This window comes from Brachionichthys hirsutus, chromosome 6 (genome assembly GCF_040956055.1).
Source record: "Brachionichthys hirsutus isolate HB-005 chromosome 6, CSIRO-AGI_Bhir_v1, whole genome shotgun sequence".
Lineage (NCBI taxonomy): Eukaryota > Metazoa > Chordata > Actinopteri > Lophiiformes > Brachionichthyidae > Brachionichthys > Brachionichthys hirsutus.
In genome coordinates this window covers 5,041,981-5,103,129 of record NC_090902.1, presented here as the reverse complement: position 1 = coordinate 5,103,129, position 61,149 = coordinate 5,041,981, and the positions used below count along the sequence as shown (strand labels likewise).

Below are 61,149 nucleotides of genomic sequence, written 5' to 3'. Positions count from 1 at the left end.
ATAAACACTCGTACTTTACTTTTTCTTTAATCAAATCTAATCTCTGCACAATGCTTCCTGCTCTTATTTAAGCCGTGAAACACTTTTAAACATGCATAAATAGCTCTTCACAAACGAATTATATTCATAGGCATTACTTTTTGCTTTTATTATAACGTGGTAATAACATGGGGGTAACATCATTCACTTTGGACTGAGCATCAAATCCAGAGGAAATGGAAAATGTAATCACCTCCGTCATTACGCGTCGCCGCTGATGTCATTAATTACAGTCTCATGATCGAGTTAATTTACTGTCATTTGTATCCGATGACAACTTTCACTGTTCGGAGGGGCGTGTCTAATAGAAGTGCTTCTTTTGCGCCGTGGGAGGGAACGCGTAAACTTTGTGGAGTCCAGTTGCGCCACCAAGTGGATCAGCTTCGGGGACGGACATAAAAAGTTCCTGTCTTCACTCGAACCGCGCAGCCCTGCTGGGACGGGACAGCGTTTGGTCCGCATCGAGGATGTTCTGCTGAAGTTTTTGGATTTCTAAGTTGTTAAAGCATCCGCAAACTTTTCTGGATTAAAAAAAAAAAAAATCCTCTTGTGCGCAATTTAGGATCCAAAGCTATCTGCGGAACTTCTTTTCCCCGGTGGGGGCGTCGTTTCTTTCCTTTTCTGATATGCCCCTCAACCGATTGGCTGCCGTGTTGATTTTATACTTCACAGGTGAGTCTAAACAACGCAGGTAGAAATAACTCCGATGTATTTATTATTATTATTATTATTATTTTAAATGCATCTAACTGTCTGAGAGCTCCTCAAACACCCGAAGCTCCTTCCTGCAGCTGGGAACTACTTTCATCTCCAACAATAATAACAAGAGAATCAGATGCAGATGTGAGGAGGAGGAGGATGAAGAATTGGGAATGTAAGCCTCCCAGTGCGCAACAGGCCAGAGTCCAGTCTGAGTGATCCGAATCATTAATTACAGCTCAGCTAATTACTGAAGAGACCCCCCCCCCCCCCTCTGGGACCAAGCGCGCTCAGGTGATGACGTCATTATCTCGCCCTTCTCATTAGAGATGCATGAAGTGGTAAATCTAACAGGCCGCCTGGCTTCCTCTGGCGTGACTCATCCCTGCGACATGGAGGAAGTTACTGTCAGTACTGCGAGTACTGCGAGTACTGCCTCACTAGTAGTCAGGAAGTGGGATTACTAGGATTTTCGAATCTAATTCTAACCTCTAACATCCACTACGAATATGATCACATAGCAACGCCCCAAATCTGAGAGCTCTAAGATGGTAAACTGAACATTTTTCTTTTGAACATATTATAGTTTGTTTGTTTTGCATCTACAGCTGTCATTCAGGAGAGTAAAATTACCCTTCAGAAAAGTGGGGGTGGAAACATGAAGGTCATGCGCTCGAGTAAATACTCTCCTTTCAGTGCTGGAGCTGTTTTAGCTGCATAAGAGTTTTAATTGCTCCATGCATGAAGCTGCCTGTCACCAGTCTGGCTTATACTTCAGCCCTGCAGTGCAGCCCACCAGACTGTGACTAGTTCTCAGTGGGGGGGGGGGGGGGGATATTAGCACCAAGGAGCTGAACATCTGGCTCATTACAGGGAAAGTGCTGAGGGTGTAGGTTCCGTCCCGTCCACACGCACGTTGCTGCACCAAACTGGAGCAGCTTCCAGAGTAGGGAAGTCAGAACGCGGCACGCCGCCGTCGCCGCCACCGTGTCAGAGTGAACTTCATACCGTTATAAACATGAGAATCCGGTGGAGGCTGACGCAGTGGAAAGTTTAGCGCTCGCTTCTAAACATGGAGTCGTTTTCAGGGGAAAGGAAAGGAAGTCATGGAAAACAGATTGCATGGCTGGAGGTCTCTCTCTCTCTCTCTCTCTATAATCGTTTGTGTCCTTGTATTGTTTCCAACGTTGGAGCTTTGACTCTTTGTTTGTTTGTTTGTCTCTAGCTGGTTCCGGGACCACGCCACACGACGCCTATAATGACTTTGCAGAAGAGGATTACGCTTCTCATCTAGATTACAAAGGTGCAAACACACTTTCTTCTATCTTGGTATCCAGGAATAAGAAAGTTTGCAACACGTTTTGTGTTTGATTATTTGTGCGTAAATCTGTTATGTGTCGACCCAATCGGGCACGGGCATGTCCAAGGCTTTTTTTTTTTTTGACTCAGGGGTTTAAAGTTGGGCATTGATTTCACAGGGGATGACATGAAATATGCGCACACACACACACACACACACGCACACACACATTGGATAGCCATTTCTCATGCACTTTACCAGCAATACTGTTCAGCACAGCGCTAAACCAAAACTCCAGTGATCATAGTACCTAAAAACAAACCGGTGGCATGTTTGCACAGCTGAAATAATGAAAGATAGAATTTGAGATGTGCTGTCTTTTCACATTTTTCTAGATTGCATTGTTTTAATCATCTCCATATCTAAATACAACAGATCTTATACGACAAAGTTCCTACACAAGTTCCAGCAGTAAAAAGTTTGCCACATACAAAAGATGAGAACACAAAGCCATGTCTTAGAAGCTTTAATTTAAGGTCCGGCCCCGTCACCAGGCAGCCAACGATACCTCAGGATAATGGGGAGACATTTTATTTTGGGATGGCCACTGTCAGTCGATGATATTTCTTCTATTGTTTGACACAGATTTGGTTTGGTTACTCTTCAAATGCAGATCCAAACTGGTGTCACACTCCGGGCCTGACCAATGGCGAGGTGGCCTGCCACTCTCCTAGAGGCGGGGCCCACCGGAGCACGCTGGGAACCCGCTGCGAGATGAACTGCGATCGGGGCTATCGGCTGCTGGGGAAGGGCTCGATCCTGTGCCTCCCCAACCGCCGCTGGTCTGGGACCGCCTACTGCCGCAGTATGTTGCTTTGAGACGACAGAGTGATCGACCTCATCGATAAACCTTGCATTGATTCTGTGACCCCCCCCCCCCCGACACGCCCAACCCACTTCCTGTCTGATGTGATGATGCTCCTTCAGAGATGCGTTGCCGTGTGCTCGACCTGATCCCTCACGGCAGATACACGTGCACTCACGGCTTCATGGTGGACTCCGTGTGTGAATTCGCATGCGACCCCGGCTATCGCTTTGAGGGGGGGCACTCGCGCATCTGCCATCGTGGGGGCTCGTGGAGCGGCGTGCAGCCCGTCTGCATAGGTACGCACCAATGAATCCCACCCCCTTTGCAACATATTTCCTGCACCTACTGAAATCCGGTCTTGTATTTCTCTCACTCATTTATATTTAGACTCTCCCTAAATGATGTCACCATTCAAGTGAATTTCCTTCCTGCGGAGCCGCCGTTCTAATTTTCCATCTGTTAAATTTAGACACCGATCCTCCAAAGATCAGATGCCCTTCGTCCCGACTCAAGGTCGCCGAGCCTGGAAAGCTCACTGCTGCGGTGAGCTGGGACCCCCCTGCTGCGACAGACACCGCCGATAAATCACTTGAGTAGGGCTCTCCTTTCCTTTTTTCTCGTCGACCTTAAAGAAGGACCACGACAACGCATCTTTTCTTTGTGTGTGTGTGTGTGTGCGTGTGTGTGTGTGTGTGCAAATGTCTCTCTGCAGTGTTATATTAGTCGGCCAGGAGCCAGCGACGGACTTTAATGAGGGAATGAACGTCATCCGATATAAAGTGTACGACCAAGCCAGGAACAGAGCCGCCTGCAAGTTCATCGTACGCGTCGAAGGTTAGCTCACAAATGAAACCGGGCCGGAGACCCCCCATTGACTCGCCGTGGCCCTCTTTGCAGTGAGACGATGCCCGCAGCTATTCCCGCCTCTGCACGGCGACGTCACCTGCTCCTCCGATGGGAATAACTACGGCGCGGTGTGTGAGTTCCACTGCGATGGAGGGTATGAGCGGCGAGGCGTATCTGGCCGTGTCTGTCAGTTCGACCGCAGCTGGGACGGAGACCCCGCCGAGTGTGTTCGTGAGTCTCCGATGGTTCCTGTAGGAAATAGGACGCACACTGTGAGAGGGGGCGTCGACGCAGGCTTGTTCCTTTTGTGCTTGTAGCGATGGAGATCAAATCAGACGTGAAGTCCCTCTCCGCTCTTCTGGATCAGTTCTATAAAAAGAGGAGGCTGCTGGTCATCTCGGCGCCCGACACGTCCGACCCAGACTACCAGTTTCAGAACCTCATGATACAAGTGAGGAAACGTTTAAGTGCTACTGACTTCGTGTGGTTGGTGTGATTAACACAAAAAGAGCTTCCTCCTATCATCCAGAAATCAGACTGCGCGTTAGACCTGCGGCGCGTGACCTTGATCGAGCTCCTGGGCTCCCCGCCCCGGGAGACGGGGCGCATTAAAGGAAATCTGCTCAGCGCCGAAGTCATCGAGGGTCTGAGGTAACCGCGGGATACTACATCTGTGCAGTTCAAGGTTTATCGTTCACTTTGGGGGGGGTTTAACTTCAACATCCATTAACAGAGTGGAGTTGTTTCTCCTCACTCCCTAAAGAAAAAGGAGCCCTAGAAATATCTATCTATCTATCGATCTATCTGTCTGTATATCCGTCTATCTAGCTCACATCAGTAATTTTCACAATTATTAATAAACATTTGGGATAGATTTTTTAAATACAGTATATCAAAGTTATTGATTGTTGATTTGCGTCTCTGTGCAGACGCGTCTTCAGAATCTCCCGCTCCTACTTCAGCATGGTGCTGCTGGACGACCTCGGGGTGGACCGTGAGCGCTTCATAACCCCGGTGGCGTCCGATGAGCTGTCCGCCTTCATCGATAGCTTCATGTTGGATGAGGAGGAAAGAGAGAGGCTGGAGGTCAACGGGGACTTCTGTGAATAATGAATAACCCTCGCTGCGGGGGCTTTTATTGTGAGAGTGTGAGAGTTGTGTCTTAAGCGTGTCAGATTCATACGATCCCTAAATATGTGCTGATCTGGAATGTTTGTGTAATGAGACTTCTAAATTCCTACCAAAAAACTCCATATCAGTGTTAAGAATAGCAGCATAATTACAGGAGGAGATGCGTAGCAGACATATCTGTAAATATGTGGCTATTATAAAGAATATCCAAGCGCTGCAATTACAAATCATTAACGACTACGACTCATTTGTCTTTTTTTTAGACTTGCCTGTTCACAGACCTCAGAATGCTTTCGGAGATAATTTCACACATTAAGAAATCGTATTTTCACAATAATTGCACGCCATACCTCGCAATAAACTCACCACTTTCAAAAAAAAGACAAAGGACAAAAAACAAACATCCAGAGTTTAAAAAAAATCCTCAAGGGAGCAGTTCAAATGTTAAATTTGCAGTATTTTGCTGGATGCAACAGGATATATTTTAACCAGTTAATCGTTGTTACCTGTATCAGTGTAATTCTCTACATATTATATAGAATGACACCTGCATGGTTTTAAATTCCAGAAACATAGTCTGAATTTTAATGACATCATAATGTGTAGATCTATGCTCTTTGCAACGCATCCAGAATTTGGTGACGCTTTGGCACCTTTTCAACAGTTACACCTGTCTGTGGTTTGGGGGGGGGGGGGGGGGGGGGGCATGCATGCATCAGATTAGCCCAACACAAGGACACAGGTGTGAGCAGACGTTTAGCCTGAATCCACTCGTCTTGCAGGCTGGAGCACGTTCTCATTAAATCAGAGGGTGCAGCTGAAGGTCGTCCACAAACACATCCCATATTCCTCCTCCCTCAGGCCGACTTCCTGCATTCCAGGGTCCACCCGGGGGCGCAGACTTCTTAACCCTTTATGTACACGCATTTCAATGAGTGCCCTATAAAGGGTTAAATACATTGAGAAACACTTCTTTGCGATACAGAGTAGACTGTTTTTTTTAACAATTACAAAATATGACTTTAATCATGTATGGCAGAAATAAACGACAAATACATCAAAGCATAGAATATATAGGTAATAAACGCACATTTTTATTACTGTAGCATTTAGACCAGCAGCTTATTTACCTCGCGGTCTCACATCTGTGCAAATTGTAATTAAAGACCACGTTAAAGTCAGAAAGTTATTCCACAATCTGCAGATTAACGTCTCGGACCTCACAGCTCCGCCACATTTCGTTTGGAATGCTTTTTGGGGATTTTTGTGGAGGGTTCTGGCATGTGTTGTTTATTGGTCCGCCTTCATGGTGGAACGCAGTGGAAGAGCGCCCTCTGCCCACGAGTCAGGGTACTGCATCATCTTCTGCCACAAGCTGACTTCCTCTCCCACGGACTCCAACTGCACTTCCTCTTTTCCTATTTTGACAGTGCCTGCAGAGGAGAGAATAACACAATGAGAAATGTTAAAAAATATTCTAACATTCCACTAGAACCAACTCTGAGATGAATTCCTAAAAGTCAGGTGAAGAAAGACGCATATGGGGATTTTATTGGAATCATTTTACCCTTTCCAGAACTGAGCCGGACTCCGCCCAGGAACTCGTTGCTCAGCATGGCCTCTTTGTCCCACACCGTCAGCTCCAGACACATGTCTTTCAGCTGCTCCAGAGACAGCTCCTTGTACACAAATATGTGGTCGTAGTGCGGATTCAAGTTTTTCTTGACGACAGGCGTCTTCTTCTTTGTGGTCTTTCCCTTGGCTGGATACAAGTACCTGTAGAACCACATCCACAGTCAGCCTGAACAGGCCGAAGCCCCTGTGGAATAAAGTAAGATCAACACCAACCCCTTGACGAAGCTATCCAGCGTTCCTCCCACCGTCATCGGCATCAAATTACTCGCTTCTTTAACTAGGATCTGCAGTTCCCCCATTTCACCAGTCTCCGTCTTTTTGCCTGAGGAGAAGGTGGCCACTTTTAGAGAGAGGGAAAATACAACAAGCATGTAGAGAGAACATCTCAGCCTCACCTTTGCTTTTCACGGTTGTTTGATTTTTAGGCGTAATATACTTCAATGAGATGACTAAATCTCCTTTGTACTGGGCAAAAGGTGAGGCGGTCAGGGCAGACGGCGACTATATCAAATTTCAAGAAACACAGGAAGTCAAACAAGAATACGGCAAGCAAGTTAGCAGTATTAATAAGCACACTTTGATCTCACTACTTGAAGACGTCATCAAATTACAAGTTAAATCTAAATTGATTTACGACATGGTGACAAATACAGGACAGTAGAAAACTGAACCACTGACAAAGCTGAATGTTCTCTTAACATTTTTTAATTGGCCTGGTCTATATAAGGTAAATCCATTCATCGCATTATTAGATAAAAGGATACACTTAAATCATTTTGGTGATTAATACCAGATTATTATTTCAAAGAAAACTCCACAGGGGAACGTTACGCAGCGGTAATTGTGTCGAATGAATCGAGATCATCTCTACCTTCCCCATGAGAGCCACGCATTCCACGTACGGGGAATTGAGGTCTCTGCAGTCGAGAGCAATTTCCGCCTCTCCCAGGAAGGCGTTCCGACTGAGGCGACCGTGATGCCAGACGGAGATGAGCACCGAGCGGGTGAAGAGCTTAGAGTGGTTGATGGAGTACTGTTGGGTAAAGAAGACGAGGTAACACAAAATATAAGTACTGATGAGCAAGAAGAAAGCCTTAAAGAATGGTAATCAATCATGGATGGAGGACCAAGACTGATTCAGAATTTAATGGAGGCTGTAAATGTTTGTTCCACCCGCACAATGCCTTGGTAATACATGGCTTCCTTTGGATAATTTCAGGTGCAGCAGTCTTGCTGCATTTAAACTTGATTCTACAGTGGTGGAGGCCAGGAGCAAAAACATCTCTGTTTTTAATCTGCAAAGTCAATATCAATTCAAAGCTCCGCGTAGGCGTGGTCATTATTTGCAGCAGGCATGGCCCTATGTCACTAATCAGGGAGCGCCAAGTCAACGAGATAAGGCCACTCGCTGGGGCGCGGCCAGAAATCATCACCTTAAGCGTCTCTCTGTAGACCGGGTTGAGCGTGTTTCTCTTAATGCTGGTCTTCCTTTTGCTCTGACGAGATTTGTCCGGAAGCAGATAGCATTTGACGTAACTGAAAACACAAAAAACAGAAGTGTCAGCCTTTCTGTCGGGGGAGGGCTCTCCAGTCTCCGGCGTGTGCCTGCCCCCCCCCCCCCCCCCCTTTAAATGCGTTTGCCGTTCACCTTCCTGTAAAATTAAAGTCATCACCTCTGAGTTGAGATTACAGAGGCTGTGCAAACACGACTGCTTATCTACGCCGATCAGAGGCCTGCTAACATCAGGGGTGTGTGCGTGCACGTGTGTGTGTGTGTGCGAGCTATGCAAGAGGTTTCATGTTTACGGGTTGGAACTTTGTCGTGCGGTGTCCCCGCAGGCTAGATCGTGACACTCCTCCACGAAGACCTGGAGGCTCTGGCTCTGCTGGTCGTATCTCATGGAGAAGACGACCGCTCCGGTCACGTCCACGGTGTTGAAGTCTCCCGCCTCGCTGTAAACGCTCATCAGGCTGCCCAGCGTGCTCTGGAGGGAGATTATTATTTACGGGTTTTATCTGAGAGCTGCTCTTCTTTAGAGGGATTGGAGGAGGAATGTGAGCTTTAAGAAATGTCGATACTTTACCTTTGAGCTCTGCAGGCTGGAGGAGCTCGAAGCCATTTTCCTTTTATGAAAGGTAACCAATCTGTCAATATCTTCATCCTCCTCTCTTTCTTCCTGCTGCATTAAATGAAACATTTAGAAGACTGATCGTGATTTTCTTTCAGTCGATATAAGGATCATGCGATTAGCAAATAAAGAAATGACGCAGGCTCCATTTGACAAGGACGGATCTTCTTAATAATTCTACTGAGGACCGACGGAACTCGTTCCGTGGATTAGCAGGACAACCAAAAAAAAGGGATTTAACAAGGAAGTGTTCAGTTATCTGAAAGGGTTAAATGCCAGGGTTTAGGGTTTGCTCTAAAACCAGACGATGGGCTTTGCTCTAGGTTTATTTGGAAAAGCAAATACCCGTAATCCAATTTATACAATAGATTCTATTTGTGTCGTGGATGCTGACAAACAGGATCACAGGAAGAAAACAGAAGTGTATCCCTGCACAAACCACAACAGGCAGACTCCCATTTAAATGGCATTTCATCCATTTCCTTTTCAGAAATGTATTTAATTACCTGAATGTCTAGGCCTGGTGCCGATTTGCACCGATTGCCCATGGAGGCCTTCGACATCTCAGCTCCGTCATACGGCTCCCGCGGCAACACGTACTCTGGATAGAAAAATGCAGACCAGTAGGTAAAGCTGCGGGCAACAAAATGTTTGCGTTTTCATTCTGGAGCAAAAGAAACCAGCACTAAAAAGACACCAACCGTTCGACCTCGTGTCTCGCCTGATGCTCTTCTTGAAGAGTTTATCGACGTCTAAATCCGCGCTCTGGCCGGCCGCTCTCACTTCGTAGGCCTGTAGCGACAGAAAAGAGGACTCTCCGTCAAAAGGAAACGCAGCGCAATGACTTGAGACAAAAACCTGAGTGGTACTTGAACGCATCGCACATTGGCAGCTTCTGCGTTGGCGCCGTCCACGGAAGCCGTATCCGCGTTGAATGGGACGGTCATACTGGAAGCACTGGATCCTGCTGAGCTGTACTGAACGGATCGTCTCGCTCTCCTGTGTGGTGAAACAAATCATTACTAATCGCCAGGTAACTTAACCCAACTTAAAAAAAAGACGACGAGTCCAGGGCCGGGTTCACCTCTGCTGCTCGGGGGTCCCGCGGCCGGAGTCCGTACCGGCTCTGCTGCTGACTACGCTGACGCTTCCCACAGACTCTGCGTCACTGTGTAACGTTTCCCTTGAAGCAGACGATGCAGAATTCATAAGCGGAGGGCTGTCAAAGAAACGCACGACAAGCAGGATGAGAGAATTCAACGTGTCTGAAAACGGAGGAAAACACTGTAAAGAATGACGACGCACTTTTTGTTGCCAGCCGTCTGCTTGGACTTCCTGGCCTGAGGTACGGGAGGAACTTTGTTGAGCTCAGTACTTCTGAGCAGCACTTCACCGGCCGTCTCGCGCCGACTCGCTGCGAGACGGCAGGAAAGGAAAGACACGTTTCGACGCCACTTTGCTGCGGTTCCTACTCACCGATCTGGGATGACGTTAGCGAGGCCCACACTAAAGGCTGTTTAAATGCCTGCTTTAACAGTTGGAACTCACTTGCTCTTCCTCTACTTACACTGAATCCTCTTTCTCAAGGAGATTCTAATGAGGTCATGCGCAGGCACTGCAGAGAACCGGTTGATTCTCTGGTCGTAGAACCAGTCGCCAGTCATTTTCTTCACATTCCTAGAATGCAAAATGAACACTCGTTAAAAAGGCCTGCAGAATTTAAAAGTGTTCAAAAACCTTGCTGCTTAATGCATTGCTGATAGAATCCTCGCATGTAGCGTTAAAGCAGCTTACTGGGAAACATCCATCGTCGCGTGCAGCATGCATTCATCGTACTGACAGATGCTAATGCATATATTATTCATACTATCGAGTAACAAAGCCTAAAGACAAAAGGAGCTTATGATCCAGACACAATACTCGCTAAAACTCAAGAGGGAGTATTTAAAAAAAATAAAAAAATAAAGGAAACGTCCTCTTACGATTCTTTGGCACAGACGCTGCACAGCCAGGATCCTTCGGGGAGGACTGTTCGGCATTTACGGCACACGTGGTGTTTGCACATCTTGCACTGGTTGGAGAAAAAAGTCAGTCGACTGAGGGGTTCCAGGCACCGGCCACAGACGCTCTGACGGTATCGGCCGCTGCCACGTTTAGCTCCTTTCCTCTTCACGTCCAGGAAATCTGTCCTCAACTTCCTGAGACAGTCAAAAGTCAAAACTAAGAGGCTCGTCCTTTGAAGAGACTCTTCAATCATCTATTGGTCATAAATACCATCCCAATGAACAGACTAATCGCCTGCAGATGCGAGTGATTGATTACCAACCAGCCTTCCTTTCCACGGAGATGCGTTCAAGCAAAGAACGTTTCTAATTGCACGTTTCCAAAACAAATATCACGAATCCAAATGTCTGAGCAGCAACTTAAGTCGTGGATTTTCATTTTGTCGACAGTAATTCTTATGGTGGCATTTTGGGCTCTCTCATCATCTGCCTCCGTGATTGAGGCAAACGATGAGGATCAGTTTTCCAAAATCACACGGAATAGTGAGACCGACATTACTGTGCAAATTACATTTAGTTTCGTTTACTGCATCACACAAACATCCCGGTAACGGAAGTAAATCTTATAAAGAGATGTGTCAGACTTCTGCAGAATGACTGCATTCCATACTATCCTTTAATCACCGTGCCTAATGTGCAACGCAAGAACCTCTATGTTAAGATACAGAGATATTGTTTATCTATGGTCATCTGCATGGCCCGCAATGTAAATTTACCTAGCAACAAAAGGGCTGGGTATTGTTTGAGTTTCTTATATTGGTGCCATACAGATACTTGGGTGATACTAGTACTCTATTATTATTTCTTTTCCATCACCTTAGTTTATTTTCCCTCATTTAGCAGTTATTTTAAAACCTTAAATTTATCCAGGTGTGAAGTCTCACTAAAATGTTCTAAGAGAAACCTGGTGAAGAGAGTCAGCCGTTGTAAGATAACGGCCATAAAGCAAATATAACAATTAAACACAGGAAATAACACACAGGTCAGAAAATAGAAACATCCAAACAACCCGGCTTTGATGTGTCCAGTGAGACAGGCAGGTTGATAGCTGCCTCCAATCAGAGAGGAGTTTATTGAAATGCACAGACGTTAGGAAAAGTTTGTATCAATATGTTCCAGGCCTGAAAATGACCGACATTTCATGAAGGTAATTCTAGAGGTAAGAATAAACTACTATGAGGGGAACATATAAACCATTGGAGCATGGAAAGAGCAGCGAGGCGTCATGAATGTTGAAACATACGTGAAAGTAAATGTTGAAGTAAATGCACCACAGGGTAGACCGCGTGCGGCGCTTTGCACGCCTGCCTATAACATTGATTTACATATTTATGAGAGGCAGCACAAACACAGAACCGGTGCTCGGAAATGAGCCGATTCCAGCGGGGGATCGTTCAAATGTAAACTCTGTTAGTTTGTCTGAAATAGCAAGCAACTTGTTCCGACATTCCTACACCGCCAAGTCTGTAACATTTAAGAAGACGGCGAGGACGTTTCCGTGGGCAACGAGAGTCAAACAGGAACAAGTGATGGAAGGCGAAGCATCCTGCCTTATCAGATAGTAAACTCATTTCCACCAACCGATTTCACACATCCTACCAAAATGTTCGACGCTTCGGAGAGGAAACGATAAGCTTCGGGGCTTTCTGACTACAACCGCGTTTGTGTTTGTGTTTGTGTTGCAGAGTGGACTCGCTCTTTAAGGATGTCACTCTGCACTTTCTGACGTGAGCAAGTTCTCAGAGCGGCGAGTAACGTCTTAAAGTTAGCATCCATCTACGTCCCAATTTAAAGAAAGAATTATAATTCACATATTTTAGTACCATTACAATGAAGACCACTAATGTTTCTCTGCTTAGTATACAGAGCCTGACTAACAGCAGAAACTGACCCATAGTTTTATTTAAAACTTAATTCTCAGGAAGCGATTTCACTAATATGAACAGGGTTGATATTGAACGCTGCTGCATTATGACTTCATTGTGCAGAATTCCTTCCTGCAGGGATGCAGGGAGTGCTTGTGCTTAAGAAAGAAACCATTATAATTCTAGTTGAACATTTAATTTATCCGTTTTTACCTCCGTCGAGGAGGTTATATTTGCCGGCATTTGTCTGTCTGTTTGCAGGATTACGGAAAAACTGCTGAATGGATCTTGATGAAAAAAAAATCTGAAGATGGGGTTTGTTCTAATTTAGAGCTCATACAATTTTAAGAGCGATCCGGATACCAGTCAGGATATATATATATAAAAAAGAAAAGAAAATCCCATTAACTTATAATGGAGGCTTTAAAAAAAACCCATCATATCTTGTAAAATACGCGTTCAATTCACTCTCCAAAAATCACAGTCATGAAGGGGTCCGATATGAGCCATCATGCAAAATGTCTTCTGGATCTGATCCAGAATGAGGTCATTTAACATTTTAACATTAAAACTCCATTTATGGATTCAAAGAAATCGGTTAAAATTACACAAACTCTGATTCACTTTTAATTTTCATGGTTGGTGTATAAAGACACCAGGAACAATCCAGAACCTTTTGGTGATGATCCAGATCACCATGTGGACGGTGTAAACCAGAGGGGAATGAGCTGCTTGGCGGAGGTCTGCGCTCTCCCTCACACCCTCTGAGGTGTGAGGGAGCGGGATGAACGCGTTGGATTTGGGCCTACCGTTAGGGTAGGCCCAAATCCAACGCGTTCATCCCGTTCCCACGTTGGATGTTAATGTCATCGCGTTCATCCCGTTCCCACGCTGGATGTTAATGTCATGAAAACCTCCCCTCTCTGGGGGAGGTCACAGTGAACTAAAGGATCATTTAGCCAATACCTAAATGATTAATGATTATCAGTATCATATGTCTAATGACGAATGAAAGATGCTCGCTCTCCTCACCGAACTCGCTGCTCCTCCGCCAGCCTCAGCTCCTCGTCTCGCCGAAGCACCTCCAGGATCAGCTCCTGCTCGCCGTCCGACAGGAAGCCGAGGTTGATCGTCTCCACGGCGTGGGGCATGGCGGCGTTCACCGAAGACCCTTTATTAAGGGTATAACTGCCTCGGCTCAGCTCGGCCGCTCACCCATGGAGGTCGTCTGAAGGGGAACACGAGATTAGGACAGAGATGGAGCGTAAAAAAAAAACAACCCCAACCAGAGACGTCTGCGTCTCTCCTGCTGGCCTCCAAGCAGTGGAAAGAAGATCAGTCAAAATGACTGGCCCTCGGCAATCTAAAAAAAGAAAAGCAACTAAAAAGCAAACATGTCCTTACATTCCGTGACAGGAATTAATCTGCAGCTCCAGAAAACAAGCTTTCGGGCCGGACGCGCGACTTTCCCATGATGTGACGAACGACTAACCAGGATGCGGGAGGCTTTTTAAAGTCCCACGGGGATCCTTGTGCCCTGCTGAAAGTTTGTTTTGAACCGGTGGAGGTAAAAGCAACAAGAAGGCGGCTGTTATCGAGGGTCCCCACCCTCTAAAGATACAGAGAGCTGGGTGGAGATCATTTGTTTTAGCGCAGCATCACGTTTATCACCGCCCATGTTCCCATGTGAAACTCTAGACGGTCATTTCACCGCCACAAAGGGAATTCAGTGGAGAGGAAAATCAGGGGGGGGGGGGGGACAGGCAGTCCAAAACAAGATAATAATCCTCTTTTTCCTCGTTGTTTGAATGCCTGAAGGTAAATAACCAAACAGGCGTTTAGTAAGAGAGAGAGCGCTAACCTGATAACATGAGAGAGAGAGAGAGAGAGAGAGAGAGAGAGAGAGAGAGAGAGAGAGCGCACTAACCGGAATAACGCACATTTTCAATGAAGCGGAATTAGTCTAACAATAATAAATACTTTTATCGATTTAATAATAGATAATAAATAAAAGCCGCTGAATGACTTTACAGAATTTATTTTATTTAATTTACGCAGAATATAAACCTAACCTTGTGACACACCTGCAGATCCAGAAGGACAGGAAACATAAGAAGCTCCGGCAGCCTCACCTCCACCTTCCTCCTGAAAGCTTCGCTGCGAAGTGCGGGAGCGTCTCCAGAAAACGACGCCGCGACGCGCCGGAGGGTTTACCGGAGGGTTTACCGGAAGGCTTACCGGGACGCGCTTGTCCGTCGCAGCCTCTGGATTAAAGCCCTTTAAACAGAATCACACGCACCTGTTGTGAAAAGGCGAACTCCTCCGCTCCGAACGCTGCTGACGTCACGCACGCGCGACAAACGCAGCAAAAAAAAAAAAGAAACAGGTTAAAGTAGCAGAGACGCCGGCGACGCCTTGAGTCACGCAAAGTGACACACACGCGGAGACACGCTCACGCGCTTTCCCGCGACCTGTTCTCAGGTGGAGCTGCTCGGCTTCCGTCTGCCGTCGTGTTGACCGAGCCGCGGCGGAGTCCCGACTACCGGAAGACGAGAAAGTTTTGCATTTTCCATGACAGGTGCGTTGATGTGGAAACGCACCTGCCCCCCCCCCCGAATGGACCCAATCCAAAACGCACCGGGTGCTTCCTTCACGTTCTCACCATGCAGAACAATAGACGGAAACGCTGAGAGACATTTCGGTGCTGTTTGAGGAAGTAAAGCCAAATACCTGTTCCCCTTAGAGGATCCACTCCAGAATGGAATGGGCTCTTCCCTTCCAATCTACAAAGATTCCTAAAGGTAGAGGTTTCTGTGCGGCCCCTGTCACGGGACGGGACCCACGTTTTTAGACTTCTGGGAGGAAGCCCGGAGTGAACTCGCACAAAAACAGCAAGAATGCACCGGGCGGATCAGAACCCAAGATGTTAAACACATCGTTCTGAGTTCCTGGAGTCGGTTTCGAGGCAAACAGTTTGTTTGTTTCTTCGTCTGTCTGATCTAACCAAACACGCCCGTACCCGAAGGCTAGAAACGGGGGTCCCTCCGTGTCTTTGCAGACTAAGCTGGCAATGATGAAGACACAGCTCAGGATAATCCCGTTGAACAAACATTTACGGGTCCGTCACTCACTGAAAACAATCAATAAAATCCAACCGTGTCCGTTGAAAATGGGTCTTTTGGTAAAGATGCATTTTGTGCTTTCATCGCCTGCACCGAGGACACGGATGGGCGTCAAAAAGGGGAAAACACTAAAGCAAACAGCCGCTCGGCATCGACCTCCACTGATTTAACACGATTTATCCAGAAGGTATTCCCTGATTTGTGTCCGTCGAAGCTGCTGAAGGACAGAATTAACATCAACTCCACTCAGTCAAGCATCGGCTTTCCGTTTATGGGGGAGGCAGTTTATTCACTTCTTCCTCTCAGTTATCCACCGTTGCTCAGAAGCAGTTTTTCTTTTCTCTCTCCTCATTTCTTGGAGAAGTTAAACTTTACAATCATTTCTATGAATCCTGTATTTTAATATGACTATTTGTTTTTAATAGCAAATAGCAAATGTGCCCAGAGAACCTGCCCTGGACAAATAATTGATTAACAATAGATAACAATAAACCACAATTGCTGACTAATGACGGGAACCAGGTTCGGCTTCATCGGCCCGGACAGCCGATTGATTTCTCTTCCGCCCGGCGTCTGCGTTCGTCTCAGGCCGGCCTGCACTCCAAGTCCAGCACGATGTGGTGAACATGCGGCGCGTACGACTTCACACGCTCGATGTGCTGGATGTTCGCGACCCACGCCGCTCCAGTGGCGTCCTTCAGAAGGGAGGCCACGCCGCGCGCCGTCTCATCAGCCCAAACCCGCCACGCCTCCCCGTCCGCCGTCCTACCGGAAGCTCTCCCGGTGGAATCGTCGATTCCTGGACCGGCTGCCGGGCCGGGCGGCGGGGAAGCGACGTTCTGGTGAATGTGCAGAACGCCCCCGGTTGCCCTCTTGAGAAGTCGACAGGCAACGGGCCAACCGTCCTCGGAGGTCGGTAGGAGACCCAAGTTCACGCGGTCGGCGATGTCACGAAGCTGGAGCTGGAAAACGCAATTTCACAGTTAATAAATGATCTAATTATCTAAACCAGTCCTAAATAATTGAATTTCAGTTTTACATTGATGTACTAATCCATACAATAAAATGTACTTCTACAGGAATTCCAACATCTAAATATTGAAATAAACTGATATTTAGCATTTATCTCTCCGTTCTCTATTGATCCGTAGCAGGCAGCGCTGAGGAACTGTGGCCCGAGCGCAATTTCTGGCACAAATGCTCTAATTTTCAGTGGAAAGTTCAGCCCTGGTTAAGAAAGAACCCAATATCACGTCAGCATTATGGGATGTACGGAAGAAGAAATCACTTTTCGGTTGTCTCCCCGGTGAACGGTGCAGCGGTCCGACATCCCGTTTGCCACGAGGTTTTTCTGCAAAGCTTCCGCCGCGTCAGGGTTCCACTCACAGGCGTGAACGTGACCGGCTCGTGCATGAACCAGATACGGAAGCGTGAAGTAGCCGATACCTAAACCAAAATGTACAGCAGCTATATTTACACTCAATCAAAGCCGTTACATAAATTACATTCAATAACCCACGAGGAGAGCATAAATATTTGACATGATGGGGAGCGTTTCTGGATAATATGATATATAGGACACGCTTTTTACTGGATCCCCGTCAGCGATGTTAAAGTCAAAAAAAAATTAGACCGTCACATGTTGGGGAAAAAATTAACTCACCTGCATACAAATCCACAACAGTCTCTCCTCTGCAGTCAAATCCTGCCACCCGTAGCTTCTCTGTGACATTTCCAGCTGAAAACATGCATTTTGTGACATCGAACTCATACCTGAAATGAAAAAGGTTATTAAATCAGGTGGGACTGGAGCAAATACCCAGCGGAGATGGGATGCATAGCGGGATAGCCACGGGTCTGACGCAAGCTTTCACTCTCTGCTAATTCAGAGCAGCCGATTAGCCTAACCTCAAGTACAGCTTTACTCAAACGCCAAAGTATTTGTTCATTCTCGAGATCTACCCGATGAGAACATGAAGAGGAACACAAGCTACTTGAGCCGAGACTTGCCTGATCCCATTGTCCACATGTTGGACCCAGCTGTTCTCTCCCAACAGCATCGTCACAGCAGGAGACCGAAATCCGTTTCTCGATATTCGACTCATCTTCGCCAGGCGCTTCGCACCAAATATTTTGGCCACTGCACTCCACAGCTGTTGAGAATCTACAAAAAAAAAAAAAAACGTCATCACTAAGTGCCATCTTTAATTATTGTGTACAGTATACCTACAAACTGTAAGTAAAAGTTTCAGAATGGTACCCATGTCCTCCCAGAGCGGCAGGGAGAAACTGCCGTCGCCCAGCAGGAGTAAATCTCCATGCCTCTGGAAGCTGCGAGGGAGATCTCCCTTCAGCTCCTCCGTCCATTCCTCCCCACGAGAGTCCAGCAGCTCCTGGAGGAGTTGTTGAAGTTTATCACCGAGCGTCCATCGTCGTGACCTTTTAGCCTGCAGAGGAGACTGAATGAACAGAACGGCCCTGGGTTACTGAAACACTTTCAGGCAGCAGCGTGGGCGTTATTCAAATGAAACTCATCTTTAATTGATTACCTGATTCCAAACTATTTCACAAGTGCTCTCCGAACCTACGATTGCTCCGAGAGACTGCAGATCAAGCTGCGACAGGCGAGACGGTAACAGCGGGAGGAGGATCGTCTCGTCCGAGTCTTTGAGTAAACGAAAACTTGGGTCAAGTAGGCCTTTTGATTGTAGAGTTTTCCTGTTAAAGCAGACATCAAATTCACTGCATCACATAAAGGGCGATCATCAAACGTTGTTTAGCAATGCTAGCTACTTGCTAATTTAAAGCTGCATAAACGGCCTTTTACCTGAACAGCTGTGTGTGACACTGAGACACACGAAGACAAGGCACATTATCCATTTAGAACAAACGCATTCACTGTCACATGTTTTCTGTCTCCGACGAAAGACAAACGGTCGTTATATACGAGAACAACAAACGACGCGTGTTTCGAGTCGGATGATTATGCAGGACGGACATTTTGAAATAGCCAACTTTATTGGAAATGAAACTCAGAGTTCCGGCTACAGTTAAATCGCCATAAAATAAGCGTTTCTTAGAAAAGCTATATCCTTAATATGTTTAGTATATATATATATATATATATATATATATATATTTTTTTTTAATTGTAAGGAAGGACGACTCTAGATACATTTCATTCAGTAGAAGGCTCTCTGGATGATTTTCTCACTCATGCCGATAGATGGAGACAAAACGGCGCATATCTCATGAGGATGAGCGACTGTAGATTTACTTCGCCGTCAGAAAAAGTCAATTAATGTTATGCATAGTAAATAAAACATAGTATTTTTTGCATCAGATATAATCTGCTAAAATAAAGCAATTTAAATTTGTCTCTAACTGGGGAAATAATATTTTAGCAAGGCCGCCAATGAAATATTGCTGCCTTTTGCAGGCCTTCCCATTGAAATGGGATCTATCCTCAGACCTTGGTAGCTTAGTTAATCAAATAGTTGTTTCAAAACAAACAAACAAAATTCCTGCCAACCTTCTAATAAAAAACAAAATTCTAATGTGGTTAAGCTGCACATCAAAATGAGGTTCTAATTAATTCAAATAAATATTTATTATAAGATAAGCAGCTTTATTAAACAATTGTACATACAATGAAAACACAAGATTGTGTGGCGAGTTGGTCCTGAGTCGCTGCGACCTGAACGCGCCGTCTCTATGGGCCCAAATAACCTGTTCCTAAATTACATATTTTTCAATGGTGGGAGGGAAACAGGAGTACCCGGAGTAAACCCTTTCAGACACAGAGAGAACATGCAAACTCGAGCCACGTTGGGAATGCCGAGGTTTGAACCCATGACCTTCTTGCTGTGAGTGAGGGAACAGTGCTAACAGAGAATCCATATAATTAAATCATACACAGGATTATTCAACAGGTTGAAAGTTGCCTTTCTTATTTTCATATAAACAATGAACCTATTTGTATGAATGTTCCTGGAGGGTAAAAACGAGCATCCTTCTCCATCCATAAATAGATCTCTGAGGACCTCTGCTCTTCTGGAACACTTTGGGGACTAACCCTATCGGGGACAGACAGATACCCAATTATCTTAATTAATAGACTTCTTCTCGGTCTCCAGAGCGACCAGATTTTCGCATATTAATGAGATCCAAAATAAGAACCTTTATTGTATCCTTTGTTCCATTTTTCCTTCGCCTGTTCGGCCCCTTTAAGATGAGACGCTTCAATCGAGGCGTGTTTCCTGCTGCCATTGACTCAAACCGAGCGCTGCGGGAGAAAGCGCGTCAAGGTTTGCGCCGCCAGAGCCAATCGTTCCTGATCCGTGATCATTTTTCCTATCGTTTATTTACTCTCTTCTTTTCTTTTCTTTTTAAACTGCACGGTCATAACCTCATCTGTGGAGACGGAGCAGCACATTTCTGATTTACAGAGATGACGTGAACGCCAGCGGTCAGGGTCCACTCTCTCCGGACGCGCCAGCCGCGGGTTGCGTTGCGCGTCGTTCGGGCGCATTTCTGCTCCATCTCGAGGAGGCAGCGCGGAGCAGCGTGGGGCCGTGGGAGCGACGCGTTATGGATTAGAACACATTGATTATGTGACTGCGACGCGTCTCACCCAAAGCCAACATGCTCCACCGTCGTCGTGCGCAGAAGCCTCAGGACGCGCCGCTCGTCTAATGACCGGTGACGGGATGTCACACTGACTGAGCAATATTCCTGGTTATTGTTTGGCTCCTTTTACGGTATAACATCTGACGTTACCCCCCCCCTCGCCACCACCACACCCCCCCCCCCCCGAGAGGGAAGAGGAGACGCCAACATGTCAGCGGTGATGATAACGCGAAAGGTGCGCAAATGGGAGAAGCTCCCGGGTAAGAACAGCTTCTGCTGCGACGGGCGGGTGATGATGGCCCGGCAGAAAGGAGTCTTCTACCTGACGCTGTTCCTCATCGTCGGGACCTGCGCCCTCTTCTTCGCTTTCGAGTAAGTCATTTCCTGTCTGGGCCCCCCAACTGCGCCACGGGCGCATGCTTTGCTCCAGAAACAGCTGGAGGAAGTTGTGTACGGCCCCCAGGGCCACAACCGGCCCTTTGGTTGACTCTGACCGGCCCCTGTAATGTTAATTGAAAATTACAAAATAAACACATTTTCTAATTTGACCTCATGCGTGGACTAAAACTGCATTCAGTGACAGTTCGATATGATGCGTCTGTGATGTCTCTAGGATGCTAAGATTCAAGATTCAAGATTCCTTATTGTCATTATGCGAACATACCGGTAATGAAATTGTGTGAAGGCCCACGGCTTAAGGCATTCATAGGAACATAAATGAAAACCAAAATAACATATACTCTTACAAGCTATTTACTGCTTTTTTTATATAAAGAAATACAATTGATATTATGCAGAATTGAGTTCAGCCTTTTGGCCCGGCCCTCCAGAGTATTTTCTGTTTCTCATGTGGCCTCATGGAAAAACCAATTGCCCACCCCGAATCTCAAGAGGTCGCCAGCTGATCTGATTGGTTGCATTTTTTAGGCGTTTTCATGTGATTGCAAGCAAATATTTTTGACCTTGGCCTCTCTGAATTTATGGTTCAGTGGCGAAGATGTTGTTGTAGCTTGTTGTGCAGCGTTTAAGCTGTACCTGAAGGAGACGCATATATATATATATATATATGGATCAGTTTACTGTGCAAGCTGATCTGTAACTGCCTTGTTTACCTTTGATTTGTGACAAACCAATTTGTTATCTGGTAGCTTCCGGGCATGCTGTGGGATTCTGTTCCAGCTGAAGGAAAAGTTCCCAGCTGGCCGCTGCACTGTTAAATATTTAACATCCTTTTGCAGTTCAGCTTATCTTCTGGTCAAAGAAAGGAAAGTTGTCGATTTCTTGTCGTCTCAGCAGGTCTGTCCAAACCCAACGGACTCATTAGCTGTGCAACCGCTGTCAGCCGGCGCAGACACGGCACGCAAACCCAAACCGGTTCAGGCTGCACAGCGGCTCGTTTTAAATGAAGACAACACGAGTTTGATGCTCACAAAGCTGCTTCTCATGCGGCATCAACTCATTGTCTCACTCGCTTCTTCTTCCTTTCAGATGCAATGAGGATGCGCAAAAATCCTTCTCTGTAACACAATAGCCTCTCTTGTGTGTGTGTGTGTGTGTGTGTGTGTGCGCGTGTGCGTGCACTGTGCACGCCGCCGATGGGGCGATTGGATTTATATCATAGAAGAGGAACAGAGCTACGTAGCTGCTGCCACATTGTGCCTGGCCATTCCCACCTCTTTTCACTTTACCAGCATCCTGCTCCCCCGGGTCGGAGGAGAGAGAGAGAGAAGGGGGGGGGGGGGGGGGTGCTGATCTGAGCCCTGAGGAGGCATTGCAGTGACTAATGGCCGAAGGGTTGTTAGCACGCTACGATCATATTACAGCAGCGCATAAAGACATCTCACGGGGAGGATGGATATTAACGTGCGGATTTGACACGCACAAACACGGGGACGATTTCCGGTCTCCGGAAATTTTGAAACAAATGCGATTTTTGACCTGCCCATTTGAAATTGTAATGACGGGAAGCATCTAAACAAGGAGTCCAACTGAACGGCCACAGCAAGGTTCAAGAAAGCAGTTAGCAGTCTCATACAAATACTATGTTAATCTTCTCATTACTTAAATTATATCGGTAAGTTAAAAAGAAAAGGTTTTATGGTTGTAAGTTGGTCCGGCCTCCGCTCACAAAGCGTTCTCCATGTTGGATTGTTTCCCCGGTCTGGAGCTCGGATGAAGGAAGTGAAGGATGATGACTGTGATTCTGTCTTTCATAATGAACATACCGGGGGGGGGGGGGCATTCATTGCCCCCTCGTCATGCTTTTTAGGCCTTCCTCAGCATCTAGCCCCGCCCTGTCTCTCCGTTAGCCAATCAGAAATTGGATGTCGTTCCTTGCTTAATGAGCAATAACATGATTTATCTCCAATTCGGAGTACCGTACGTGCTCCATTTGCAGTAACAGTGATTTTCAGGCTTTGTTCTCTCCTCTCCGACAGGAGCAGGGGGGAGGAGGAGGAGGGGGATGCTTTTTAGGGTGGATGATTCTTCCTCACATCTGTGTAGTTTAAAATTGATTGATCCAGGAAAAAATGTCTCCCTGTTTTTTTTCTTTTTTTTACTCTTTCCAAAATAAGACGGTAGTGTTTATCCTGTTTATCATTCTCGAGGCTCATGTAAAATGTCCTGTCATTGTGTTGCTTTCCAGACTGGTTATTTTTATAATGACTGATTATCAGTCAGACATTACAGGAACGCATTAACATTTTAAAGTAGATGTTCATTTGCTGTCTTGCCGGGAGTTAGAGGAGAGGATTCATTGATTGCGCTCTCAGACATGAGATGGAGAGGCAGAGATTTGGTGGTCTGATTGATCGCCTCGCTGATGAAAACATTCCCCCCCCCACACATGGATGTGCGGGACCTGATTGGGTCCCGTTCTAATTCTGTCGCTGCTCTGACTGATGAATTGGCGGTGACCCTACTCCTCGACGACAAAGGAAACGGCCACATCCAGGAAGCGGCGACAGAGTGGGCTAAGAATACCTGCGCGGGGGGGGTCATCATTATGGGAATTACTCTTCATCGACAGGCTGCCTCCGGCTGCTCTCTGCACCAACAAATGGGCCAGACGTACCTCAAAGGCTTGGTCCAGTGGAAACGCGTATTGATTTGTTCTATGCGCCGAGTTTTTCCATTAGCGCACAAAAGGCAGTTCTGATAAACTGCTCAGACCGGCCGAGCAGGTGTTGTGTGTGTGTGTGTGTGTGCGCAGGTATGCTGACGCACCTTGTTCACAGTGAGACCCACACAGGCAGACTTTGTTCTGGCGTACTGAGCGATCCACTTCCTTTTAAACTTTTTAAGCTGCGTGTGGTGAGAAGGGAGGAAGCGTCACGCAGCGTGGATTTTGTTTGTGCGGATGTTTAGGGTGGTATGGATCCTGGAGTCTTCGTCACAGCTTTACGGTCTATTGTAATGATCACTTATTTGATTAACTAAACAGCATTTTCAGCTGCGGTTATCAGCGGTCCGAATAGATTTGGGCTGTTGTTGTTGTTTTGCCTCTTTTAAACATCAATCAGTGCAAAATGGCAAGACTGATCAAGCTTCTCAAATGACAGAAAGACTTGCATCATAATAAAATAATCATTTTGGATTCAAAATAATTAATCCTTCCCACTAGATTCAGGTAAAGTTATCCATATAGGTTATTGCATTTTTCACAAATGCCTTGCAAGTCAGCCAAAAAACATTTCTGACTTGTTGGAATCGTAGATGATGCGGGATGTTCAAATAAAGTGCGGATCTATCCGCCACAGACATTTCTGCTGTCTAAGTGTGTGTCTTATCATCTTGCAGTCTTTACACACAGCGTCGGTGTTTCATGATGAATATATGATCCTGGGCATTTGGGGAGGGAGAAGAGTTTAACGGCACAGCTTAACTATTAATAACATCATGCAGAAGCCAGCTGCTCCGCTCTGTCGAAGCTGTCCTGGTGTCCCGGACCGTTTCCTCCATTTCCTGTTCACAAGCTCAAAGTGGACGTTAAAAAAGGAAGCTTCTTAATGTCACTGTTTCGCACAATAGATTGCGGATCCAACTGTTGACGCTGTGAACAGAGTAAATCAAACCGTGGATGGAAAAATAAACTGTATTTCTCTCTTTTCTTTTTTTTCTTCCAGGAATGTTTGAATTTATTGTGTAAACAACAAACTCCCCCAAAAGCACATTAATGGATTAATGTTTATTAAAATAATTTTACAGCAATTTGCAGTGCTAATAAGTAATTTTTTTTAATTTTTATGTGGCTTCTGGATCATTAAATGGAGAACACCGCGCTTCATCCCCTCGCCTGCGTTGAGGACGACTGCTTATCGTCTTTCTGTTTTCTTACAGATGCCCGTACCTGGCTGTCCATCTATCTCCTGCCATCCCAGTTTTTGCCATCCTGCTGTTCCTTTTTGTCCTGGCCTTGTTATTGAGGACCAGCTTCAGCGACCCGGGGGTGCTGCCTCGCGCCCTCCCAGAAGAGGCCACGTTCATTGAGATGGAAATCGGTGAGCTCCAGGACGGCTTTAACTACTTCTTTATTATATTCTTTCTCCTTTTTTATGCTTCATGCAGCAAGCGCCTCACCTGAAGCCTTCATTGCTCTTGTTTGCGACTGATAATGCATTCGGGCACAAAGCCCTTATCTGCATCCATTCAGCTCTAATGTCAACAAGGGGACAAATGGTTATTAAAGTTCATGTGCTGTTCATTATCATCCCAATTACACATGTGGAGCTGTCGCCTCTTATGCAACACAAGGAAGGTGGCAAAGAATAGAATCTGCCATGTTGAATTACACATGTACTGCGTAATAACATGCCTCCGGCCCCCCAAGGCGAGGAAGGTTTAGATGCATAGCACCATTTAGACACAAGGGAACTAAAAGTAGTTTGATAGAGGCACGGGATTAATTAAAAATAAGTAAATCACTAGCAGCATGATCGATAAATGAAGTGGACACGAAAGAATGCGGTTAAATTTCACTATTTTTCAAGGTGTCAGGGTTTTCTTTGGAATCTTATCTCAACTGCATGTGTTTTTTTGTTTTTTAAGTTTTCCCACACACAAGCATAAACAATTGATTGAAGAAAAAAAAGTAAAAGTATCACATCTGTTTTCTCATGTCATTTACCCCCTCAAACTCCTCTGATGGATTGCTCTGTTTTCTCTCTTCCTATTTTTGTTTGGATCATTTTTTTTTACATTCCGCATCTCAACAAACCTCCCAAAAATAACAAGACATTCTTTGCGTAAACAGGGACCATGTAAAGAATATTCCCTGAAACATCGTACATGAAGCACTTAGTTCACCAACTGCATCCAGCCATGAGAGAAGGTTTTGTGTTGGGGTCAGTGTTTGCTGAATATGGGCCCCCCCATTATTTTTTAACAGATAACTGCCAGTAGAAGAGGCAGGTATGGATATTTTATCTCATTCTCAGACGGACATGTTGATGAAGCTACCGCTGCCTTTTAGCAACTAGTCCCGAGGGCGAATGCTAATATGGAGGGAGGCTTCCTCTTGGAATATATAATAGCGGTCGGAGCTTTTCCACCCGAGGGAGTAGCATCATTCCCTGAGAGCGATGATTCATCCATCTAGTTTTCTGCTGGTTTATCGTAAAAGCCGTTACACCATGTAGATTCATAATGTAGAGAAATGTCTGTCAGATAAAATTTATCTCTTTCTCTCTCTATTGCTCTCTAGCTATCTTTATCTCTCTCTATCAATCTCTAGATCTATCAATCTCTAGCTATCTCTCTCTCCATTGCTCTATAGCTATCTTTATCTCTCTCTATCAATCTCTATCTGTCGCTCTCTCTCTCTCTCTCTCTCGTATATGTAGCACGGATACATTTCTGCTGAACCATTGTCCATTGAGCATTTTTTTTTTTTTTTTTTAACAAGCTTAAAATCGTTCCTCTACTCCTCCGGCCGTTTTCTCCAGCACAGATAATTGAATTCAAATCCAAAAGAGTCCAGAAAGTGCTCTTTCTTCCCCATTAACATGCATGTCCTCCCAAGGCAGGAAGGCTACGGTCGGCTTCTCCCAAATCGTTTCTCTCCTGAGAGATTCCAGCAGCAGCCCTCTGGTCATTAGCTTGCCTCTTGAATTTCTGGGCTCCTGCAGAGTACAGATTACCAATAGACTGATATAGAATTTTATCAGATGTGATTACACATGCAAGAAAATTAACATTTGTGAAGCAAATATTTTTATAACATCATCAAATGTGTGAATGTTTTTATTTTCCTCAGTGTTTGTGATGCCGCTGTGTCAGATTACAGTCGTCAGCGTTGTTTCTCTCTGTCTTCCACAGAGGCTGCCAACGGGAACGTTCCTGCAGGACAGCGACCCCCGCCGAGAATCCGCAACGTTCAGATTAACAACCAGATCGTCAAGCTGAAGTACTGCTACACCTGCAAGATCTTCCGACCGCCTCGAGCGTCTCACTGCAGCATCTGTGACAACTGCGTCGGTGAGAATCCTCGTTCCATTCGCTGTCCGTTCCGATGGTGTCGTCGTTCTGTTGTGTGCATTTTTTACGGACATCGAAAGATGTTGTTTTGTTTGCAGAATATTAATTACCGGAGCCTCAATCCTAATTACTTTTTTTTTTGCATTCATTTACCACAATGATGATGCATTTTAAAAATAAATGTCGGTTAAAGAAGACGGCGTGGAAAAGTTTTTGAAAACTGAAACAAGACAGCCAGAAACCTCACAGGGAATGTTTTTATAGACTGTGCTTTGAGTTTTGAAAGGCGTTTCAAGTGTGTGTGTGTGTGTGTGTCATGCCTCAGCCCTGCAGAACAGCAGTGATTTGGCTTCTGATGATTGAGGAATGCGTCTGGGGGGGGGGGGGGGGAGGAGCTCAGGTTGGAGACTGGGGGCTCATTGAGGGAATAAATGCTGAGTCATTGTGAACATTTCTTCAACTGTGCCCATCTGCTGTAGAAAGACACACAAAGAGTCCAAGCAAGACACAGCAGCATGCCTTGTTTTCATCTTTTCCTGATTAAAATCAAATATATATATATATATCTAAACCATTTTACAAATTCTATTTCTTTATTCCAGGCTTCCTCTGGTGCAATTTTATTATGAGATGTCTGGTGTAGAGCACACGGAGTATTGGAGTATTGGAGCAGTGTTTTAGCTCAGTGTGCAGCACGTGGGAGAACGAAATTAAAACTATAGGAGGGTTAAGTGCCGGTCCGCTTTCAGGCCTTTAGTTTAATGTGTAGATCTTTTTCAGTGAATAGAATTGACCCAATGGTAATTCAGTTTGCTTTTGAAGCTGGGAAAAAAAGCTTTCAGCTTTAATTTGAGGCTTCTGGCATTAATATTCAGTGAGGATAATTGTTGTGCTGCAGTTGATCCGCAGTTTAAAAATGTGCTTTTTATTGTAATCCAATAAGCTCACAATGCCCATCATGCACTGCTCATATTTAACCGGCGTGTTATTAACTGGCGTCTCTTCCTTTGTATGTTCATTAATGCCGTCCGCTGATGCGAGAGCACAATGTGCTGAAGGTAGATGCTTGTCAGAGCTGCTGAAACCAATGCTGTAAAAACCTGTGATGCAGATTGACAGAGAGAAAGAGAGTAGGAATATGAAAATGTTGGGGAGTGTATTTAATACACTGCAGACTGGAGTCTATAAGCTGTGATAGTAGGATCTGTGGCGCACGACACGTCCCGTCAGCTGTGCATGAAATGCTCTTAAATTAGGAAGAACAGGATTATATTTATGCAAGGATAGCTTGAAGTGTTTTTGGCATGCAGAGATACTGCTGTGCATCGTTCTCAGGTAGGGATGAGCTTTGATAAGATTCTCATTTAGGGGAAAAAAGGTGTTAAGATGTTATATCCACTTTGCAACTATTGCAGCATTTTGCGCCGTCGAGGCGTCGTGTCTCCAGCTTTCGGTTCCCATCCCTATTCTCAACTGTCGGCCGTGTTGAAAGAAAAACGCTATCTGGAGTTAAATGTTTCATGATGTGTTTTCTCTCTGTTCGTAATCCCTTGGATTTAATAGGGTTTATTGTCGAGGCTCGGTGCAGTAAACGCTTTCTGATGTTTATTTGATGATGTTGTGAATTTGTTGCATCTGACAAAAGCTCTGGATGCGTAAAGCTACAAACGGCTCGTTTGTTTTGCGAATGGCTTTATGGAGCGCAGATCGAAATGTCTCCGCTGGAAGGACACGTGGGGGACGGCATTATCTCCTTTCCTTTCACAACAGATCCAACTTTATTCCAGCAAATATTTGCAGCATGTCTGGGCAAAAGTCTGAGGAAGATTTAAAATTGACAGTTGTGTTTTGTATTCGCGCAAGAACAACATTTGGCTCACCTTCAACTTATAGAAGAAAGTCAAAGAGGAGGTTTTGAATTTTAAAAAGACGGTGCAGCAAAAAGCTGTCTCTGACCAATATTCTGCGACATGTCCTGGTGCATTTTAAATGTGGCTATTTCCTAAGAATCTAGGTGTGGAACTTCTGGTTCTATGCTTCTATTTTTTTGACGCCGTCCTCTAATCTCTGTCCATAGACCGCTTTGATCACCACTGCCCATGGGTAGGAAACTGCGTGGGCAAGAGGAACTACAGATACTTCTACCTGTTCACTACGACCCTCTCCCTGCTCACCATTTACATCTTCACCTTTAACATCGTCCATGTGGTTATGCGTGAGTATCCTGTCGTCAATGCGTCCGATCGGGAGGAACGGATAAGAATCCATGGCTGTGTGATGAGAGCCGGAATGCGGGCTCGGCTTCGCTTCTCGCTTTCTCCAGTGCCTCCTTGTGGCAATAAAGATCCCACTTGGCCCAAAAGGCATTTTCTCTCACCGGCTACATTTATAAAACAGACATCTGTACAGCTGTTTGCTTGACATCTCCAGCATTTAATGGCCTTTTATATACTCACACACACACACACTGGCCACCCCTGGTCTGGCGAGCGTACCCGTGTCCTGGTCTAGTGCCAGCTAATGACATCCCCACAGCAAAATACTATAGTGAGCAGCAATAAATGATTGCCCTCCACGTTAGTTAATTGATTTGAAATATATTTGTGTGATAAATTATGGGACACAAACGGGCATCACTGGGCAAAACATGAACGACAGCAAAGCTCACCGGCAGCTTCTGGTTTATATGGAAATGTGAATCTGAAACTGAGAATCAAGAATGTCCCAGTCAGGATAATAAATAATTGTATTTTATTTTAATACTGGAGAAATATGTAAGATAAAAAAACCTAATCTCTGTGTTGCTCTGTTCACAGGTTCAGTGGATGATGGCTTTTTGAACACCTTGAAGGAAACACCTGGAACATATCCTTTAAAGCTCTGCTCACCAAACCGGCGTGAGATAAATGCCTGATATCTTGGAATAGACTCAAACACATTTCAACCCTGGCCAATGTTGCCTTGCATGACTCGACACAAACATGAAACACATGTGTGTCTTCTTCCGTAAAGCACATCCTCTTTTTTTTTTTTTTACAGGCTACAGTGGGAACAGTTACCGTTTTTTTTGCGAGGAAACGAACCTCCTTCCGTTGACGCATGCTACATCTGTCGCTCTGGCATTACCTGCTGTTCGCTGTTTAATCAGGGACTTTGTGCCGAGCAGCACATCTGTCGCTATTTACTTAACTCCCGTCCACTGTGCTGGAGGTGCTGGTGTGCTTCTTCACCCTGTGGTCAGTGGTGGGACTGACCGGCTTCCACACCTACCTGATCTCTCTCAACCAGACCACCAATGAGGATGTAAGTCCGCCACTGCATGCTGGAATGGCTTTATCGAGCTTTATCTTTATTGAAGATCCGTATTCCTTTCAGATATGAAGATGTCGTCTTTCGATCCAGACCTAAAGTCTTGTTAAATGTGGCCAACACAGCTGGAGCATCTTTATTCTCTAACGTGACAAATTGTCTCCTCTCGGCTCACGAAGGCGCCGGCGTGATGTAAAATTGTGCAGAACTAGCTGCTGCTCAGAATCAAAGTGTTGATGGAAGGGGGCTGAAATTAGAACAGCATTTCCATTCAACTTGTCAGCTGCATTCAGGAGAAGCCTGTGAAGTTGAATGAGGGGGGGGGGGGTGATTGCATGATCTCATTACCAGATTTAAACAGACACGGAGATTCAGGCTTTAAAGCAGATTGGTGATTGGTATAGTGACGCAGGTGGATTTATGTCTCTGTGTGTACAACGGTGTTTGCACTTTTATTGAAGGCTTTGCTAGTCAGGATCTGACTGCAGCGGCTAGAACGAATAGCAGTGCAGTGATGGCGGTGGGATGCTCCAGATTGGCCAAAAAGCAAGTGTGCACTCCCACTTTGTTGTAACGATTCATTTATGATTCCCCGCTTTCCTTCCTGTGTGTTTACGGCTGGCCTCATTGCTGCTGTTTAATCAGTAACGAAGTTTGCCATTTTGCACCGCCGTTGAATTGTTGCTCCGGGGAGTTGAAATCAGCTGCTGTCAGCGCCGCCATTTCTCTATGATTGGTCTAATAATAGGCGGATCGATACCTGCAGGGCAAACTGGACAAACTAAACAAGGAGTCGGGGAAGGATGGATGAGGGTGGGTGAGAGAGGAGGGATGAGAAGAGGAGGATGTAAATGGTGAGATAAAGAAAAAAGCACCTTGATGGTTGTAGCTGCTCGGGGACGTTTGCATACAATCCAGCCTGCAGTCCTGGAGTACATTTAGGGCAGACTGGTGACCAGTATCTAGTGATTTTAGGCTGCCCAGCAGGAGTTCGCAGTGAAAGACGGCCTTTTTTTGGGGTTTAATTGAATGTTGTATACAAGCCAGTCTACTTTCTCTTCTCAGTGAAACCATTAAGTTGTATTTTTACAGTTACACTTCAATATAGCACTAAAGTGACTGCAGTTAAATTATTACTATTGCGTGGTTTTTTATACTTATAGTTGTATTTGTTGAATAAAGAAATTATATACTAATACGCATAAATTATATCAGCATGTTCAAAGGGAAAGGAAATCACATCTATAATATTTCCATTCCTGCTGTGAAAAATAGTTTGGTTCCGGAATGCGTATCTGATGCACTCGGCCTAGAAATAAATTAAAAGAATAAACCTGGATGTTCAGGGGTTAAAATATGCTTCTTGTAAACTGCTAAATAATGCATTAAGCGATGTGTGGAAGAGCATTTTATCTGTGCATATGCAGATATTTATCAATTAATTATTAAAGTGCCCGTAATCTGCGTCTGCTGCGCTCATTCCAACCCGCTGGCACACAGTTCCTAACAAACCGGGAACGATGAAATCCCCGACCGGATCTTTTTTAGTAGGTCAAAGCCAGGCCTGTGGGAATAACATCTAAAAATGGAGCTAAGCTTGTGAATAAGGTATGCAGCACAGGCAAACTCTTTCTGAATGAGAAATGAGAGCGACTGTCAGAGATGTGCCGGGAGGTTGATTGATGCTTTTGGGAAGATTTGTCGCTCCTGTGCCGAGTCTTGTGTGCATTTTGTTTTTACGCTCAGATTAAAGGATCCTGGTCGGGAAAGAACAGAATCCAGAATCCGTACAGTCACAAGAACATCATCAAAAACTGCTGCGAGGTGCTCTGTGGGCCGGCGTACCCGAGGTAACTTCCTCCTGCTGCCGTCAATAATTCAGCATTGGTGCCGGTGATGAATGAGACTTTTGCATTTGTGTCTTTTCTACAAATCTGATTGGGCTGTCTTGCTCTCCAGCGTCTTGGACAGAAGAGGACTGATGCGGGAGGAATCGTCTGTTTCTGCAGCTTCTTCTGAGCCGCCCTCTTCCAGCAGCGTTGTCCCAGCACCACAAGCCACAGTGAGGACTCGCCTACACAGAAACACACTGCAATGATTTGCACTGAGTTCCTGGTTTTACATAAAACTCGGCCTATTTGCAACTGTTTTTTGTTCCATTTCATTTTGCTGCAGCTGACTTGATCGGTGTCTTTTCGGCATGCTCTCCTCTGCCTGCAGAAAACCACGGCTCCGCTCATCCCCAACGAACACACGCCCGACGACGCTAAGCCGGGCATCGCTGCCTCAGCGGAGAAGTTGACCTCCCTGAAAGACGAGTGCCCTCCTGCTTCTGAAGTCCCGCCTCTGGCTTCACCTGAGACTGATGCAGCGACGTCCCTCCCCAAAGACAAGGCAAAGTAGCAGCATGAGTTGGGGGGGGGGGGGGGGTACTCATGGTAGCCACTCCCCCAGCATCGCAGCAGATCAGGAAATGACACATCACTAATCAACAACTTTTTACTGTGCAGAGGACGTTTTCTCCTGCATTACATTCCACCAGAAGCTGCAGACCTGTTTGATTGACATTCTTGCTGGAGGATGAGGTGGGGGGGGGGGGGGGGGGGTCTGATCAGTTAGCAGCTTCCGCTTCCTCCGGGAAAAGACAAACAAGGGAAGAAGCTGCAGTGCCCCCCCCCCCCCCCATCACACACAGATCAGATCGTCCTCTTATCAATACTACATGTTCTTTATTTAAAATGCCACAACGTTTATTGTGAGAGGCCAGTTCAAATATACTCTTTGCAAGTGTCTGGGAAGGACAATATTACCTCTGGATGTGTATAAAACTTCCTGCAGCCAGTTTCCTGTTCTGTGTGTGCATCACATGCCCTATGCAAACCGTGCAAAGGCTGGACATTCAGCAAGCAGCTTCTCGATGAATGCAAAAGACGGCCGGGGGGGGGGGGGGGGGGGTGGAGGACATGCGCCTCCTAAGCAGAGATATCCTAAATACTCCTTCCATGCAAGTCAAATCTACCTTGTATTCTGATATTGCTGCATTCTCTACTGTTGCTCCTCGTGCGCGTCTATGCCTGTCCTTCCATTTTTTATATAATCAAGGATGTAATGTGACGCCGGTGCTCGAAGATGGAATTTCTTTTAGCGCAGGTCTTGTGTACGGGAGATGCTTTGAAGGAGTCCGTGTGTGTGTGCGCGCGTGCGTGTGTGTGAGAGAGAGAGAGAAAAGGCCCGACTTCTGATGATAGTAGACACTAGCATTAACAGGTGCCTTATTATACTATCAAACGCAACTGAGGTCAAATCAACAGAGAAGCCCTTTTAATCTGATGTGACCAGTGTTAAATGAGAAATGCCAATTTTCTTTTACCCCCCCCCCCCCCCCCCCCCACACACACACATACACACATACCACACAAACATTTTGGAAGATTAATCGGTAAAGAAATATTGTTCCACTTTGGGGAATAATATATTTGCTTTGTCTTGCAGAAATTTGGAGGGTTGATGCCACTCTTGCCTTGTGAATATGAAGCCTGGGAATGGTTAGCTTAGCTTAGCATGGAGACAGGTAAACACTAAAATCAGCAAAGAATATGATTAAATAATAATGAGTTAAGTGTACAAAAATTAAATGTTGCATCTAGTTGTGTTGAACTTTCAAATCTCAATGTCTACAAGAAAGGAAATACTTTCCCAAAATGTAAAAAAAAATATATATACATATATCTTTTTAAAGGGAAGTCAGAAAATCAGGTTTCAATAAATGCGATTTCATCCAGCTGGTGGATGTACGCGGGCCACTGAGTCGGACCTTGTGAAGCAAAAATTAAGCAAAGCCATGTTTTGATTGTACATAATTCTAGAAGGTTCTAGAATGTGCTGATAAATGAAAAAGAAGTGTTGTTTTTCAAGCATGTGTTAATTCTGCTGAGCTGGATCACTTCCTGTATTTTGACAACAGAGCAGAGCTTCCTCTGAGTAGTCCTTCCTGCGGTCTCCTGCCTCCCCGCTCACGTTATAGTCATCTTCTCTTTCCATCTGCGCTGTGACGCAGATCGCTCAATGGGACGGCCTCCACACTAAGGAAAGTGAGAGAAAATGATGCTTATTCATGGTATTTAAACGACGTTAGCTGATAGCCTGAGTTTGTAATAGTGATTGTGAAATATAACCGTGTAGGAACTCTAGTGTTGCAACAATATTGTAAAAGATGCTGAACTCTGCCTGCGGAGTTTATTATGAGGATCAATATGTTCAAATTATTCTGCCAAACACAGAGTTAAAATCAATCCAATGATGCTGGGGTATTTGATAAATTATAGTAATAATAATGTCCAACTGACTGTCAACCAGTGAATATTGAGATATGAAAAGTACAACTTTAAAATATTTTCCCAACAAATAATCTGATAAATGAATGGATTAATTGACCAGTAGTTTCAGCTCTAGATAAACTATTCATCCTTGAATACTGTCCATGTACTAAGGGAAAGGGATTACCTCTCTGTGGGAAGGAACTGCAGTGTGTGTGTGTGACGATTCTCAAATAAAGTGTAGCTGCTGAGTATTTAGACAACTTTCCAATGAGGAGTGTGAAATGCAGAGATGTTTTTAAAGCAGAAGCTTCTTCATGGAAAGTATTTGAAGGCTTTCTGGTGTATTTAATAGCTTTGCGTTGCCGTCATTGAAAGTAAGAATGTAAGTGATTGAAATTCAAAGAAAGAATGAAATCCTGTTAGTTTCACAGCATATTTTAAAGGGATGGCTCAACTTGGGTTTTTAACAGCGATTTGCAGATGAGCTGAGCTCTTGTGTGTGTATATATGATTCCCGTTTTATAATGCCACGACCAGGTCAGATCTGAATGCTCTGATCAAATTATTACGTTGCATTATGTATACAGATAAAATAATAATTTATGTTCACTTTATTTCGTATCAACACTGTGATTAAATGTACTTCCTTTAATTTACATCACTACTTTTTACATGAACAATGTGTCTGGTAAATAATTTGTGTTTTAAAGCTGGTAACTTTTTGATGTAAACATTAAACGTAACTCTGATTTTGTTTGGATGATTATTCGTACCCTTGGACAATTACAAAATCTAGTATGAATTCCATTTTGTTCATTTTTATTCTCATTGATTTTCCTAAGCAAGTTTTTAAACCAATAATCACTACTTTACATTCATTTCCCAGCAAAATCTCAGTGAATTAGACCATGTTTTAATTGACATGATATTTACAGTGCAGTTTAACATATTTCTGACAGCAATGACATAAATCAGTAACCTGGACTCCAGAAAGCCACTTCTCAATGCATCTTCGCAAGAAATTTCAATGCTTCAACATCAGTGCTCCAGAATATCATGGAAAAAAAATCAGCATGTATAAAAGCCACTGAAAGCTGCATGAAATACATTTGAAAATAGTCTACATTCACCAACAAACAAAGAGAAGGAAAGCCTTGAAGTCCTTCGTTGGTATTTCGTTTCGCATCCTGGGGAGGGTGAAACAACTGTCATGATTCAAACCATAAACCTGCAGCTTGTTTGTTAAAGCCGGCTGTGGCAGTGCAAGCAATATCACGTTGGCATAGTATCTCAACCCTGTGTCGTGTCACCTGTCATCAGCAAGCATGAACATTTTTAACATTGCTTCTCAAGGTCCTTCGTCCACCGTTAGCTGCTGCAGCTGCTCCTGCAAGGCTTCCAGCTGCTCCTCATGGCTCTCCTCTTGCTGCCGATGTTTCACTGCCTCCTGCTGAATGTGCACTTCCGATGCTTCCGCCTGGAGATTTTCCTCGGTCTTTGGTTCTTCACGTCCATTCTCCGGGTTATCTGGGCTCTCGAAACAGCCGGAATCCCTGGGACCCTTGGAATTCTCCCCAGGTCCGTCTCCCTCCGGCTCAGAGTCTCCTTCAGCTACGGAGGACAAAGAGAGTCACATTTCCTCCATCAAACGATTAATAAGAAATATACAAATTCAATATTAATACTTATTTTTATTCATCCTTTTATTCATCCATCCTCCAAATACATTTTTATATTTTTTCACAACAACAAAAAAAAGAAAATATGTATAATTTTCACTTTCCATTGAGCGAGGCTAACTACCTGTCAGCTTTCCCCCTGAATATATGCAGGCATGCCTTCTTTTTTTTTTTACAAAATGAGCCATATTTAAAATCAGGATAATTTTAAGGGTGGACACAAGTAGATTCAAGCAAATATTTAGTCATAATAAAATTAGAGATGATCTATATTTAGTGCTAAAACTGCAGGGTCAAACCTGAGGCCGAAATATCAAAGCCCCTGGACCTAATTTTCAACTCATCACAGTGCAAGCATAGAAAACCAAAACCAAGTCCTTCGTTGAGACGTTTGACCTAAATTGTGAATGAAGAACTTCCTGTTTCTATAATAAAGCAGCATCATTCTGATTTTTTTTTTTTTTTTAATGTAAACCTACAGTCTGTCAGGAGATCAGAGGCATTCAGGATCTTGGAGCGCTGCTCTGGATCTGTGATGTTCAGCTCATTGAGATGTGACTCCTTCAATCCTGCAAAATCCTCCAGGCTCTGGAAACCATGCATGGACAGCAAAGAACTCAGCTCCTGAGAAGACCATGGACACAAAGCGTTCAGATGGATATTCAGCATCATCCAGTCCTGCGGGGTAACGCGGCTCATCTTACATGGAGACCAATGCCGTCCAGCACCTCTTCCAGGGTTTTGGGTTTGCCTCGATGCGTCTTGCTGTTGTGTTGTCTCCTCCTAACTGGGGCGCTCTCTTCAGGGAGCAGGTTGACGTAGATGAACTTAAAGGAGCCCACTTTGTGGTTGAGCTTGCCTGTCCACGTCCCAACAGGGGGCTTCTCAATGATGCTGATGATGTCTCCTTTCTGCAGGAGAGAGAGAGGCGATGCATGAATAATGGGATTTTCTTTAGAGTCGCTGTATTCCTCTGAGATGATGAATCCGTAGTTCTCCAATCCTCACGTACACGGAAGGATGGAAACTCGAAGGTAAAGTTCATCAAATCCAGACATTAAATTCCCATCAGCAGGTACTTGCATAATTTGCAAAGTGATCATTACTGAAGTTGTGCACCGCCATAATTGTCTCCCAAATTATGGCTCATGCAGTTCCAACTCTGCCTTGAAGGTAATTTAAAACAGTCTGTCTCGCTTTACTCGTTTAACAAACCCGTGGACCAAATCCAGAGACACGGAGGAAGACATTCCCGCTGAGACTCACTTGCAGTTTGAGTGACTCTATATCATAAGGACTCGGGGTGAAGTCGGTGTGAACCAGAGCGCGGCCGCAGAACGGCCCGTTGTAAGAGACGGCGTTCTCCTCAAGTCTCATGCTGTCCCTCTGGCTGTAGCCGCTGTCCAGGCTGCGTCTGTCGCTACCTGAGGCGCCCAGAGGAGGAGAAATGTCACATTCATCATGTTTTTGTGTCACCTCACGTTTGCAGGATGTACACTCACTCCCTGATGGTTGGAGAGTGATGGGACTCGTCGAGGCGTCCTCTGACCCTGTGGAGCACATGGACGTCCTCTGTCCTGCACGCATATCTGGATACCAATCAGGAGAAATGGGAGACGGCTCCTCATTGCTCTCGCTCTGGAGACAGAGGACGACAGTTACAGGTCAGAGGTCGTGTCAGTTTGCTTTCGGCCCATTCGATTAAAGATGACGACGTGAAACCGAAGATCACACGATGGCCGGGGAATCGGTGTCAAGAAATACAACTGAAAACCTGCGTTTAATGTAAAGACAGGGAAGAAATGGTAAAAAGGGATCTATTAATCTGAAAATAGTGCAAAAAAGGAAGAAAGTATATGAATCTGTTAGAATATAATAAAAGCTTGTGTTAAGTGAAGCAGTTTAATATAAGTTATAAGTGTACAATATAAGTGTAAATCCATTTGTGTCCGCTAGATGGAGCCAATTTCAAACGTCGCTCAACTCTACATCTCGATGTCCTGCGGTTTAAAAGATCTTTACGTTTTGACCTTTTGACCTTTGCATATGGCTCGTTTAAATACCGTGATATTAGCCAGGCGACTGCGTAACTCTAATAAGGATTTACCCCCTCCTCCTCTGCCAGGACCTTCTGCACCATCTTGGATGTTTTGCGCGTCATGGTGCGTGAAATGACGCTGCGCCACGTCTTTCCCAGTTTGCTGCCATTTTTCAGAAGCTCCTCTGCTGTTTCTCCCTCTGCCAACTACGATGAGAATAAAAAAAAAACATCCTCAGCTTTTTCAACAAGTTGTAGACAGATGTGAGACGGGAGTGAACTAAGTTGTCCGAGTGACTTGAGCCAAGTCTCTGACAAGTGTCATGGAGGTCGGCAGTGGCGTCGCATTATCACATGTTTTCAACAACTTCATTTTTTCCCATTTACCTCCAATGCTCTCCTTAATAGCTAATTTTCTTATACTGTACGATTAATACAATCAAGACCAGTCACAATAGTTCTGCAGACATATTAAGGCCTGAGATTCTAATTATTAGATTGTTAATTGGACTATTTAAGAATCCACTAACAGCCCTTTTGACCCCCCCTCTGTGAGAGATGAAATGCTTGCTGCTTCACTGCCAGTCTGACAAAGCGGCTCTCCGCTCGGCTGACTGGAGGACATCCTGTCTGCCATATGGCCTCTGCCCTTCTGTGCGGCGCTTCTCGTTGCTACTTCCTCTTTCCTTTTGATGCTTCTTTGCTTCCTTGTGGCTTCATCTTCCACTCATTGTGTGAAAAACAGTACCGGGAGATTACCCGCATGTGTGTGGCCGCGTGAAATCAGGAAGCAAACTGGAGCAACGGTTTACTGATAACAGCTTCTTCTGTCTGGATGCTGTGCCATTCATCAACTGGATGATGAAAGAGGAACATTGTGATCAATCATCCAAAGGGTCTGTCATTTAGGAACTTAAATACAAAGAGTCGACATGTAATCTGCTTTCTATTTTTTTGAAAACAGTGATACATTTCATAATGTATTTGTGTGTGTTTTTTTTTTCTTCAGAGGAACAGTCTTACTTACATTCGGCTCCAAGGTGAACTCCCTTTCTGATGCAACAGGAGAAGCAGGTTTGTGCTTCATGAAATCCTTGAAGCTGTTGGACCTCTGCAGGGTGAGCTGAAAACACACCAAGAATTTTAACCTATTTTTATTTCTGTAAAAAGCCAAGAGAAGGAGAAAGGAGCAATAACTTTGTTATTATGTTGGTTTTGCAGCGGTTCAGTAATGTCTCTTCTCCCTTCTTCGATGGTCTGCAATGCAATAATGATGACAAATATTTGTATCTCTTCACAAGAACGAATCTACAATTGGAACAATATGCAACATCCAATATAAAGCTACGTCTACGTACAGGAAATGATTTATGACAGGCCGTGTTACTGACTTTCAAGTATACCAATGAACAAGAACAATAAGAACACAAATAGTAAACAAACATTTAAAGACACAGTGGACTATTTGTGTCTTTAGAGGAGATGTGTGTGACCTAAAAGTCTAAAATGCTTCTTTTACTGCAGATTTCATCTAGACAGAGTCAGAAAGCAGCTCAATTTGTTTTCTCTTACAGAGCTTACGGGAGCTCATACCAATCACCAGTGACAATTTAGTGCAAGCATGTGATTACCGAGAACAAGACCAACGCCTCTCATGCGACATCAAGACGTGAATCAGGAGAGACGGCGTGGATGGAAAATAACAACGCGGTTGCTCTTATGCTGGGACGCAAGTAAGAAAACCACAAAGCCCGCAGTGACTCAAGCTGCATCTGCAGCAATGATTCACCCTGTCAGAAGAAAGGAACTTGACTTTTCTTAAGAAAAGGTGCAAAGAACACAGTAAAGCCAGAGAGAAGTTAGCCCAGATGCATAATTCTGTTTAAAACTTAAAGATCATGCTGAGCTTTAAGGTTTGTGTGTTTGTGTGTGGGGTTTTCTTTAGCTTCACCACAAAGTCTGCAGCAGACATCCTGTGTTGAAAAGATGTGCACCACGAGCGGCGTGAAGTTAAAAACACTCTCCATTCCAAGTGTGTGACAAAGACTCCTTTCACAGCCACAGTCGAAATAATATTTAGCAGCTCAAATGTATGCCTTCCTCTCTTCCAAAGCAAGCCGGCAACCAATAAACTTTATCTCACCTTCCTCTTCTGCACCTGCTCCTTGTCCAACGCGTCGGAAGGCCTCCGCCTCAGCATCTTCTTCACCTCTCTGGCTGCTGGAGCGTTACAGCACTTTTAATCAGCGATGCTCCTTTCACTCCCGAAGTTGTCAGATAAAAACACAGAGGAAGATGAAGCTGCACTTGACTGCGGCACAATGAAGAGCGGAGGCAGAGCGGAAGTCACATGCTCGCACAGAAACTGAGGAGGCAACACAGGTTTACACTCCGGAGGCCACTGGGTGCAAATCTCACGACAGGCGCTCTGCGGTTTTAAAAAGAACTGAATCTCACTTTACAAAAATATTATGCAGCTATTTTTTTCCGGTTTTAGTTTCATTTATTTATGTATTTTTTTCAAATAATGAACCTCTGTTTACACACACTGTGTATAATTCAGAAGCGACGAGATGCTATTTGCATTTGTGTTCCCATATAGTTGCCAGTTTTCAGCAGATTTTTAATTTTGTTTTTCAGGCTGTTGTTCTGCTCGCTTTGTCCAAACATGCACACATTTATCGTCGTGCTAATGAATATTCAGGCTGCAGCAAGCTCTGGAAAGGGAAGTGCAATGCAAGTCAAATTTAGCTTGTTATTTTGGTGCAGCAGCAAACCACATGATACGAGGATGCCCTGCTTTATTTTCCTGTTACTCCCGTGAAGGTTGACAAAATACTGACTTGAGAGCAAGAATAAAAAAACAACTGAGATAACTTTGCATCAACAATATGACAACTAACAATATCACTGCTCTGTAATGCATTAAAAAATGTCCCTTTAAGAATTGTACCAAAGAATTAGTAGACAGATGTTAATTAAAAAAGTAAAAATTAGTTAAAAGTATTAATCATGCACAAAGGTTTCTAAATTATAATTTTATTTAGTAAATTGTTTTACGAGAATGGCACCCGATATACAAACATATGCTACTACTTAGCTTGATGAGCCATTTCCTCATCTCTATTAAAAATCTCTTTCATAACAAGGGAAATACCCAAACCTGAAATGTTAAGATATTCTTTAAAAAATAACAATCCTCCACAATGACATAAAAGAGCTGTTTCATAATCAAAGCCCTGAAGTTGTGTGAACTTTGTTACAATACACTGCTGTTGCTCTTCCTATTTTTCTTTGTCACACATTCAGAGTGAATATGGATGAACAGCTGTTCTGCTTTTCTGTCTGAAATGTTTCTTCATGTTCTTCAAATTACACTCGCACCTGACAGCAGCATGCAGGTGCAGCGAGAGGTGCAATGTCAGAACTTTCAGACCCCCAAAATGCACCGTTTTAATGGAAAGGATCGTGGCGAGTTCAAACTTTATTCTTAAGAATTAAACTTTCATAATAATAAAACAAAGAAATGGCATCAGATGTCCATACATCCAGATTAATTAACTCAAGCAGCTAACACATCACACATCACATACAAGACCATTTAAAAAAATAGTAGCTATTAAATAATTCGTAAATTAACATTTAAATTAAATAATTGTAACTGGAGTGCATCCCACAAGTTGCTACAGCTGCTCGTTAGAGACTGCGTAGCGTTAACATCCCAGGCTTCCTTGAATGAAGTGAGCGCCGGAGAAAGGAAGATGTCAGATGATGTTGTGAAAGAGAAAAATGACCAGAGCGACAAGGGTCAGCGATGAGGAACAGACAGATGCAGACGATTGAGACTCCATGAGGGGCTCTGTGTTTTTTAACATCCATTCCTTCTCGTCATGCAGTCCCTGTCTGTCCAGCTCAGGACTCATCAGCCTCCGGATTGTCTCGTAGTATTTATTCAGCCACAGAAGCTGGCGGGAGAAAAGAATAGTCTCAGTGGCGGGTCGTAAATAAATATTCCAGATGAAGAAAGTATGAATCTTAAACATAAAGGGATTTACTAATTCAAATGTGATCATATCTTTGTGAAAGTAAACATGAATGAATAAAGCGTGTTATGTAATGTAATTCAAACACTTTTAGGTACCTCCTTTTTAATTATACACGCCAGCATAACTTCTTACCTGTTCTGAGCTGAGGAGAGAGATGTCAATCAGTTTTCTATCGTACGGAACCAGCGAGACGGTGTCAAAGGTCAGGTAGTTACTTCCATACTGATGGAAAAGCACATTTACAGAAAGAAATAACCTCCATAATTCTCATTTCACGCTCATATGTACGGTATGATTGTCAATGCTCATTCAACGGCAGGTTTTCTACCTTTGTATATGCAGGTACAATCACAACAACATCTTCGATCCGGATTCCAAAGTCATTTTCCTTGTAGTATCCAGGTTCTTGAACATAATCATTAGGAGTTTGGTATTTTTCCACATCATGACAGCTGTGTCATTTCCTTAAAATGATAGTAATGCCTTGCTTCCAGTCACAAATTCGGATTCATTTTTAAAAGCTCACCTATAGACGTGAACATGCCTGATCTGAAGGGAATGTTGTTACTCTGGAATCCAACCGGCCCTGCAAAATATTACACTATTCAACACAATGCAACTGTTAAAACAATATTTAATCTATGCACAGTAATACCAACACATCTGCTTTTAGAAATTAAATTGAATTGGTCTGTTTTGCTTTAATCTGATAGGAATTAATTATCTGTGTATTCCATCCAAAATTTGAGTTTCTACATTACATTTTTTGGTCACGAATATACTTAGAAAAACGCAATATAAAAATAATCAAGTGATTATATTTGATCCTTTTAGGATCTACAATTTCCATTCCAATAATAAGTTATGTTATAGCTAGACAGCTGTAACATTTACTTATTGATTAATCCATTTGTAACCAGATGATTGGGTTTAATTGGGCAGGCAGGTGTGGGAGGGAGCACCTGTGGCCCATTTACCACTGATTGGGGGGGGGGCGTATATAGGTGCTTCCCCTCCCTCCCAGCGTCCTCATTTGTGTTTTCCCCGTCTCGAAGGCAGGTTGGCCGTAGACTGTCACTGTCTTGTCGCTCCTTTTCTTTTGTTTTTAGAGTGTTGAATAAATATTTTGAATTATTAACTGCCGTGCTGGTTTTCGCTGTGAGCGGACCTGTGGGGGGGGAAACCTGCTAAAACGGGCTGGGAACCAAAGGAATGAAAAAATAGCTCTTTAGGTTGAAAGTCCTGAAGTGGCGTTGTCGGCTTTGGCAATAATCGTCTAGCCCCATATGCCCAACGCCGCACATTACTGCTTTGAATGTATGCATCAAAATGGGAAACAAAGAGAGAACATACACTCATGAACTCCAAAATAGTTCCCAACACCATGACCTGTGCCATGGCCGTAGTTCAGCCCGACTTCCCACAATGCTCGGCGAGCCAGCATCTCAATGTTCGCGCCTGTAGTTGAAAAACACAGCAGCAAGGAGAGGAAGAGTGGCCTCTAGTGGTGATCATATGGAATATCATCCAAAACACGTTCCACACCAGCACTAATGTTTCCATTCTCACCTCTCGTTCCTGCGGGAAAGATGCTTCGAGATATCTCAATGTTTCCCTTGAGCACTCGAGTGAATGCCTCCTGTAAAAACGAGGCGCACTTTAAGACAGGAACGTGGGAAGATACAGTTTAGAGGGGCATTACCTATCTATCTATCTATCTATCTATCTATCTATCTATCATCTATCTCTTGAGCTTCATCAGAGTAAAATGAAGATAAATGTTACCCTTTGCATCGCTGTGGGGGTTCCCCAATGAACCGTCCGAGTGATGTCAGTGGTTCCGCCTCTGACAGTAGTGAGAAACAGGAGGGCTCATTTCGTGATGCAGGCGGTTTGATGCGAAACGGGAGACCTGATGCGTTTACTCACAGATACTGGCCGCCAGAGTCCACCAGGTACATCTCGTCAGCAGTCAGCCTCCGATCGGTTTCTGCCGTCGGGCTGAAACACACAGGAAATTAGAGCAGCCCCTGATGTGATGCAATTAATGGATTCCATCAGAAGCTTTGGTCTATAATGTTCCTCGCTGCTGACCATGCAGGCCATCAAAAGAGCCTCAATGATTTATAAGAAGAGGAATAAATAAATAAACTGTACCTGTAATGAGCAAGAGCAGCGTTGGGTCCGCTTGCAGAGATGGTCTCAAAGCTCGGGCCTCTGCTGTCTTTCTGTTTGCTGCAATTTTTTTTAGATCATTGTAAAAAACAACAAAAACAACTTTGAGGTAGGTGATTTTCTTTGTCTTTTCAGTTTAATGGTTATTTCCGAGGCTCGTGCGTCTCGGATCAATCACCTGCGACACTGATTGACGTATTGTGCAGCGGTGAGCTCGGTCTCCTTCCCCTGCGGCACCGCCTTCTCCAACCACATCAGCAGCTGAATGACTGCGGCCGCGTCCCTCACCTACAAGAGACACGGTAATCACAACTTACACGGCGACACGCACGCTGTTTGGGCGCGAGCGGATGTGCGTGATTGTGTGTTTTTATGTGTCCGTGTCTCATACGTGAGCATCCCTCAAGAGCTGCTGCTCGGTCTCATCCTTCACCGCTTTAGTCATCAACACGGGAGAATAAGTGCTCGTCACCAGTTTGTCCTGTGCATTAAAAGCAGCAATAAAAATACAATCCTACACCGAGGACTGTTGGTTGGCTTGTCTGACACAAGGTCTATGTCCAAATACATGAAAGTTAAAGGAAGTTCTGGATTCTCATCCTATATCTTAATTCACTGAAACCAACTTCCTTTTGATTTTCTGACCCTTTTGGGTAATTAAAAAAAAGCTTTAAGCACATGATTGACACCTTATGAGCTCATAAAATGGAATTTTGGGCCACGACATATAATAAAAGCATTTAGAACCAGGATCTGCCGACAAATAGCAACTCAAATAGTTTTACTGCATGAACGTGTGGTGATTTACTGCGTCGTCTTTTTGTTTTGTCGCACACAATGTAGTGAAATAAAATAACTGCACACCTGGTTTTTGATGATCTCATAAAGAGCGTAGTTTGTGTACTCTGTACCAATCCACACTTTAGCATCAGGCTGCGACGCATATTTCTTCAGATCATCTACGACAGTTTCGTATTGTTTTAGCTGGGCACAGAGGAAACCAACGCAGGAGGTGTTCAGGTACTCCCTCACTTCCTCCGTCACTCTGTCCGTGTGGAGGTAGACCCTGTTCAATTTAAAAAAACAGTGATTCGTACTCAGACAATAGTCATGGTGGTTGCCTGAACGGCGACACGTATGCGGTCTCCGCGGGCTTTACCAGATCTCATCCATTGTGATCAGGGTGTAGGAGTAGAAGAAGGGGTTGTAGGGGATGTCGTTGCCACGCAGGTTGAACAACCCTACAGAAAGAAGACACTGTCAGCACATTCATGCTCTTTACTATCATTTACAAGCTGTTTGCGTCGGACGTACGCGACCGTAAGTCAAGATCCATCTTGTATGGAAAAAAGACGGTTTACTGTCACTTACAGGCCGTTTCATCCAGAGCGGATAGCAGAAGAGCTGTTGGTTGGTGTGGATGGTCCCTCATCTGATTCCGTATCAGCTCGACTTTCATCTGCCAGGTCCTTTCTGTCGGCACACATTTTATTTATCTTTTTGTTTTTTTCTTTTTTGTACTACAGTTATGCTCTTCCTAGTAAACCTGCTTTAATGGATTTAGTATTTTCTTTTGAATGAATTGACGGTTCAAAACACAAACAATCACACATCACCTCATTATAATATTTTCATTCCAGCAGAAACATTATCATCAATTTTGCGTCATGTTTGGCGCCACATAATACGGTAGCCTTTGTCTTCTGTGTCTGCCCGCTGTGCAAAGCTGAGGAAGTTGTATTTAGTGGATTTAAGAGAGGATTTATTCAGAAAACAATATTGAATGGCGCAGAAGAGACAATCATTTGCGTTGGGTAATAATTGTGTGAAAATGAAACGGAGAATCACGACTTTCATAATAATCATGGCTAATTTGAAAGATCACTCACATAAAAATATTGCTTAGTGCAGCCTCAGATTGAGACTCATACTAATGTGAGGATGCACTTTGCTGGTAGTCTTAGGCACAAACGGTCGCTTCCTGTGCGTATTTGAACATCCACGTATAGAAAAAAAGCAAAGCTCTGAATGCTTTTTTTCTCTTCATATCTTGGTCAAATGCATATGCACACAAAATCATGGAGAGCGGCCATTAGATTTATGATGCTCATCCATTCCCTGACCATAAAAACTAATAAGCCCCATTGGTGTCCAGACAACTTCCTGTTTCAGAGGTTTTTCCATTCTTTCAGAGTCAGTTTAACCTGTTAGCCGGCCATAAATACATGGCCGGTCTGCATGTGTGTTTGTCGAGCCGTTTATTGCTGTCTGTTTGCAGGTATTTATCAGAACATAGATAAAAAGCACACCACCAGAGCAGTGTGTGTGTGTGTGTGTGTGTGTGTGTGTGTGTGTGTGTGTGGGCACAGCACAGAAACAAATATGGCCACCCACGTATGACTCTGTCAGGCAGGCGGGTGAGGTTGTCAGGCGGGATATGCGGTCTTTCCTTCCACACTTGATCGACCAGGTTAGCAGGGATGGACTTGAGACTGCGACCGCTCGACTCCAGGCTGATGCTGTAGCTCTCATGCATTTCTAATAGAGGAAATTGCAGACGATAACATAAAGCGCAGTGACTCAGTCATACGTAAACAGATTGCGCGGCGTCTGGAGGATCCATCAATAATTTTCCGCACACTTGGCCGAGCATTTTATCGTTAAATGGAGCAAGCAGGAGGGACAAAGGAAAGGGGACTCACTAATGGAGAAGAGGAAAGGATCAAAGCCGATCCCGCCGCCTGGTGGAACCTCAGAGATGAGCCATTCTGCCACGCTGCTGACGGAGACTGGAGAGCATCAAAACTGTCGATTTAATTACTTCACATTGAAGTTGCACGAAACTACAATAAACTATCTATCAGTCTTATTGTCATGAGACAGATAACACGAACATGTACTTTTCATCCAAACAAACGCAATAAGAAGCCTGTTATGTTGATTTAGGGCAATAATCTCATTTACAGTCTCTAAAAAGCCGCTTTCTTTATCTGTTGTTGATACAGTGCTATAAATCTAAAACCGATGAAGAGTCGGTCTGTCTCTCAAAGGGTCAAAGCACGACCAGATCAGACCAGGGCCCACAGCTGCATTCATCCCGTCCTTCTTTTTCTGTCATCTTTCGACTGAAGAACAGTTGTCTCCTTTGTTTTTGACCACATGAACCACTAAAGTGCATAAACTGTTAATTGCCTGATACAACAAACCATACCATGCATTATTACAAACACGTGAACGCCAGCGCCATGCGGCCAGCTTTTAATCCATGTGTCTCAACCCTACCATCTTGTTCCAGCGACCAGTTGCAGTCCATTTGCCTCTCAGCCTGAAGCCAGTAGCGGCTGTCTGTCCACAGCGCGGCCTTGGTCGGTGTAACCACGGCGGTGGCTGAGGAGCGGCAGAACAGCAGCTGCGTTACGGACTGGTCAGCGGTGCCAGAGAATTATAAGCAGCTACAAATGTCAGGGCACACTCAGCACACAAAGTGATCCTTAATTCTGCTCATCATTGCTGCACAAAAGTTGATATCCTGACTTAATGGTCAGGTCCGCTCTGGAATAAACGGGGCCGATGAATTAAAGGCTGATACAAGTGAGTGATTCAACAAGGGAGGCGTGGGACCGCTCGGTGAGTATGCGGGTGAGAAAGCAGAGGAGCTACTTGACCTCGACATTCAAACGTGGGCAGTAGAATCATGGGGATGTGTGTGTGAGGGAAAGGAGGAGGCAGAACCGGTACCTGCGGAACCTGTGAAGCCTGTCATGAAGGCCACCCTGGCATCGCGTGGTGCTATGTACTCACTCTGACAGAGAAACACGGGTCAGCATCTGACACAAGCATGGCTGGAATACAGATACATGAATTAGGATGAGCAGCAGCGGTACCAGATGAGCGTCGGTGCCGGGGATGATGTAGGCATAGATATTCAGGGGAAGCATTCGCTCTCGCAACTCCTGCAGCTGGAGAGCGGTGTTTACCACCGTGCTGGGGAGGTACTGTAACACACACGCGCACACACACACACACACAGACACACACACACACACACACACACAATGCTAAAAGTCTTTACGATTAATTAACACTGGTAGAACTGCTGACTAATCGCTCCCGCTGTAATCATTAACCTACATGCATGTGCAGTAATCATCAACTGTCATGCAAGATGTTTGTTGGTTGAAAATATTGGGTGAGCGCTTTGAGTGAAATTCTTTCCTTGAATTTAGTTGGATGAGGCAAAGACAGGTTGATCCTACCGGAGGGGACAGCGAGCAGTTCCTCTCGGTTCCCTCGGACGCCACGGCCCCACTGGGGTTCCCTGAAATGAGACGGTGACAGGAGACCTTGGTAAAGTGACGCGTGGCCGTGATCAGATGAGCTGCAGGACGTAAGCACATTTTCAAATCGAAGTCGGGTTCCGCTCGGGTTTTTTTTTTGGGCATCCTGTTGTTGTTGGATGTTGTCAGATGCAGTGACGGTTTGAACGATCTGCAGAATCACAATCAATGCAGCTCAAGTAAAGGACACGGCAGAAACACTAACGCATTGACCCCAACTGTTCCAACAAGAGTAATGGGATCAGTCAAGATGCACCATTTCCATGACGATGGACTAATTTAATGCAAAAGACAAAAACACGCTCTGATGAGAGACCAGATGGCAAATTCCCACTTCCACGTTTTCAACCCATGAATTCCTTTACAGTTTGCTTGCTTACGTAATGACAACCTGTTACGCGCGATCAGACCACTTCACAGCTTCTGGCATCATTAAGTTGGCCCGCCCTAGTGACAGCTGCTTATTAGAGCTGCTCACACATGGAGCGGAGAACTTCTTACCGGTTAACGCCGCTAGAATCAGAGCCGACAGCCAGCTGCAGGAAGGCATCATGGTGCTCAGAGCCCGCCGCCAACAGATCCACGCAGGTGCTTCGGTGTGAATCCAGCCTGGGTGAGAAAGTGCATGTGGGTGTCTGCTAGTAAGAGCATGACTGTCCTTTCTTTCTCTACCTATCTCTCTCTCTCTCTTTCTCCTCCTCCTCCTCTGCCAACACTCACTATCTCCTCTCCCTGCAGAATATCTGCTATTTGCAGTGTGTGTGTGTGTGTATTTGAGGGTGGTTCTTTGTTCCCCACAAATATTTCTTTGAGTCTTGACCCAAAAGTGTGCCAAGTCACGGGGGGGGGGGGGGGGGGGGGCTAGAACCATCTGAATGCTATAGGGCGGTTTAGAATTCTTCCATTATCCATTTCATAAACGAAACAGAGATGCCAGCGCTGCACATTGCAAACCCTATTTACAAATTAAAAAATCAGTTTAAAGTACACATCAGTGTATAAAAATACCAAGAAGCAATTTAGAACCTTTTGGCGATGATCCAGATCACCATGTGGAAGTGGGGAATGAGCTGCTTGGTGGAGGTCTGGGCTCTCTGAGTGCTTTTCTAGTTAATATTCGTGTTCATTAGATAGTGTGTCTCTGTCTCTTATGAGAGTTTGGTGTAACTTCATTATCTCACTGTGTGCATGTAATTTGTTTTACAAGCAGCAGTGATTGCGATCTGAATGATATGACCCAAATAAACAAAGTAAACAAATTGACAAAAAGCAAAACAGCTGCAGCCTCAATTTTAATGATGCTGACCTGAGAGAGAGAAAATGAAGGGCATCGGGAACCCCAGGCTTTCCTCAGGAGGCAGAGGAGACACACAAAATGCAAGCGCCTGCCGTCAGATTAGCGGTTTACATGATCGGATTTCCATAGACTTTAGCACAGACGTTCATATCCCCACAGGAGGTATTGGGGCGCATGCCCCACCTCATGTAGCCGGCTGCAAAAATATAATTGGGTTTTCCAACACAGCTATACATAAATGCTTGTAAACAAAAAAACTAATTCCCCTCTGCAGCTGAGATAAATTAAGAGTTTTCGAGAATGTATGGCGTTTTATTGGCCTTCTCATCACACACTTTGTGCAGGTTTGCATTCAGCAAAGCTCTAAAAAAGAGCATCACCTACTGCGTGTCAGTACTCGTTCTTTAGGAAACACTCTCAGCTTTGTGTTCATTCAAGCTTCTCTTTTGCATTGGCCTTGAATCAGAAACTGCGTCACAGAAAACCACATTATACTGCTGCTAATGTTCGGCCAGCATCTGCTGTTGTGCACTGAAATTGGGGAATTGCACGTGGCTCAATAAAAGTCAGGACTGGTCATAAAGCGTGTTTAGTTTGCATAATTTATTGATAACACAGAGAGAACAAAGTGAAGCAGTAAAAGTGATTATGCAACTTCAACTCAAAGGTTATGGGCTGTCGATGGAACGGCTGTCCGAGGATCCTCGCTGTAGTTCTCCCAGAAGAGGGATCTCAGTTTTTGGCATTATTTAAAAGTGAAATAAATGAAATCTGAGTCTTCAGGAGAGGATTCACACATGAATTCTCACACGACATTTATCCAATGCATACTTTGTGATGGGTTTAAGGGAAGGCAATTTTTTTTAATGATGTAAGAAGCAACAGCATCCTGTTTGAGAAAGGTAGGTCCAGGAACCAAGATTTGAACCTCTTGTTCAAACAGATGTAACCCCGCAACTTCCTGGTCGAAACTGGATTGTATTCTAAATTTATAACATTCAAAATTGTATTCTAAATTTATGAGCAGCCAGTGCAGTGATGCTTGGAATGATGTGGCAGTTAAAAGTCTCTGAAACAGTAAAAAGAGAGTCACCAGAGTTCATCCACGATGATATAACGGCATGAATTCAACTTCAACATCAACAATTTAATATGATCCTCGCAAATAAAACGGGCACAGTAGATTTATAACGGCAAGTGTCCAGTAGGGGGCGAAAGTGCCCAATTAATGTTTTCAACGCGTCTTAAAATCCATGATAAGAAAGAACTCATTTATATAATGCAAATGTCATTATGGTTCTTATCACTGTATTATCACTGTACAATTAAACTTCATACATTTAAATGTTCTCTTAGAAATACACAAGAAGTAGAATATGATGAATTATACTAGCACTGCATTCTTTGTTTCGCTCCATATTCTTAAAAACAAACACAATAGTATACTTACAAATACAATATACACTATGTAGTATTTTGAGCAATCTTTTGTCGATTACACAAGAAAACAATATATTCATTCATTTTCACAACGGCTTTATCCGTAACCGGGTCGTGGATTCTGCTGGAGCCTATCCCAGCAGTCTCCGGGTGAGAGGCGGGGAACACCCTGAACAAGACGCCAGTTCATCCCAGGGCCACACATAGACAGACAATCAGTCACACCTATACGGACAATGTAGTGTAACCAATTCAACTAATTTGCATGTTTTTGTTGGTGTGAGGAACCCAGAGAACCCAGAGAGAACCCACACAGACACGGGGAGAACACGCAAACTTCCTCACAGATAGGCCTCCAAGTTAAATTTGAACCTGTGAACTTCTTGCTGTGAGGCAACAATGCTACCCACTGCGCCACCGTGCTGCCCTGGAAAATTTCACTGACGAATGTCATTTTTAACTCCATTATTTTTAGACAACAGATAATCAGTGTCTCCTCAGCACTGACTCCAGCAGTAATCCTTTCTACACAGACTGGCACAACCTCCTGATCCCGTCCTATAGGAGGAAGGGTCAGCGTTCTGTTAGAGCTGCCTGGAGTCTGAGGATGCAGCATGGAATGGTGAGCAGTGACCCTCTGTGGTGGACTGACCTGCCTGCAACCCGCCAAAGGCACAGTTCCTGTCATGTTTTTCTCAGTCGCAAAACTCTTGCAGATGCCTTTTTTATGTGTTTTTTTATTTTTTTATCCCAATGCCAGTGCTTTTCTGATAGCAGTTGGCTAGTTTAACAAGAGAGTCGTCATTTTGGATTTGTCAGATGAAAGCGTTGTTAGCCATTCTCCTGGAAAATGTGTTTTCAGTCTGAAGACCTCTCACAAAACTCGGTCAATTGTAACCACAACTTGCATGGGGGGGTATTATAAAACCGGCCACATAGACATGCAACCAGTTTTAAAACAGAGCAAAACCGTTCCCATATAGGGGCCAAAAGATTTATGGCATAGCTTTGAATGTGAAATGAAACGATAATATTGTTATTGACAGGATGAATTTTCTCTTACTCGTTCATTTCCAGCTACACCATAGTTTCATGCTAATTCATATGAATATTTTGTCTCCTTTTTTAAAATATTTTTTTACAGAGTGTAAATAAGATTGAAAACTTGTAGAATTTTGAAAACGGGAGATGCTGAACCTGAGAGAGGCGAGAAATGGCCACAAGGGGTCGCTAGCGCCCAACATATTCCACTTCCCATTCAGTCTCAGTGAACACCCTGTTCTTTAAAAACCTTGCTCCTTTGTTGGTACTCTCATCCACAATACACATCAGTAGGACCGGAAGCTATGTTTACATGTATTCGTGTCTGGTTTTGTTTTTATTTTTTTAATGTGTGTGCATGTCTGGGGATTCGGCGCCTCTTCCTCGCTGTAGCCTGGTGATAAGGCTCAAAGTTAAGGACCAATATTAATAAATGGTAGCCCTGGCAACAGTGTTCAGTGTGTGAGTCAGAGGAGCTCAGGCAGAGGGGCGTGCAGGGCACTGTGGCCAAACATGGATGCTCTCTGAAAATCTAGAAAATAATCCCACAACAAAGATCGTAGAGAGTTGAGTCAACCTTAATCACTTCATGTGCATTTTTCTTTCATTTATGTTATATCGGCCACGCCCTGATAATCTTATAACCTTTTGACATAATCAAAAGGCCTTATGCAATTCAAAACCTTGGGACATGCAATGACAGAATGTAATCAAATCACATTTACCTGAGGAATTATATTTCAATATTTAATTCTATTCTATTTGTGTAGCTTCCAGGTTGTTAAAAAAAAAGAATTTTAAGTTGGTGTCCAATACATATAAAGTAAACGTTAAACCACAGCTTTAAATGCACATCATAGACACCTTCACCAGGATTTCAAACCATAAATCACATTCAATTTGTGAGGTTTGAAGATTCCTAAAAGATGGATTCAATAGCATTCCCTCCTGGAAAACAGGGCTTCCAGATTAACAGCCAATAGACAGAGGAATCCCTTTTCCGTAGCCTGTTTGAAACAGGACTGTTTTACATTTATCATCTCGCCAGTCTCTATTAATTGTGCTGATTTGGTGGTTTATTTCTATCTTATGTCACAAGCATTATGAGCATGACTATCTTATCCTCTGTAAGTATGTTTGAAACCAAAGCAGCCTGAGCAGGCAAATATGAGTGTACTCAAGTTTTTATGGCTTTTAAATGTCATTGCACTCAAATAAAAGAAAGTGTTTTATTAACATTCTTATCTCTGCACGGTCAGAATTCTCTGCTTTAATTGTTTTTTTTGGCTATTATTTATTTTCACTGTCACCTTATTTTTTTTAAGAGACCAGACCATGAGTGTGTGCGACTCTTCTGATCCTATTTTCCCTCCTCTCTGAAATCTACCTAAGAGGCTGAGTAAGCAAATGGGCTGTAATCAAATCATCATGAAACAATTGCGGCTGAGCTCTTTACTGGAAAGGACTCATTCTTGGGTTTTGGCACTGATGGACCCGAAGATTTGTTTGCATTGTCGTTTATGTCGACATTTATCAAACACACAGCACGGTAAACCAAGGCAATTACATTTAATGGCTTGTGTAGTAGTATTTGGACAGTTTGAGCAACGTGAAAGATTACAGTTCGGTAAACAGTTGGGGACGTACCGCCTGGGTGTTCCCCTGCTGCTGCAGGATTATGGATGTGGATGATATTTTTTAAAGTGGCCATAATGTAGGGTCGCTAACTGGGTATAAAGCGCATAAATTGCTGTAGACGGTGGATGCTACTTTCCAGGGCGCTACTTGTCCCTCTGATGGGGTCCACAGAGGGACAAATATGAAATAGAATGAGAGATTTAAAAAAAAAGAGATTTGGATAAAAATGTAGAGAAAAAAGGCTGCATAAACGTAGAAAAAAGGAGAGTTATCTAATTCTCCTGTACTGAAGGTTGATGACTTCAGTCACGTATACACAGTGTGGTACTGTACGCAGTAGTCGTCTCTATTTAAAGTAAACAGCAACTGGCTGAGTTGTGGTCACGCACTTCCAATGCTCAAGCTGCCTTTTGTTTGCTGTTCGCCGCAGAGGCCGGAGGAAGCCGAATACAAATCTCGCCCTTCCCCAGATCACGGCCGCAGAACACAGAAATAACTTGACTTAAAATTACAATTATGATAAATTTTAAATAAAAAAATGTAAATATATTTTCAAAATAAGAAGAACTTAGCAGATCGTGCTAATAGCACAATGTTGATATATGTGATCAGAAATACAAAGAGGATTTGGGCAATGGAAACTACCTTTTATCTTTTGTATAAAGGATCCAAACATCTTCAAGAAATGAAGAGATTTCAGGCCAATCCGTGATAAAAAAAACAAATATATGATCTGAGGCACTTTGGCAAGGAAGAATATCTGCTCTTCCCACTGCGATGACAAAGTACTCTCAAATAGAGCTGGGAGCAAAAGTGAAACCAGATTTTTAAAAGAGACGGAGGTTTGCAGCCAGACGTTCACGTGAAACTTCTGCAGTAGCAACAACCAGAATTATAGACTGTAAAAATCTACGCTGTAGAAAGATGAGCTGAACATGTCATTGCAGCATCATTCCAGTACCAGTTAAAGAACCCTAACGCTTTGCCAATTTACTGAGGCTGTGCTAGCTCCATGCTACACAAACTGACAGCCTCCTAACTTTGAGGCAAGAATGCGGATAAAATGACGGCAGATTTCGGCCAGTAGCTGGTGGCGTCTGCCCGTGATTGCCTGTCGATCGGACAGCAGATGTAGGCGCTCGCTGGCTTTGAAGCCGGGGCAGGTCACATGTCTGCTGTCCCGGTGTGTGTGTGTGTTTGCATGTGTGAGGTAAAGCAGAGTGAGATAGTGAGAAATACTGGGATTACTGGAAGGTCGGGCCTGTCACATGAGATGGATGCAACGCCTCTCCTCAGGCGCTCACACACACACACGTAAGAGGTGGAGGGGCGCCGATGCTTTACTTACGATGCACAGACGCACATGCATACATGCAAATGCGCACTCACACAGCAGATGTGTGCGTACAAGTGTGCATGCCCACACACACACACACACAAACTGCAGCCATGCAGCCTATAGAGGGCTGCGCTCCAATCACCAGGCACCAGGATTAATGAAGAGGTATCGCGTTTTACAGTAAAGCAGTGTGTGGGGCTCCAGGGAACAAACGGCCGGGCTCTGCAGTTCCTCAAGTCTGTCTTCAATAATGTAATCGACTTTAAGGTTATGAGATAGCATGGTCACGGCAATTTACAGACCTTTGGGGGCACGGTTGAGTTATGTTCCCTAACAAGACCATCACATGCAACCCGCTGCATTCCAGAGGCAATAGACTCTCACGAATGCCCAATATGTAAATACTATGCTATCAGCATGGCAGTACAACACAGAGTTTGATCATCCAAAATAATCCTCAGGAGTTTTGTAAGGCGAATTCTCAACATTTGATGAGTCTGCCTCAAACGACTAAAACCCGACAGGCTTAGGGTTGGCAACAAGATTAGGATAACCCCAGAACCGCAGGTCTACCAAGAGCTCAGCTTCTGTGAAGAAACAAAAAAGAAATCCTGACCGCAGACAGCTCAAGGCTTGTTTTGTAGCCAATCCCAGGGTCTGATGAGGTCAAAAACACAATGTTTTAAGTTGGCTTGACAGTAATCAAGCCCACATCCAAAGCAGTATTTTGGGAATCGAGGTTGAGTTGGGCTTGTCTGAAGTTTTTTTTTGTCGAGCTAGTGGCTCGTTCAGAGGTTCTGTCAAGGGCGCAGGCTGCTTTGATTCTGGGAGGCCAGAAATCACTGGCCGATCCAAGCGCAGCTGGTGAGGTGGTGGCATGTTTGGCAGGGTGCAGGATGATAACAGCGTGCACTCGGTGTGAGGCGAAAGAGTTCCAATGCGCTGGAGCTCTGGATCCTCACCAGGGAGATTTGTTATGCTTCCATTTGTCTCTAAGAGTGTCAAATTCCAAACCTCTGAGGGAATAGCCCGAGGCAGGCAAGAGCAGGAGCATATCAGCAGAGAGTACAGCAGACGAGTGCTAGAGTAGCAGGTTCCAATTGATAAAGGCCGGATTGAGTGTGTGATATGTTAAGAGTCACCCGAGTAAATCTCAACTGCTCCGACTAATCCTGAGCTTGCCTCGGGTTGGGATGAAAGCAGGAAAGATTTGGAGTGTGTGAGCAAACAGCGGCCGAGTGGTGTGTTTGCGTGCGATTAGTGAAGTCTGCGGTCCGATAACGAAAACAAAGGTCACATTTGGAAGGCTCCATCGGCGACCCAGAGAGCATGAAAGGACGACATCTGAGCAATATCACAGCCCGAGGTCGGGAAAGTCATCAGAATGGGAATATTTGGAGGATCTGGAGTGATCTTACAATCGTATGATGGGAAGCAGACGTTCATAAGAAACACCTAAAACGTTGCCATGGTACCAACATCAGAGGTGAGAATGTTTGAGTAAAAGATCCATCAATCTTAGGCTCTGGAAAATGTTAATAATAACTCGTAATGTTGGAAGTGACAATGTTTGTATATTAAGGGCATTTTGGAAAATTGTTTCTATTAGTAATTTAAAAGAGAAAAAAAATCCTTCATCACAGCAAAATGTAAAGTTTTTGTTTTTTTCTGACCAATCCTTCAATCAAGCTTTGATGGCATTTGTCTTGGAACCGACCAACCAACCGACCGAACAAACAACCAACCAACCGACCGACCGACCAGCACACAAATGGACAATGGTAAAATATATAAAAAAGAAGAAATTCACATGATAACTAAGTTATTATTAATTGTACAGAAGTGACCGATACTTTAGCCCACCCTGAACATCCATTTTCTTGTAGACAAGACGACCGTAATCCTAAACCAGCTACCATAAACTGCATTTTTTTGAAGGTGGGAGGAGGACGGAGAATCTATGCAGAGCATACAATCTCAGCACAGAAAGGAACCGAACCTTGAACCTTCTTGCTGCGAGGCAACAGCACTATCCATTGTGCCACAGTGTCGCCATCCTGAACATCTATTGTCAAAAAAGAATTACCAAGGGAAACAATAATTCCCATGTTTAAAGCAGAAATTCTGGCAACTTTTTCACACGGGCTAAGAAACATTCCAGCGACTTGCTGAAAAAGTTGACACTCCCTAGAGAGGAAATTAATGTATACTGGAAGGAAGTCCTTGAAAAGGGCATTGTTTTCAAAGGTGTAGGTGGAAAATAACTTCCTGCAGTTGAAAACATTTGATGTGCAGGAGGCAGCTCTTTGGCTCCAGAAATAGGTAAAGCCCAGACCAGCACGGTTTCAAGACAATGCACACTGGACTCCATCAGACTTCCGTCGGCTGATATTCTGAGCCTGTTTAATTATGTCCAGCGGCCAGAAATGAAGTCAGGGAAGAGTTACATAGTCTGCAGGAAGGTATTGACTTGAAGGGACCAAAAGAAAACAACCAAACAAGCAGGAAGGAGAGTCTGTAAACAGGAAAAGGCTCAAAGGAAGGCACCTGGTCGGAGTGCACAGTGCCGTGGGGACTCGCTCTCGGATATCCTTTGCGTGTGTATTTGTATGTTTGTTTTGCAAATCAGTAAATATGTCATTATCTCACATTGTAGTTAAAATGAAATGAACTACTTTATTTTGGGAATTAAAAATTCAAACTAGTTTAAGAAATGATTTAATGATTTAAAGTAAAAATCAATCATGTTATTTAAATTGAATTACTATGAAAGTCATGAGTAAATAATAACTCCACAAGATCATTTTGATCATGATGCACTGAATATGATGCAGTTCATCCGAAGTGTGAATTTGCACAACATTGGAAACAAGGATGTTTATCAGTGGTTGATTTTATGACTTGACTTCCAGATGCTTCAGAATGAACGACTGAGAACAGACAGTAAAAAACAAGAATAAGATAGAAGAGACATAGCCTGGCGAGGAAGCCAAAACACCTCCATGAACAGGAATTGACATGAAACAAGTTGTGACTCATTGTTTTTTAGGGAATTAAAACACATCTGTCATTCTTTTCCTTTATGCAAAAAAAACCAAAAAGAAAATGGAGGCAAATCTGTCATGAGTTGCATGTTTAATATAACTTTCAATGCTATGAATCACTCCACCATCTGTAAATCTTATTCTGAATGACACATTCTTTAAACTATTAAAAACTACAATAAAAAAAAGACACTTTTGTTGGCGAAACCTGACACTGGAGTTGAGAGAACAGTTTATGTAAAATCCACTGGAGGCACTGACTTTTAAGTGTGTCTTGGAAGGAGAATAGAACCGAGCCTCTGGGCGATGAGACCCGGCTGCTGCAACCCCGTCAAGTGCAGAACTTTTATTGGTGTCAGCGGCGACCAATGGAAAATTGGAGCTGCTGCAGTCGGCACGCACACGCCGACCTCGGTTGAAATATCATTCCGACGCTCAAACACCTTCATCTGGCGGCTACGATGCCAAACACTATTTATAACATATTTTAGTGTTATTACTGAGCTATACCTTTCACCCTACCCTTATCTCACATCAAAAGTGATTCAACCAGCCCCGCCAACCGCCCCCATCTCCCGGCTCTTTCGCTGTGAACACTTGTTATTCTAGCCTTTAAAAACTGACAGCCCCTGACAGTCAGACAAACCAAGCATATCATTAAATATATCGGGGACAAAGACGGGACACTGAAAGCTTTGTGGTCGTGATACATTTCATTAATGGCGCAGAAATGTGATATCAAAGGGTCAAGGTGAAAAGCAGAGCGATAATGCATGGTGGTGCACTGAGCCATCGTTGGCTGTAGTCGTGCTTTAATCCCAGCATCAATGTGCTTTTGATTAAAAAATCGGACTTTGCATAGGCAGCATAGAAGGTGACGTACTGTATGTGTACAAGTTAATGCACATTATTATTCTATACTACGTATTGAATGACAGGGTAGACTTGCGTCAGGTCAATCTCAAGGTGTGAGTCCAGTTCAAGAAGTTTGTCTCTTTCTCAACTCTGAGTGAACCTTCATCATCATCATCATCATCATGTCTGAGCCAAGGCTCACATCAGCCTATCCAATTTTAAGAGATCCGGGATGAAATGAAGTCAGGGATGTTGCTGAGGCATTTTAAGACCACGACTGACATTCATACAAGCAAGAAGCTAAAACCTGAGAAGACCCTGACTGAAACGATGTGGCAGCAAAAGCATGGAGATGATGTAACTACTGACAATAACATCCGCTTCCTAAGAATTGATTCTTATTGCTAAGGGGATGCTGGAGATCATGTGGTTGCTCATTTGTTTGATTGTTTGTCTGCAAGATGCTTCGAAAAGTTACCAATAGATTTGGATGAAATGAAGCCAAGGAAGAGTTCACTAAATGATGGAGGGCATCTGGTAGCCCTTTCTCAAGATAGAGTCTTTAAAAAAAAAGGTTTTTCCAACATCTGAAAAACCACGTTGGTTTGTTTGTGGTTAAAATCTTATAAGTCTTTTCAATAAGTGTTTTTGTTTTTAGAGCCCACACACCCACTCAAATTAAAACCAAATGGCAACAACAATAACTGAACAAAATGATAAAACCAGATGACCCAGGAGGAGCAACCCTCCATGGCGCCTCAGTTCTGTTGATGCGTTATCTCAACCGGTAATCTCCAGCAGCGGCGCAAAAATAAGCAGGACGCCTCGGCCCAAACAAAAGCACGGTACTCATAAATCTAGCGGAGGCCCCTCTGAGATCATCCAGGCCATCGCTGTCGCTCAGCGGTGGGGTACCTACTAGGGTTAGGGGGGTCATGGAGTATCAGTGGGGTATCTGAAGTCCTGCTGCAACCCATCAGGGAGAATCTCCTGATTGTATGTCTACCTTCACAGCAATTTAGGCGACAGCCCGCAGAGCACAATATACGTTTTGCCTGCGGAGCGAATGTTTGCAATGCAGCCAACTGCGTACTTCAAATATAGATCCTCAAAGGCTCAAACAAAGGGAGAACATTTCATTGTGAATAACCCTCGACCTTCACAATTCAATAACATCCGCTTCCTTCGATGCGGCAAAGAGACATTTCTGACTGTCTGTTCGATGCCCTGTTTTCAGTCGGTAGCCTGGCCCTGATACAGACGGGGTCACGTGTGTATTCGGACACACATGTAGCATAAACTGTAACATACTTAGCACAGACTGGTTCCACATACACGGAACATATAGTGTCGGGGTCCGACAGCCGTTTGGAGACTATTTCATTGATAACAGCTATGATCAGTTAAGCTGCTCAGCAAGAAACTATCAAATATCAAGATTCAATAAATGCACGATCTGACCTTCATGAAGCTGCATAAATGTCCTGATTTGATTGTTAGAACATTCTTATGTGAGTCCCTCAACTTTAAGAAAAATGCTAAACCGTTTAAGCAAATGTATACTTTAGTCTATATTGGATTGTAACACATTACATTTTTGTACTTGAAACAAACCAGAACCTTTCATTGCGTTAACCAACAGCGAGGGTTAATCTCACCTCTGCCATCATACACAACCACCACACTGTCGCCTATAGTTGAGACAAACACAACAGCAACACAATGGAGCCGAGCCGTTTATTAAGTCAGCAGGTGCTCAATATCACTAATGAAGCGCCTGCTTTCATGA

The 61,149-nt window shown here is 44.2% G+C and overlaps 6 protein-coding genes across 6 annotated transcripts; 2 read left to right on the top strand and 4 right to left on the bottom strand.

Annotated features, from left to right (window-relative positions):
• The first annotated feature begins 665 nt into the window (after positions 1-665).
• srpx2 (sushi-repeat containing protein X-linked 2) lies at positions 666-5,115 on the top strand. The gene is made up of 10 exons (XM_068740505.1): positions 666-711; positions 1,964-2,041; positions 2,712-2,903; positions 3,026-3,202; positions 3,376-3,499; positions 3,619-3,740; positions 3,804-3,983; positions 4,070-4,203; positions 4,282-4,403; positions 4,682-5,115. Exons 1-10 carry the CDS (start codon positions 666-668, stop codon positions 4,860-4,862), a joined length of 1,356 nt encoding a protein of 451 aa, XP_068596606.1. The 3' UTR covers positions 4,863-5,115.
• Positions 5,116-5,923: 808 nt separating this feature from the next.
• sytl4 (synaptotagmin-like 4) lies at positions 5,924-13,726 on the bottom strand. Its single transcript, XM_068740484.1, has 16 exons — positions 13,608-13,726; positions 10,630-10,845; positions 10,215-10,324; positions 9,953-10,061; positions 9,732-9,866; positions 9,517-9,646; positions 9,349-9,439; positions 9,154-9,248; positions 8,603-8,695; positions 8,325-8,503; positions 7,952-8,054; positions 7,390-7,551; positions 6,914-7,019; positions 6,732-6,840; positions 6,451-6,659; positions 5,924-6,316 (listed from the first exon to the last, which is right to left on the bottom strand). Exons 1-16 carry the CDS (start codon positions 13,724-13,726, stop codon positions 6,174-6,176), a joined length of 2,109 nt encoding a protein of 702 aa, XP_068596585.1. The 3' UTR covers positions 5,924-6,173.
• A 2,240-nt stretch (positions 13,727-15,966) lies between these two features.
• Positions 15,967-18,627, bottom strand: trmt12 (tRNA methyltransferase 12 homolog). The gene is made up of 7 exons (XM_068740522.1): positions 18,525-18,627; positions 18,247-18,415; positions 17,958-18,156; positions 17,708-17,861; positions 17,361-17,470; positions 16,986-17,143; positions 15,967-16,659 (listed from the first exon to the last, which is right to left on the bottom strand). The coding sequence occupies exons 1-7, from the start codon at positions 18,575-18,577 to the stop codon at positions 16,282-16,284; spliced, it is 1,221 nt and encodes a 406-aa protein (XP_068596623.1). The 5' UTR covers positions 18,578-18,627; the 3' UTR covers positions 15,967-16,281.
• Positions 18,628-20,534: 1,907 nt separating this feature from the next.
• Positions 20,535-32,515, top strand: zdhhc9 (zinc finger DHHC-type palmitoyltransferase 9). Its single transcript, XM_068740367.1, has 9 exons — positions 20,535-20,698; positions 24,668-24,828; positions 26,645-26,803; positions 28,881-29,018; positions 29,620-29,668; positions 30,004-30,106; positions 31,859-31,962; positions 32,072-32,174; positions 32,333-32,515. Exons 1-9 carry the CDS (start codon positions 20,535-20,537, stop codon positions 32,513-32,515), a joined length of 1,164 nt encoding a protein of 387 aa, XP_068596468.1.
• Positions 32,516-35,260: 2,745 nt separating this feature from the next.
• sash3 (SAM and SH3 domain containing 3) lies at positions 35,261-40,413 on the bottom strand. The gene is made up of 8 exons (XM_068740416.1): positions 40,292-40,413; positions 39,176-39,271; positions 38,218-38,355; positions 37,613-37,748; positions 37,377-37,534; positions 36,815-37,021; positions 36,590-36,734; positions 35,261-36,042 (listed from the first exon to the last, which is right to left on the bottom strand). The coding sequence occupies exons 1-8, from the start codon at positions 40,346-40,348 to the stop codon at positions 35,780-35,782; spliced, it is 1,200 nt and encodes a 399-aa protein (XP_068596517.1). The 5' UTR covers positions 40,349-40,413; the 3' UTR covers positions 35,261-35,779.
• A 1,248-nt stretch (positions 40,414-41,661) lies between these two features.
• On the bottom strand, positions 41,662-49,256 carry xpnpep2 (X-prolyl aminopeptidase (aminopeptidase P) 2, membrane-bound). The gene is made up of 21 exons (XM_068740352.1): positions 49,208-49,256; positions 48,626-48,687; positions 48,254-48,364; positions 48,108-48,171; positions 47,652-47,756; positions 47,072-47,158; positions 46,764-46,907; positions 45,741-45,842; positions 45,529-45,610; positions 45,234-45,435; positions 44,761-44,850; positions 44,548-44,657; positions 44,352-44,429; positions 44,124-44,195; positions 43,980-44,040; positions 43,764-43,833; positions 43,548-43,652; positions 42,721-42,780; positions 42,523-42,599; positions 42,327-42,416; positions 41,662-42,113 (listed from the first exon to the last, which is right to left on the bottom strand). Exons 1-21 carry the CDS (start codon positions 49,254-49,256, stop codon positions 41,913-41,915), a joined length of 2,022 nt encoding a protein of 673 aa, XP_068596453.1. The 3' UTR covers positions 41,662-41,912.
• Between the last annotated feature and the right edge of the window lie 11,893 nt (positions 49,257-61,149).

Bases quoted from the DNA above. Each gene is read 5' to 3' on its own strand.
- srpx2 (XM_068740505.1), top strand. From the start codon at position 666: ATGCCCCTCAACCGATTGGCTGCCGTGTTGATTTTATACTTCACAG. The intron at 2,042-2,711 runs GTGCAAACACAC...CTTCAAATGCAG, and splicing joins TTCTCATCTAGATTACAAAG to ATCCAAACTGGTGTCACACT. The intron at 3,984-4,069 runs GTGAGTCTCCGA...TTGTGCTTGTAG, and splicing joins AGACCCCGCCGAGTGTGTTC to CGATGGAGATCAAATCAGAC.
- sash3 (XM_068740416.1), bottom strand. From the start codon at position 40,348: ATGCTGAGGCGGAGGCCTTCCGACGCGTTGGACAAGGAGCAGGTGCAG. The intron at 38,356-39,175 runs GTAAGTAAGACT...TTCTCATCGTAG, and splicing joins AGTTCACCTTGGAGCCGAAT to TTGGCAGAGGGAGAAACAGC. The intron at 37,749-38,217 runs GTAAATCCTTAT...CTCTGTCTCCAG, and splicing joins TCCTGGCAGAGGAGGAGGGG to AGCGAGAGCAATGAGGAGCC.
- xpnpep2 (XM_068740352.1), bottom strand. From the start codon at position 49,256: ATGCCTTCCTGCAGCTGGCTGTCGGCTCTGATTCTAGCGGCGTTAACC. The intron at 47,757-48,107 runs GTACCGGTTCTG...GCCGCTCCTCAG, and splicing joins AGGCTTCACAGGTTCCGCAG to CCACCGCCGTGGTTACACCG. The intron at 44,658-44,760 runs GTATGAGACACG...TGTCTCTTGTAG, and splicing joins AGCTCTTGAGGGATGCTCAC to GTGAGGGACGCGGCCGCAGT.
- sytl4 (XM_068740484.1), bottom strand. From the start codon at position 13,726: ATGCCCCACGCCGTGGAGACGATCAACCTCGGCTTCCTGTCGGACGGC. The intron at 7,020-7,389 runs GTAGAGATGATC...AATTTGATATAG, and splicing joins GCGTGGCTCTCATGGGGAAG to TCGCCGTCTGCCCTGACCGC. The intron at 6,660-6,731 runs GTTGGTGTTGAT...GTGGTTCTACAG, and splicing joins CTGGATAGCTTCGTCAAGGG to GTACTTGTATCCAGCCAAGG.
- zdhhc9 (XM_068740367.1), top strand. From the start codon at position 20,535: ATGTCAGCGGTGATGATAACGCGAAAGGTGCGCAAATGGGAGAAGCTC. The intron at 26,804-28,880 runs GTGAGAATCCTC...CTCTGTCCATAG, and splicing joins CATCTGTGACAACTGCGTCG to ACCGCTTTGATCACCACTGC. The intron at 30,107-31,858 runs GTAAGTCCGCCA...TTTTACGCTCAG, and splicing joins ACCAGACCACCAATGAGGAT to ATTAAAGGATCCTGGTCGGG.
- trmt12 (XM_068740522.1), bottom strand. From the start codon at position 18,577: ATGGATAATGTGCCTTGTCTTCGTGTGTCTCAGTGTCACACACAGCTG. The intron at 18,416-18,524 runs GTAAAAGGCCGT...CTGCTTTAACAG, and splicing joins TGTCACACACAGCTGTTCAG to GAAAACTCTACAATCAAAAG. The intron at 16,660-16,985 runs GTGATTTCTTCT...TGCGTTTTCCAG, and splicing joins ACCGGGGAGACAACCGAAAA to CTCCAGCTTCGTGACATCGC.